Genomic DNA, 72089 nt, shown 5'->3' with positions numbered 1-72089 from the left:
TGGTTGACCCAACAATTCTTCAGGCCCTAGGCCTTGTCTCAATGCCTATTGTGGTTCTTATACCACTTACTTAGTATATGGTTTGTGAGGCCCCTAGGACTAAACTTATAATGTGCCAATTTACTGTGTGCTAAATAACTTTACTGTATGTACTTTTGCCTTTAGCCTCATAAAGAGACTAGAGGGATGTGTTTAGACTAAATACATATATTTTTTATATATATTTACCTGCTGTGGTTCTCCTTTCATTTGGTCATTCATGAGATTATAGACTGGTAAAACAAGCTGCTTTACATTCCTTCAAGACTTAGCTTCAAGGCTGCTAGGATAGCTTTCTATATAGCTTCTTTTTAAACCTACCATTAATAAGGGTCATTTGGACTTGTGCAAAGTGCCCACTAGAATAGTGGAACGCATATGCCAGGCCAACTTCTCACAACTTACGTTTGTACGGAGAACTGGTTCATGTTCCTATACTGACCATGACGTCCGTGGGGCTCCTAGATGCTCACCTTGGGTAGTTCCTTGGGTCCCCAGCACTTCTACATCCACTGGGTATTGTCTTGACTTGAGTCGGGGTTCGCATACCACTATTTTAGTATATGGTTTGGTCTCCCCCTCAAGACCACTATGTATTCTGTGCTGCTTACCTGTTTTTATTACATTGTTTCTCCGGCTAGGAGATATCTGAATATGTTAGTGAGTGTCTTATAATTAATAGATATTTTTATAAATACAGTGTGTGGTTCTTTTTCACCTAATCAATACCTATAAGATTATGTTCTGGTAAAACAAGCTGCGTTATACTCCTTTTGGATTAAGCCTGAAGGCTGCTCTCCACAGCAACCACTTAGAGAGATTTCTAAGGATGTCTAAGACCACTAAATCACCACAAGGGTTGTCTGGATCAGCGCAAGGTGTCCACTTGCATAAGTGTACATCATAAACTGAGCCAGCCTGTCACACTCCTGAAACATTATTAGGTTCCCTTTAAAAAAGTTTTGCAATCGTTCATGTATCTTTTGCTATTTCATTCCATCCAAAGTTTGCTATGCACCCCTTTCTTTAAAGAGCCAAACTCCAGACGTGCGCGTGGCGCCTTTCAAGATGGCCACCTGAGCTCGGACCGCGGAGCTGCGTTGGGAGATCCTTATCTAAATTTGGTGGTTTGAGTGCCATGTTTTAGCTTTCATTGCGAGTTCTCCTTTCCAGAACATCTCATGAGCATGAGGCTGCTTTCTATATACTTCCTCCTACCTCTGGCTATGTGATACCTAGCGGGACAGTTTTTCCTGCCTTCTGGCCACCCTTTTGTCTGTTTTCTCGACTGGAACAACACTTCTCAGCTCTACTCCTTGTACAAGGTACTGTTTCTACACATTGGCTTTTGAGACTTGCAATTTGAATTCATTGTGACTTACTCCAGCTATTTTCAAAGGATACATTTCACGCCATTGGTCTTTTCCATTTTGTTTTCAGAGAGAATGTATTTATTTTTTCACACTGGTTTGATTGAAACATTACATGGACAGATCTAAACATCTGTTACACTCTAGTAAAAAGTCTACTACTAGTCTGCCTGTGACGCACTCAGCCTCCCTGTGGCCCCTATGGATGGCTTGCATAACCCTGTCAGTATGGTGCATTCTAACTCCTCCAGGGCAGCATCTTAATCCACTGTGCCTTCTAAATTGAATTCATTCTCTTCTACCAGCAAAGGACTTAAACAAGATCCTCATTCTCTGCCGAAACTTGCTTCACCTGTGTCTTTAGGCACTGTTTTAAAAGAAATACTTGCATTGCGCCCATCTAGTGAGGAAACCAATACATGCCTACAGGTTTTGGACACTAAATGGTTTACTCTTGACTTCAGGTTGTCCACTGTCGAACAACACATCAGTGACCTTCAATATACCTTTAAAAAAATGTCATCTCTGGACAGGGAGGTGATTCTCTTGAAGAAATCTGCTGAGGATCCTGAAAACAGACATAGGCGCAAAAACCTTCATTTGTATATTCTTCAAGGGAGATGACCCTGTTTCCTTCTTCACCTCTTTTCTTCCAAGGCTCTTGGACCTCCCTGCTCTGATATCTCGTAATATTCAGTTTGCCCATAGGCTGGTTCCTTGCCTCTCTTCCACAGCTACTCCCTCAAGACATCGTGGCTTGATCCTTCAATTTTTTTTAATTCACTGACCTTTTGCGATTCTTAAATGCGGTCAAACTCAAGAAACAATTAAAGTGGTCAGTATCTCAAGTGTTCATATCCCAAGACGTCTCCATGGTAACAGCTAAACATCGGAAGGACTTTCTAGATCTCAGACCAGCTTTCCCTGCCATTGGTGCCCGTTATGGTTTACTCCATCCATGCTTGTTTTAAATAACTTTTCAAAACAACACCTCAACTTTTGAAGACCCTGTAGATCTTTGAAAATATCTTCACTCACACTCCACAGGGTCCATGGATACAGTTTGTCCTCCTTCCATAACTTGACTCTTATGTGAAAGTCTCTCCAATTTAACGGTGTAACATTCACTCTATCCTCATTGATTATTTCCATTACAGGTTATGTCTTGGTGGTTGTATCTGTTTATAGTCATCTATTTTGTATTTCTTGTTCTTATCATAATTACAGATCATCTGGACTCCCTACATCTCCATATCCATAACCCTGCACTTTTTTGATCTCCTGATGTGGTTCGTCTCCCCTGTTGGATGTGCTGTCTTTGTTGTCTGTCGCCAGTCCTACTTATTTATTTGTTTTCCCTTGCAGGTATGTATTACAATCGTAATTATTTGAATGGCATGTACAGTCTCTTCTTACTATCTCACGTGTTCCTTTTCTTTTTTCTCTTCTTTTCCTCTTCATCGTTTTTCTCACTGATCTTACTGGATATCTCATTCTATGTACTCCTTTTCTCAGTATTCTTTTTCTCTCTCTACATCACTGTTGATTGTGTGCTTTTAAAGCTAATTTTCTCTCTTTAGATTCAGAGTTGTTTCATGGAATGTGAAAGGTTTTATTAATCCTATAAAGAGGCAAAGAATACTATCCCATTTAGCCTCATATAATCCTGACTTAGTTTTATTGCAAGATAAATGGGGTAATTATTCTAGTTCATAAATGTTTTAAATGCTCTGTTATATCTAAGGAAACTGATTTAAAGGGTAAATGGTTATTAGTTAAGTTGCTCATTAACTATATTTTCCTTACAGTCTTTAAAATTTATGGCCCAACTCAACCTGATTATACCTTTTGGCCTAATATTAAAAAAATGCATTCAAGATGAATTGTTTATTCTAGGAGGTGATTGTAACCAAGTTTTTTTACCCTTTCATTGATCTACAATCCCGACTATCCCCAGTTTGTTTTATTCCAGTAGGACCCATAGACAATTCCAAAGTGCAATATCTCAGACACACCTTGTGGATGCTTGGAGACTATGTAACCTTGACACTACAGAATTTTCTTTTTTCTCTCCCCCCACATGGCACGTTGACCCGATTAGACCACATTTTTTTTTTCAGCCTTGAAACAGAACCTCATTTCCTCCTCAATTGAACCTATTGCTATTTCTAATTATGCCCCGGTTGTTGCTGATTTCAACTTGCTCCGCTCATACCCCAAATCCTCTAGATGAAGGTTTAAAAATTCCCTTTCACAAGATCTATTTTTTTCTTCTTCATGAATTTTTTTTTAGAGAGGCATTCTTTTCTCTAAATGCGGGTCCATATACGTCTCCTTCATTGCTATAGGACACTTTTAGAGCTACTGCACATGGCTTTATTATAGACTTTGTTTTCCAGAAAAAGAAACACTTACTTAATCAGCAAATAATTTTGCTAGCCAATATCAAACGCTTGGAAGACACTACTAATCACACACGGAGGGTAATCAGTTTATTCAACCATACCCAGGTGACAGGAGACCCGATGGCGTTAATACTACTCGACGAAGAGAAAGCTTTTGCCAGGGTCTCCTGGTCATTCCTCTGGCAGGCTATGTCCCGGGTTGGATTCAAGCAGGTTTTCATACAAGCAATCCAAAAACTCTACATTAATCCTCGGGCAATGGTCATGGTCAACGGCTGCATCTCTAAAGAACTAAAAATTTCGAGAGGAACTAGGCAGGGATGTCCCTGTTCCCCGCAGCTGTTCGCTATTTATATTGATCCGTTTCTCAGGAGATTGGAATGCAATAGGAATATAACCGCTATCTCGACACATAGATACTCAACAAAAACTCTTGCATATACCGATGATATCGCCATTGTCACTGCTAATCCAATCTTGGCTATGCCTATCATTGAGCTGGAGGCTGTAAGATTTGGGAAAATGTCAGGGTATGCTCTGAACCAAGGGAAATCCTAGATATTTATCAATACCAAATGTGATATGACAGATCCACGCATAACAGGATCAGCTACTTATCTAGGGGTTACGATTACATCTGAATTAGAGAACTTAGTCGACCTAAACCTAAAACCCGCACTAAATAAAATGCAAAAAGATCTCCGCCGTATCAATAATTTACAGCTTTCTTTGATCGGACAGGTGAATGCATTAAAAATGGTCTACTTTCCAAACCTCTTGTGCATATTTAGAGCCGTTAATCTAGAAATTTCAGACCAGTGATTTAAAAGAATGGAACGTATTTTCATGAACTTTGTCTGGTCATACACACAGCCCCGCCGCGCCTATAAACTGCTGACACTTCCCAAAGAAAGAGGAGGATTAGCTCTTCCAAATCTTAGGGTATATTATTGGGCAACAGTTTTGTTATATAATCATGAGCTCTTTTATCTTGACGGGACAGGGACAGCTCTGGATAATGACGCCCCTTCAATCCATCAAATAATACTAGGGGATAGAAGCACTGGCTATCTTTGGAGATATCTCTTCAATAGTTACCATAAAAAAGTGAGATTAAAAACACTCATAGGAGCATTTAAGGTTTGGAAATCTGTGAGGAAAATGATAGGTTTGGGACGGTTATCTTTGTATACACCCATACAAAATAATCCCTCCCTACCAGAAATATTTAAAGACACCTACATTAATAGGTGGATTACAGCCGGAATCACTCATATAGGATGTTTTTTTTCCTCGAAGGGGCTATATTCTTTTGAATTCTTGAAAGACAAGTTTCACTTGGAATGGAGAGACTTCTTCAAATATCTCCAAATAAGGGATTTTCTGTCACGACGTATAAGGGGAGAGGCCACCTTGATTAAAAAACGCCATAGCCATGATTCTCTGCCACTCTCAGGAAAAATTCAGGATCAGGGGGTTATATCAGTTAATATTGATGCATTTTACAGATGATATGCAGAAAATCACTCAGAAATAGCAAAGTAAAATCACAATCTCCACAGAAGAATTTGATTATGTATATGGGCTATCGCAAACTGTACTTATGTCAACGAAACTTCAAACACAATTTTATAAAATATGTTTCTTTATGTATTATACTCCGGACAGAATCTCCAAATGGGGCAGTGGGAGAGGCACATGCTGCTTTCGATGGAAGTTACAAAATGCGGACTGTATATACATTTTTTCATCCTGTCCCTGTTTAACTCCTCTCAAGTCAAAAATTGAACAGTTCCTCTCATTGATTCTCAAAATAGTGGTCACCCTATCTGATCAAACAGTTTACCTGGGCGTAACAAATCGCACTAACCAGAATATCGGTCATGAATTGATTTTTATCTCGATGGCTGTATTAAGAATTTGCATAGCATCAGCCTCGCTAGATCCTATGGCCCCCTCATATCAACAGTGGTTTTCAAGACTGTTAGCAATCTTTAACCTAGAAATGGCAATATATAAAGCTAAAGGTAGGAAGCGTAGGATAAAAGGGTTAAAAATCTGGTCACCTTTAATAGAATGGTCTGAATCCCAGGGACATATATAGTAACAATCTGGCTGTAATGATTTAACTTTCACGTGTACCTATCTAACCTGATGTTCATTTGTCTTTGAATGAATATCTGATAATTCATTTATTTACCTTTTTCTTTTATTATATATATGCTTTATGGCTTCCTTTTGTTTCACATATAACCTGCCCGACCGGAGGGGGTGGAGGGTGTTGTTTTATGTGTTGTATTGTCTTTTTGGTATAAAATCTAATAAAGATATTTAAAAAAAAAAATGAACCTTTTTATCTTGTATTTGCCAGAATACGTCTATTTCTAGTTCTATTTCTGGTGGTCAACATTTGAAGTGATCTGCTTATGCGGACGATTACTTACTCTTTATATCTCATCCCGAAACTACTATTCCTCCTATTTTGTAAGAAATCTCAGATTTTCCCCTTGTTTCAGGCTATAAGATTAATTCTGACAAGACAGACATTATCCACATCACCAAATTTTGTTTAAAAAAACATTTTGATGCCACTGGGTTCTGGTTGGAACAGCTCTAAAATCAAGTACCTAGGCATTTGTTTTAATAATTCCATATTAGATTCAGTCAAAATTAATATGAAGGAGCTGCTATATCGTATTTATAAACTTCTCTCCTCCTGGAAACCTCTTTTTTGCTCTTGGTGGTGATGTCTTGATTCTATTAAAATGACGATTACTCCTATTTTATCATATATTTTCTCTATGATTCCCATTCACATCCTGAATGTTTACTTTAGAAAAAATTGCTTCGTTTCACTCTACATTTTTAATGGAACAATAAAAAATCTAGAATCTCCCTGTTACATCTTCGTAAACATAAATCTACAGGGGGAGTGAATTTTCCCATTTTTTTACTTTATCGCAAGGCCTTTCATCTTCGATTAGCTTCTAAATGGCTTTGTTCTGAAGTCTCCCCTTTTACACCTTTATGGGTCAAAGTTGAACGATCTTTACTTGCATTTTTATCTTTTAAGGAATTTCTTGCCTTCAGCACAAAGGTCAGTGTTGCCTCTCTTCCGTTGTTTAAACACACTTGTTCATTATTAAAATCTCACTGTCATTTCGAAATGTTCTCTAGGGATGCTTTCCTTCAGTCTCCCCTTTGGTACAATGATCTCATTACCATTAATAATAGCCTTCTTTATTGGAAATCCTTACGACTTAACAGGGTTATCTGGGTTCAGGACATGTTTGATTGTTTATCTTCGTGTTATTCTCCTCAATTTCAGGATACCTATAATTGCCCATGCTCATTCTGGCACACATGTTTAACTCTTATGGGCATGATTCAAGATGTATTTCATTCTCTTCCCTCTATTGAGCTTGCTCCCATAGTGTATCCTTTTCTCAGAGTATTACCTGTATTTCCTAAAGCATCCTTAATCAATAAACGTCTCCGTACCCCAGAGGCAGTCCGTCCTAAATCTAAGAATGAGCCTGCTTGGGAGACGGATCTGGGCTGTGATTGGAGCATCAATGTTTGGGACAAGTTATGGGGTAGGTCTTTGAAGATTTCTAGATCTGTCTCCTCTACTCAATCCATGTTCTTCCTCTACCATAGATTATTGTGGAAAAGATAACACGCTCTCACAGGAATGGTTCAGGTTTGAAGATTTATTTCCAGGAAAGGAAAGACAGCTTAATAACCACTAGCACTGGCAAGAAACTCAGTCAGACTTCAACTGATTCCCCAGGAATACAAAGTCATAGAACCAATAATACATTCTACATTATTTTATATACAACATAATAAGAATACCACACACCTCCCCCTTTTAAAAAAAAACAAAGAAGAAAAACACCAACAAACAAATTCAAAAAATAAAGATTAAAAAACAACTAAAATCTAGCATAATCTTTCATTTTCACAGGAGCATATTTAACACGTACGCTCCTCCTTACATCATTTTCCAGTTTGTCATAATGTACTACAGACTCCAAAGACCTCTGTACAGAATCTGCGAAACACTGTTTGAAAATAGGAGAATCATTATTATTATTAATATTCTCTACATCAACACAGGAACGATTTACTACTTTATTGATACTAGTATTAACAGGAATATGTTGAGTATTTTCCAAAGAATCAAAATTATCCAAGAAATTTTGAACATCATCCCCATCAGAAATATGAGGTTCCAACATTTTGGAATTGAACATTGACTTGTCAGACCTGACAATAGATAAAGTCTGAAATTCCATATCTTGCCACCCTGAACTCTAACAGCTTTACTGAAAACTTCTGTCACTTTCTGTGGATCCGACCATTTAGACCATCTGTTTGAAATATAGCCACCCAATTTCACACAAACAAAATCACCAATCCGGACTTTATGACTAACAAACCTCTGTTTACTAGTGGGCATATTACCAAGCAATAGCGATAATTATCGCTATTGCTTGGTTAATGACAAAAATTTACCGCTGAGCTGCGGCGATTTTTTTCGCAGATAAACCTTGGTATTACCAAGGTTTATCGCAAATGCGATAAAAATCGTCCACAATGCATGAATATCGCTGAAAAGTCTGCGATATTCCTGCATTACCGAGCTAATGCTCTTAGCCATGTTATCCACCTCCGATTGGATAACATGGCTAAGAACTGCTCAGGGCAGGTGTTAGCTTTTGGAGATATTCACGCTTAGCGCGAATATCTCCAAAAGTTGGTAATAAGAGATAGCGATGTTAGCGACTGTTTCCAGTCGCTAACATCGTGGCACGCCCACTTTGCATGTCATTAGTGATAAATATCACTGACATGCAAAGTGGGGCCCAAGATGGTCGCTATCTCCTACTAGCTGTCGCTAACAGCTAGGTAATAGGGAGATCATTTTATCTCCGCTTTCTTGGCTTTTAAAGCCTAAAAAGCGGAGATAAACCCCCTTGATAATATGCCCCTGGGTTTCTTACACATTTTATCCTGATACTTCTTAACACGTTCCCTTACGTTATTAAAGTCCAAATTAGACATGTCGAATTCATTAGATTTCAACCACCATGGCAATAATTTTGAACCTGCTTTCCTACCCCTTACCAGCTCAAACGGAGAACAACCAGTGACAGAATTAGGAGAAGTGCGATAAGTTAATAAAGTGGCACGTAATGCTTTCTTTCAATCCAAACCACTCTTCAGAGCCAGCTGAATAGCTTCTTTAATAACCCTATTAAAGCACTCAACTTGACCATTGGATTGTGGGTTGTAATTTGAAACTCTCTTGTGGATAATACCTTATTCTTTAAAGAACAATTCAATTTCTCTGCTAATGAATTGTGTACCATTGTCTGAAATTATCTCAGAAGGTAATCCTTCAGGCATTTCGAGAAATAGTCAATTTGAACCAAACCGTAACCTTCTTTTGAATTAGAAATACTTAAAGGTCCAATCATATCAATTCCTAATTTCCTCCATGGACCTTGAGCACATTCAATTGGTAAAACTTGCACTGACAATGGTTTAACCGATTTGTCAATCTTTGAACATGGAATACATTCCCTGACCCATCTATCAACCATAGTGTCAATGCAAGGCCACCAATAAAATTCACGTAAACACCTCTTAGTAGTGGACATTCCCATATGTTCCTCATGGGCAAGATCTTTCCGAACATTGAACGGAGGAACAATTTTGTCCCCTCTAGTGATAATGTTATGTAAGCACATCAGTTCATCTCTGATTTAAAAAAATGAACTAATGTCACCAGTTAGTTTCCTCTCCTCTGGCCAGCCCTTTTTTACATAATTCACAACCGAACTCAAGATAACATCATCAGACATAGCCCTTTTCCAAAATTCTTCTGAAATCACCTCAGCTTCAGATCCATTAATATCCTGCATGGTATATGCTACATCACATTCAACAACATATTCATCATCATAATGAGGCAACGACAATCTGGACATACAATCTTCGTGTACATTTAGTCTACCAGGAATGCACTCTAGAGTACACTGATATTCTTGTAGTTTAGCTGCTAATCTAGCCAATCTAGCAGTAAGAACCCTACCACCACCTGCAGCTAACATGTTCACATAAGGTTCATGGTCGGTCCTGAGCAAAACTTTTGTGCCCTACAAAAACTGACGAAAATGTTGAGCAGCCCAGGTACACGCAAGTACCTCTTTTTCAATCGTAGAATAGTTATATTCAACACCTTGTAATGTTCTAGATGCATAAGACACAATATTTTCTTCTCCAGCACTTTTTTGTAAGAGTATAGCCCCTAAACCAGTGTTACTAGCATCTACAGCTACAACACACTCTTTCCCGATAGTAAAAGGTTTAAAAAATGGAGCAGAACAAATTTCCTTTTTTAACTCATCAAATTGCATCTGTTGCTCATTACCCCACAAGAATTTTGCATTTTTTTAAGTAGCAATTGTAATGAAGATACTTTAGATGCATAGTTTTGAACAAATTTACTGAAATATTCTGTCAAACCTAAAAAAGAAAACAATTGTTTTTTATTAATTGGAGGAGGTGCTTAAGAAATACTTGAGATGTGATCAAATTTTGGTTTAATACCTTCCTTAGATATTTCATGCCCCAAGTATTCGACTTTCTCTTGTCTAAATTTACATTTTGAAAATTTGAGTGTTAAACCTTTCAATTGTATATTGTTCAAAACTGCTTCCAGATTGTTATTATGTTCTGCAACATCATTTCCATAAACTAAAATATCATCCTGAAAAGCAATAGCCCCTTTTCAACCTTCAAGCATTTCTTTCATTAACCGTTAAAAAACAGATGCAGCACTGTCAAGACCAAATGGCATACGCAAATAGCGATACATGCCTTCTGGTGTCACAAAAGCTGTCAAGTTCTTGGATTCATCCTCTAACACAACCTGATGATAGGAACTTGCGAGATCTAAAGTAGAGAAAACACTAGCTCCTGAAAGAGTGGAAATGAATTCATTATTATTTGGTAAAGGATGCTTGTCAGTCCAAATCTCCTTATTCAAACTGTGAAGATCGCCGTTGCTTTTAAGTGAAAGAACAATTGGAGAAACCCAAGGTGAAGATTCAATAGGCTCAATGATGTTAGACTTCACTAGATCATTAAGAATATCTTTTAATTTGTCACGATATGCCAAAGGCACATTCCTAACCCTATTCCTGACAGGTATGGCATTTTCTTTGAGTACAATTTTGTGTTTGAATTGAGCATATTCTCCCAATTTTTCTCCCAAAACTTTGGGAAATAATTCCTTAATGTCAGAAATAATATCTTCATTAATTGAAGATACAATAAAAACTGGTGGTGAAGCATTAGGATCTCATTTCATCCCCATTTCTTTTTGATGAGGCCATCCCAAAATGGACTCTCCCTTGCGAGCTATGTATACCTTTGCTCTTGTAGATCTTGTAGATCTACCTTTAAAGTTGAGCTCAGCCCAAATCAATGTTATGCCCAGAGTAACTACCAGGTTTAATATCAGGCCTTAAATATTCCCTATATAGCCACAATTCCTCAAACGGGTCTTTGCCAAATATAGAATACCAGGCACAAGAATCCACCATCATGGAAACTTCTTTACCATCAATATTAACAATACATGAAGGAAAACATTCACAGTTGTTTGATGATACACATGAGATGCAATTGAATTCACTAAATTCTTCAGTTATCCCCTCATCATCTACAGCAATACAATTAACTTTTTTGAGGAGAACGTCACATTTTCCCAAAATGTCCACTCTTCTTGAATTTTACGCAAATCTTGTTTAAGGCTGGACAATTCTTAAAATTTCCTACATGGTCAAAACTTCCACACCTATAGCAAATTATAAATGTGCGTCTGTTACCCATCCTATTATCTTTCATGACTCCATCTTTTTCGTTAGGATACCTTGTTATCTTTTGAAAAACTTGACTTTTACCAACTGAAACCTCAGGTACAGATTCTTGTATTTTAACTGACTGACTTTGACCTCTAATTTTACTTACAAACTTCTCATATTGTTCAATTCCTTTCGCAATGTTAACTACCGCTTTAAGAGAAGTTTCAGTTCCTAACCATAACCTTTCTTGAATCTTCTTACTTTTTGTTTTCATCATTATTTGATCCCTTAAAAGTTGTTCATAGTTAATGGTATCAAATGCACAAGACCCAGCTAGAGCACGCAAAGCTGATATATAATTTTCAATAGATTTATTATCCCTTTGTGCTCTTGAATAAAATTTGAAGCATTCCATCACCGTTTTTATTGTCTTACCAAATCTAATTCTAAGCTGTTTTATCGCAATCTCAAAAACATCTGATTCCTCAGAATCTCCGAAAGGAGGTAATTCTGATAACTCTTTGATGCCTTGACCCCCTAAAGATAAGCGTAACAAATCAAGCTTTCTTTTAGAAGAACATCCATCTTCTTCCAATACATCAACATATGCTAAAAACATAGGATACCATAAGTCCCATTCCATTTTTGGTTCACCTGCTGTTGGTAAAAAATGAGGTGGAACCATTATATTAGGCATGGTGACTGTTGAGAAAATAAATATATATAAATAAAGAGAACAATAGATAGTTATATAAGTTCACAAAAACAAAACATTGAATTAGGAGTAAGTACTTTTTAAGATATAATTAAAGTAAAATGTTGGCCGAAATAGACACAGCAAAACTCGAGAGAACTGCCGCAGGTGCTATCAAGTGCACAACAATTTACTGCCGCAGTAGCGATCAAGGCTATGGCCGAAATTCCTTTTTAAATTATTTTAAACCTTTATTAAAAACAGTAAAATACCCCTCAGCCGCTGGTGCAATCAAAGCACATTAAATAAGACAGCCGCTGGTGCTTTCATGCACAGATTCAGGTAAATTTTAAACAGTACCTTAGTTTTCATGAAGTAAACACTGTCTTCAAACTTCCAGGAATAATACTCCCACTGTCGCCAATATGTGAAAAAGATAACACGCTCTCACAGGAATGGTTCAGGTTTGAAGGTTTATTTCCAGGAAAGGAAAGACAGCTTAACAACCACTAGAACTGGCAACTGATTCCCCAGGAACACAGAGTCATAGAACCAATAATGCATTCTACATTCTATTACATACAACATAATGAGAATACCACAATTATATTTTACTCCCTCGTATATAGCTAATTTTACACATTCTAATAATAAGGCTTGTTGGTCCTGTCATTTTTCCTTTGGCTGATTTGATGCACCTACACTTTTACTATCCGGCTGTCTCTTTACTTTGGAAGAATGTTTGGGAGCACCTCCCAGCTATTTTTAACCCGCATATTCGTTTATCAAATACTATTCTTTTTACAGGAAGTTTATCAGAGTCGTTGGGATTGTCTTTACATGAAAAAGATTTATTGACTTGATGTTGGCTTTAGCCTTCGAGTACATTTCACTTAACTGGAGATGTTCAACGAAACTTTCGGTGAAGTCCTGGTGGAAGAATGTTTGTCATTATCATAGATTGGATATTGCTTTTGCCTCCTCTGTCAAATCATTTGTAAATAGGGATTTAATTTGGTCATCATTAACCAACTATTTAACCAAGGTTTCAATTCATGTGTTACGTAATCGCTCTGAGAATTTCCAACCTCCATAAAGCATTATAGTCCCTGTTTTTTCCCCTACGTTACTTTTCCTTTTCTTTTCACTATTGGATTGCATTTCTAATGTTTTAAGTATTTGTTTTTTTCCTTAAGTAGGTTTATAATTTTCTCAAGATCTTCAATTATAGAATTATATTATAGTCCCCTTTCTTTTCCCCCCTCCCTTTCCTTCTATGACATTGTAAAATGAAAATAGCTTACTATTCTGATGTCTTGCCTGTTTTTCCATTTCTGTTATATTACAGATATATTGTTTTTCATGGCCTATTTCCTATGTAGGTGTTATTTACTTTATGAAGCTTATTAAACATAAAAAAGAGCCAAACTCCCTGATAACCTTTGCCTGCGTACAAAAGGAGTGTTGTATAAGTCGTCAAACCCTTTGATATTCAGTAGTTATTATTTCAAATCATTCCCTGACCTGAACTGCAATAAGAATTTTTTTTTGGGGCTGGCAGGCATCATTTGTAAGTACAGTTTTAGTGCCATTATGAGTGACAATCAAACACGCTCATGGAAATCTGCTGAACATATTGGTATTCATTCCTCTGAATTGAGGTGATTGAATATGCCTACACAAATGCCAATCTGTTGAGCTAATTTGCACAAGAAATTTTCCATGTATCGATTATGTTTTATTCTGTCTTGTAACTTTAATTGAGCTGCACGCTCTCACCTCTGCTTGCCAGCTTCCCTAGCCTCGTTCCGGCACGGCTGATTGCCGCTTGTAACCGGAGGGCTGACGGGGTTGCGGGCGCCATCTTGAAAGGGGCATCACAGGTCAGCGCTCTACTCCTCACGCTTGAGACCTACTTAAGGGACGCCCCATGCGCACGCTGGCCGGGGCTTGGGGCACTTCCTCAAGCCCGTTTTTTAACTTACTCCTCTGAGCAACTTCGTTCCTGCCGGGGCCCTACCCTTGCTCATATTAGGAAACTTGGTTTATGTCAACTCAATCCTTTCCCCCCCTTCCCTCCTGAAATGTTAGGACTGGCCCCTATTCCAACCACTTTGTTGGGGTCTCCCTCTCTCCCCTGTCCTGTCCCTGCAATTTCTGCCTTCCTCCTATTCACTCAGTCTGCTGTTAAGCATCATCTTGAACTTTTTGTCTTCTTAGACACTCATAAACCTGGCCTGTTCTTCCTTACAGAAACATGATTTTGCCCAGACTCCCTACTGAATGTGTTGACAGCTCTCCCCCCTCTTACTACGACTTGCATGCCAACCGGCCCGCGGGGAAGGCCGGAGGCGGGGTAGCGCTGATTGTTCGCTCCACCCTCCACTTCCAACTGTTATCATTCCCCTCCATTATGGCGGTCGACTTTCTGGTCATCCGGTCGGCCTCTTTCCAGGTTCCCCTCACTTGTGTACTTATTTACCGCCCACCTCAGCAAATGTCGCGTTTCATCCCTGCAGTTCAGGAACTGCTGGCAACTCTAGTAGTGAATAACTCCGCAGGTTCGGTACTAGGTGATCTCAATTTCTGGCCTACTGATCCTCTAGAGGATTCCATTTCCAAACAATTCACAGAACTGCTCCTTAACTTAAATTTTACCTCACAAGTCTCTACTCCCACTCATGTTCACGGCCACATTTTAGATCAGGTCTGGTCAATTAACACCTCAATTTCTTCTCCCCTGGTAATTCCTTGCTCTTGGTCGGACCACTCCATTGTCTTTTTTTCCCTCAATCAAAGTTCCATCAAGAAAACTCCTCTTCCTAGGAACACCTGGGCACGTAATTGGAATCGTGCAGACCTAACCACACTCTGTTCCTCTCTTTCTGCCTCCCCCCTAACCTGGTAGGGCTCTCTCCCTCTACTCAAGTAGCTACCATCAACAAATGGCTCTCAGAAGGTTGTGATCAAGTGGCCCCGCTTAGACGCGTCAGGACAAAACGCGCTCATGATGCAAATAGATGGTTCAGTGCTGAGCTTAAAGACAAAAAACTCACACTACGGCAGGCAGAGTGCGACTGGAGACGCGACTACTGTCCTACCCTAAAAACACAGTATGCCTCTCTCCTTAATGACTATAAAAGAGCAATTCTTCATGCTAAGACTGATTATTTTTCCTCCAAGGTTCTCCTTGCTGAAAACAAACCGAAGGAATTCTTTTCCATAGTCCACGAGCTAGCCTCTTCAGACAGAGCCACCCTAAAATCAACCCCTTCCCAATCCCTTTGTGATTCTCTAAACAATTATTTTATTGAGAAAATCGCTATCTTCAAGTCAAACATCCCATTGCCTTCCCCTTCCTTTCCAAACCCTCAGCCCCCTGCTTAACCTGTTGCTCCTAGATAAATAACCTAGGAAACTTTTTTGACCCTGCTTACTAGGGTTAAATCAGGGTCTCCTTCTGATATTTGCCCGGCACATATATTGAGAGAGATTTTCTCTGCCTGCCCCTCTCCCCCTCTATCTTTTCTTAACAATTCTCTTATGCAGGGTATTGTTCCTGATTCCCATAAATCAGCCACAATAATCCCTATCTTGAAGAAACCTGGTGCTGATTCTACTTCCCTTTCTAACTATCGGCCCATTTCCCTTCTCCCTTTCTTGGGAAAGATCCTAGAATGTCATGTCACCAAAGTCCTAAGTGCATTCATTGAGGAGAGCTGCTTTCTAGCCCCTTGTCAGGCTGGCTTCCGCCCTTCACATTCCACCGAATCAGTAGTTCTTTCCATTTTGGATGAGCTCAGAGGAGGGGCGGATGTCAACCTGCCGCAGGCGCTGGCTCTCCTTGATTTGTTCGCCGCCTTCGACACGGTTGATCATTCCATTCTTCTCACCCGTGTCAAGGCGGCCGGCATTAGGGGTCCCTCCCTGGTGTGGCTCGTCTCCTTCTTGAAGAATCGCAATCAGGCCATCCAACTGGCTGACTTCTCTGCGCCCCGGTGCAACAATCAATGTGGGGTCCCACGGGGTTCTTCCCTTTCCCCTCTTTTGTTTAACTTATATATTTTCCCTCTCATTTTTGCTTTACAGCAAATGGAGGTCACGGTATTCAATTATGCCGATGACCTCCAGTTGATTTTCAATCTTTCTTCTTCCCCGGCGTCTATTCATAACTTTCAATCTATTATGATTTTTATCAGGGACTGGATGAACTGCAACCACCTCAAGCTTAATCCGGATAAAACCGAATTAGTGCTTACAGGTGGCAGTTCCAGTCCCTGGACCCCCCTTTTTTGGCCTTCGTCCCTGGGCACTTCTCCCTCGCCTTCTTTCTCTGTTAAAATACTAGGGATCAAACTTAATACCAACCTCACCATGCACTCTCAGATTAGTTCTGTAATCTCATCCTGTTTTCTGATCCTCCGCACAATACGCAAGATCTCACGTTTCTTTTCCTTTTCTGCCTTAAAAATTATTCTTTTGGCCATGGTCATGTCACGCCTTGACTATGGCAGCATTCTGTACACTGGTGCTCCTGCCTACGACCTTCGGCGCCTCCAACTTATTCAAAATCAAGCAGCCCGGCTCATGTACAAACTCCCCAAGTCCCATCACGTCACTCCCCTGTTGCAAACTTTGCACTTGCTCCCCATTCGGGAACGTGCATTTTTCAAAATGGGCTGCATGACTTTTCAGGCCCTAGCAGGAACTGCACCAGTTTTTATCAATTCCCAAATTAAAGCATATGTCCCAAACAGGGATTTACACTCTTCCACTCAATTTCAGGAAGAAGAAATCGGGGGGCCTGAGGTTTTCCACCCTGGCTCCCATCTTCTGGTATATTCTTCCTTTCGCCATTAGGTCTTCCTCCTCCTATCTTGACTTTCGTAAAGCCATCAAGACCCTTCTCTTCTCACGAGCCTTCCCGTCCTAAGCTGTCTCTTCCCACTCCTATGGGTATGCGCCAACAAACCGCATGGTGACCGAGCGCTTTACAAGTATTTTAACTTCAGCTTCTTCAACTTCAAAGATAAAGTACATTTAAAGTACATGGTGTGCTGTCAGACTGCAAATTTGGATGACGTATTCTTGACTCTAATTCACTTAATAGATTTGTCAGAGGGTGTTTTAGTTTTTGCGTTGATGCTCTGACATAGACTTGTGCCAGCAAGAGCTTTGTGTGTGCTCGGCTGGGATGAAAAATCAATATTGCTGAATGCTGCGGATAAGCTGATTTGTTTCTAATACTTTTGGCATCTTGCTCCTTCATATCGATTTTTGGAGAAGTTAGATTTTGACAAAATTAAAAGAAATGAAGCTGAGGCTTCTCCTTGTCTCTTAATATTCTAAAGGAAACTAACTTCATGTGTCAGGCTAAAGTACTGAAAAAAGATATGGTCAGTCTTGGGCTAATATTACAAAACAAACATACAGCTTTTGCTTCTAGGTAGAGTTTGTTGGTGTGACGGATCCCTTTATTTTTCTTTTTTTTGTTTAGTATCATATTATTCATTCATTTTTACAAATAATCAAGTTGAACAATGTGATAAAATACGTCCTGCTTGTATGAAAAATACGTTGGGCACATAGAATGCATATCTGAGGTGCGGATAATATGCTGAGAACATAGCACATAGAACAAACTATTTGGGTCTGGAATTGTTTTTGTTCAAATAATTCAATTACAAGCAAGATCATAAATTGGTTTGGAATTTGAGTTCACTTTTCTAACGATCTAAATAAAAATGGGAAATTAGGTTGAATGCATGGTGGCATAAGTATTGGAAAATGATGAGAAAATATCAAGTGTTAGTTTTCTGGAAGACTGTTAATTTGAGTCATTTCACTTATATTTAATGTCACAAATGACAAGTGTAGAGATACTTTGACACTGTTGTGCCTGATGCTTTGCATTCGGCAGCACTCAGGGTAGCGAGGTATAAAATACCCCGACACAGAGCGTGCTCTAGTGTTTCTGATGAACAGCTGTGTCTGTTTCCTGCTGATGTTCCTCTGGTATTCTTGAACTCCTTGGTGTTCTGTATACTGGTTTCTTCCACCACTTCCAAAACTTACCTGATTAATCCAGCAGCTGTGGCGGTGACCTCGGAATGAATTTTGTGGATCCCTGGTTGTGGCGGTGTGTCTCCTTCTGAACCTGGCAGAAGCTATGAATATCTTATGATACTTGCTACGGTGGTGTCCCTTTCAGCAGGCTCAGCAGCAACAGTCACCCCTAGCACATGCGGTGGTGGCGGTGAGTTCCTGTGGCCCCCACCCTAAATTGATCCTGGTTGCGGTGGTGCTTGGGACAACCTTAATTAATTCTCCTAAGAACAAAAAAAAAAGAGAGAAATACAAATTAATTCATCACCTATTGTAACAGGCATACATAAACTAGTATAAGTATACAAAGAGGGTATAAAATATCTATCCGCAGAATTGCCCTTCTCTCTGAAGATAAGTTTCCCTTTTTGCTATCCAAATTTCTCCCCATGCAAGTTAAGGAGACATTATTACAAATCCTTTGTAGAAAAGGTTAATATAGTTTCTGATATAATTTTCAGTTCTGACCAGCTTAAGGAACTATAACAAAGACTGTTTTACTGTTTGCTGAAGACTCTTCTGGGGCACATTCACAAGACTGATGTAGGTGGGTCTCTCTGGAATTCTTGCTGTGTTCTCAGTCTCTAACCCCCCATACAATTTCACCTTATCTACAGACATTCTTAACACATCAGCCACTCAGTTGAGCACTAAACAGGAGAAGGGAGAATATGAGGTAGTTTAGTGATTTGATATTAGTCTATCCTTACACACTTCTTCCATACAATGTCTGTCAGATATTTACACTATTATCTTTTCCCTTTAGAGTATCTTTGGACCACAGAGTCCTGTGTATGAACTGGACATTGGCCAGCTCATCCCCTTTGTTTTCTTTCCTTCTTCCCCTGGTCCACTGCTGGCATTTTGACGTTGTTGGGTGCAGTTAGTGACTGGTGGGGTGCAGGTAACTATTGTATCACTCTTGCAGAACTGTAAGTAACCCTGACAGGCACAATGTAAGCTGAGGTTTGGTCGTAAGCTGATCTTGGACTGTGTCTTATTTGACTGCAGAGAAAATAAACATATTTCTTCTCATTATGCCTCCCCTTGGAAGGTGTAACATTTTGAAGTATTCCCAGGTTTACCATTGCTAGTAAATCTGGGAATGCACTTAAAATAATGGGTGGATGCTTGGGAACACCCACGCTACACCCATGGAAGGCCTTCACAGGGCTGAGTAACACAAGGCAGCAACTTGTGCGGCCTTGAGTTACTCCAGATGTACTGTGCCACGCAAGGGGACTCTGGTTGCCATAGTAAATCTCACTTAAGGAGTTGTGTTGCCCCTATATCACTTCGCCTGTTGCAAGTTTAATGGAAGCCCTTAGTAAATATGGACCCCTGTTCCAAGAAATTAACCACATGCGTGCGAGCGGAATTACGCTCGCACGCTCAGATTTCCTAAATCCCATTATTCATGACGAGCTGGGCTCGGCATCAGCGTGCGAGGAGGCTACGCCATGACGAGCCCAGCTCGTCATCAGCCCCGAAGGTGTTAAACCTGTGCGTAATCCCTAGTAGCTATTGGACCCAAGTAAAAAAAATATTTAGTAGTACCAAAACAATCAAAAAGTAAAAACACAACACAATAAAATCCACAACCAATTTCAAAATATTAGAAATAAATAATAATAGTAAAATGTCAAATAAATTATTAAAATTTAATCGGGGAACCAGAGATATGAACTTTTAAAATTTTAGGTCACAAAACAGCATAGTGTCTATAGGTTTTGTAGACAAGGACCTAGATACAAGTGGAGAACAATTGGGGTGTACACAATGGGTGGAGTAAATTTGAAGGCTGTATCTGACAAAGATCTCTTGAACTCACATACCTTGGTCGGGGTCCTGATGGAGTCCATTGGTTTTAGAGGAATGCTCTCGATAAATTCAAACTCTGCATGCTGAGGTCCTCTCTTTGGCTGGATACTTTTCTGACCTTCACCCAGTCTAGCTTTTTATGTTTGAATTTAGTCTCTGTTTTGGAGCTCAACAGCCACTAGATGGCTAAGCCTTGAAGCTGTATTCAATGTAGTCCTTTCGAAATTGGATACCTTAGCAGCAAGGTCACACTGAATCTATGAGTGGAAGTTGAAAAAAATCCAAACTTTTTTCTCTTTGCCGAATAACTTTCCATGGTGGCTTCTAAGGATGCTAGGAGTTCAGAGACAGTGCATAGAGGCCATCACACACATCTGCAAAGGCCAACAGCAGAATCCAGTTGGACCTGGTCCTTTTTTGCAGGATCGTCCCCAAACATTTTGCCTTCTATCCCCCGTCTTCTGAACTTGCTTTTAAGATTTTGTGCACTTCATCACTGCTAACAAGAGCAAAAATGTGTATTTTCTGCTTTTCAACCTGGCAAAATAATCCTTTTGAAAGTCCTAAACCCCCCTTTTGAATGCATGTAAATCACCCCTTAAGGTAGGCTTTAAACAGACCATAGGGCATCTTAAATGGTAAAGTAGTATTTCAAGTCACCATTTTCAAAATGCCACTTTTAGAAAGTTAACATTTTCTAATCCTAACCAATGGGTGCCTACAGCCTACTTCCTGGGTCACATGGCTATGTGTAGCTGGTTGTTGGCATTTATGTATTTCTCCCAGATAGCTCCAGCTAGATACTCCCTAACCAATGGACACAATGTTCCCAGGTGCAACCCTTCCTTATTTTGCAGTTGTATCAGGTAGCCCATCTGGGAACATCCATGCCTGGCTGCATTTTCCTTTTGGCTCTGGCCTGTGCACTGCACCTGGAAATTAGGAGGCTCAGCTTTCTGCAGCTATTTGGGTGAGTGTGGCCGCTGATAGTCATCGGCTGCGGAGTGTGTACCACAGGGAGCTTGCAAAAGCCGCCCGGATAGTTCTATGTGCGGCTTGCAAGCTTGCCGTGTAGGCCCCAATCTCCCATGGTGCATACTGGTGGATTGCTGGTGAATAAGCTCTCTGCTGGTAAACAAGAGAGCTAGAAAGCAACACAAGCGCCTCTGCTGAGAAAGATTATTAGCAAACGTGGGTGAGTCTAACTGGTGTTCAGAATAAAGCATAAACAACCTGCTGAATCATTTAGCAACTAGGGATTTATTCCTCTTTTCAAAAAATATTTTTGTTTATACGTGACACAATGTTTTAAGTGCATGGAAAGAACAACAGTTTTTTGTATATATATATGTACAGTGAACAACAATTACATGTGAAAAAATTATTTACACACTCTCAACATTCGTGGCATTCCAATCATCCAAAACACTTGCTTACAAAAAAATCAGTAAAACAATACAAACAACAGCTAGGTACAAAAATACAAAAGTACATGAAACCACGTATCGGTCATAAATCAGTCGGATAAATCCCTTGGTGTTTTTTAGAGAAATATTCCTAAAGTCTTTTCAACTGGATTTCTGAAAAGGGGGGGTATTCTTCTTAGAGAGGTTGATACATAGGCTGATTTATAACGCAAGAGATGTAGACCAGATACGTAGGAAAGGTGGTCGACGCGTTTCGAACCCGTACGAGTAATAGGGTTCTCCTCAGGACCTGTACTGGTTCTGTGGAAATAATCAGAAATGGGGTTCTTAGTCTAGCGAACTATTTAGAAAGAGAGAGACACTCACCCTGAGTCAAACCAAAGCCTACCTTTAACAATTGAACCAGAGTCACATAATTCAAGACTAGAGAAGTCAAGGTTTCAAAGGTTTCACCGTGGTGTGCAAACAGGGGCTGTGAATAAAAGAAATAAAACAAGCGCGCTTAGTTTCAAACCTACAGTGTCTTTCCTAACTAAACAAGAGAGAGCAGGTGAGAATGACGTGTGGAGTAGGGGGGCTTGGCCACAGCTGGTGCAGGTTCTGACTTTTCCTTGGGAGTGGTGGTGACTTCCTATCCAGGCAGACCCCACAAGAATTTCAGGAGGCTGTGCCGAGAATCTCAGAGCCAGAGGCTGCGGTAGGTGGAAGGGGTGGAAGAGACAGAATCTCCAGTTTCACTGCCAATGACAGTAGGTACACCCTTATCTCTGCAGCCCCTACAGTAACAACATTTGTCTCACTTATTTACTTGATTAACTTGATTGATTTGGGGCCCCATGAGTAAAGTTTTTTGCCCCACTCATTGAGCTGATCGACTTGCCTTGATTTGGGGCTTTGCCAGAACTTGCTTACTAGCCCGACAAGAGCAGAAGCTGACGGCTGAGGTTGTGGCACTGGATGCTGCATGCTGAGGGCTGACCCTGCTGAGACAATATCTCCTTGCTCCTGCAGCCTCTGTGTTTTGCTACAACCTTGATGTTCCAGACAGAGTCATAAGGATCACTACAAACTATCATGTTCCTATAAGCAAGTAATTCACAGCAAACAACTGTTGATGACAAATATGATAATCAGGCCTCTTTCTCATTCTTATCGCAAGTAGCAAACACATCAGCCAACAGACTAGCTCCATGTAAATTTAGTACATACAATGGCTTTGCCCCTCCTCCTGCTCTGCGATCTCAAAATCCAAAGTAAGAGATCAGGAAAGACTAGGGGTGAATTGGGTCCATAGGCAAAAAGGAAGAAGCCAGGAAAAGAAATAGAAGAAAACAGTACACTGGCTAAGGCAAAGAACCTAAAAGATACAAAACATAAACTAAAGTCAAATCTTCGGGGCATGGCAAGGATGGCTGTGAGCTAGGATGAGCTCCTTCTGCTCTGCACCCTCATCGTCAGCTGGAGGGACAGGTTCTGGGTTTTGGAACACGTCTAGATCCCCTGGTGGTGTGGGGGTCGACGAGGTCTTGAGTCATGCACCCCAACCGTTGAGAGAGAGCAGCGGCCTGCCCGAAGAGGTAGGCCCAAAATAACAGATGTTGTGCCTGCTGTGCACAGGAAAAGTGGGCGGACCTGACCCATCTCGCTTGCAGAGGAGGCGTTCTGAAGGCTGGTGTGGTGAGGCCCTGAGACATGGAAACAATGGCCTGAGCGGCGCTAATGAGGGAGGTGCCACGGCCCTGAGGCCAGGAAGGGCTTAAGCTCTACAACCCATGGCCTGGCAGAGAGGCGATGTCAGAAGTAACCCCCACAAAAGGGGGAGAGCAGAGGCCACCGGAGTGGAGTACGACACCTCCCACCTCTACCTGAAAGGCAGTCTGCTCCCAGCGGTCAGTCGGCGACAGGGCCCGAGATCGGTTTACGTGAACAGAGAAGCCGGCGTTTCAGCACAACCAGAGCTCATGTGAAGAGGCCCTGCAATTTGTGGCATTTTGCTTCCCGTCCCCCCGAAGGTACTGTTGTCCCAGCGCGAGCAGCAGCCCACCTGTGAGTGAGTGGTATAGGAGATTTCAGGTGTGCCCATGGTGGCAGGGCCCCTGTTGTGCACGGTGTGGTCAGCCAGCTAAAAGAGCTTCAGGTTACGCAGTTTGATTTCAGGTTCCCAGTTCAGGTGGTGGCCTCTGGAGCCACAAGTAGCTCCTGCCCAAGTGCACAGCTGTAGGAGAGGAGGGCTGAGGCTTTTGACCCACACAGTGCCTTAGAGCACCCGTCCACACTGCAGACCCCACACCCGATGCGGTAGCCCTCCCCGCCAGCAGTATACCCTTCTTGGCCTGACACGAGGAGCACATGAAGGGGCCTGAGCTTGTCTTGTTGGGGGTGTGCAACCAGGTGGGTCCGGCACCTGTTAGAGGGTGGCTCCCTGGGGCTATGCACACAGCCACACTTTGGAAAAGCACCTTGCCCCTGGCCTCACGGAGAGGTCAGTAGCTGGAGGGTCAACTGTTCTAAAGGCATAGGAGTGGGATTCTGCATCAAACTGGCAGAGCGTGTCTGTGAGTGATAATTGAGTACCAGGTTGAAGAAGGAGCGCTCGGTCAAAGACATGCTGCTGAAGCAGCCAGCACAGAGTGCCGCTGCATCGTAGGTCCAAGATGAGGACGGTAGCCCTGGAGTTCTAGATGGAGCGGACAACCCATCTACTAAGGCCTTTATGACCATGCTCTTCATGTCCTTGCATGAGGACCTGCAGGAGCTCAAGGGGTAACTCGCAGCCGACCTAAGAGTAGTCAAGCGTGATGTCAAGGAGATTGGTGACCGAGTGGTAATGCTGGTGGATTATGAAAATGGGAGCGACATGGAAATTGAAATGATACAGCAGGAGATCCTCAGGCTCAAGGATCAGCATATTGAGTTACAGGCCCACGTGGGGAACCTAGAGAATCACTCCCGTCGCAACAACATGCACATCCGAATTATGGCTTTCTCTGTGGCTGAGAACAAACACCGCCATGAGTCCAGGCAGGCCATCGAGCAGGAGGGGAGCAAGCTAGAGGCTAATCATAAATGTAAAGGGGCCTGAGAGTATGGAGGGACTTAGAGAAGAAACGGCTCCTCCTCAAATGGCTAAACCTAGACAGGGCAGAATACACACTTCTCCGCCTATCCCACAAGTTCTATCTGAGCAGCGACAAATGTGGGAGGCTGCTTGTGCAGAGGCACCGGGCTAAATCGTGATGGTGGCCACATTTAGGCAGTATTATCAGGCATTATACACGGATGTAGTCGAGGGAAAGCAGGATGCTTGTGCCTATTTGGAGGCTAGCAAGTTCACCCGGCTCCCCGCGGACTTGCCGACACAACTACACCCAGAGGAAGTTATATCGGCCATTGCAATGATGAAATTGAACAACGCCCGGGCCTAGATGCATATCCTGTCTGTTCTATAAAACCATTTGCAGGGAGTTGGTGCCCATGCTGAAGCAGCTGTTCAACTCTTTTCTGGAACTGGGGCGGTCACGGACTCCATGGCCGAAGTGGCGATTTCGGTGATTCCAAAGCCCCACAAGGACCCTAGTCTCTGCGGATCCCATCGTCCCATCACACTGCTTAACCTGGATGCAAAACTCTTCATGGACATACTAGCAGCCCACTTGAACCCGCTGATGGTGGGCCTAATAGACCCTGACCAAGCAGGGTTTATTCACACATGTCAGTGAGGCGATAATACAAAACACCTCTTACACCTCTTGGACACCATACATAGATCTCGTAAGGAAGCTTTATTTCTCTCAGGGGATGAAGAGAAAGCATTTGACAGGGTTAGATGGAGCTACCTGTATGACACACTCTGTTGCTTTGGCTTTGGGCTGGGATTTATCCAGTGGGTTTGAGGTATTTATCACTCCCCTCGGGCGTTTGCCAGAGGAAATGTTTTTTTTTCCATGCCCTTCTCAATCACTAGGGGCACGAGGCACGGGTGCCCGCTTTCACCCCTTCTCTTTGCTTTATATATGGAGCCCTTTGCTCAACGGATCCGGGATCATCCACAAATTCAGGGACTCAGTTTTGGAGGTGATAACCACAAGATAAGCCTCTATGCGGATGACGGTATTTTGCATCTCTCAGAACCCCTCACGTCATTGCCAGCTCTGGTGACGGAACCTGATACCTTCAGGGAGGTCTCGGGTTTCAAAGTAAACCTCAGCAAGTCCCAGTTGCTTAATCTTTCCTCCCCCCACTACATGTTGAGCTCTTAAGGGAGAGATTCCCATAGCAATGGGCTGACCAACCAATAACCTACTTGGACATACTTTTGGCTCCTACAATGGTGCTCACGCTGGTGTTGAATTACTCGGCGCTGGTGAACCAGACAACAAAAGCCCAGGATGGATTGTTGAGGCTGAAGCTGGCATGGTTTGGGCGCATAGCAGCAGTAAAAATGATGGTGCTTCCACATATTCTTTATCTATTTCAGACCCTGCCACTGGTCCCCCCTCCGAAAGCCATGCTGGCTTTACAGTTGCCCATAAATAAATTTGTCTGGTGGAAGAGCAAGGCACGACTGCCCATGTCCCAACTGGTGTGGCCAAAGAGGGATGGGTGAGTGGGCTTACAGCTAATACACTGATACCTTCAGGCCTACCACCTTTGGTATATGGTGGAGTGGAATCACCCTCTCTCCGAAAAGCATTGGACCTTCATGGACCAAGCTGTTGCTGGAGTGAACTTTTGGAGGGAGATGTGGCTCCCACGTAAATTGAGGGTTTGGGACCTTTACTATTCACCCATTACCACGACAGCGCTAAAAGTATGGAATACTGCTGGGCCTCTGAAGGGTCAGACAACCTTTCCCTCACCAATGACCCCGTTAGCGGATAACCCGGATTTCCCACCAGTCTGTAAATCTGAGGTTGTCCAGAGATGGAGGGAGGCGGGTAGGCTCACTGTTTGACATGGACGGTATACTCCGCTTTGACCAGGTATGTCTTTATTATGATTTACCCAAATCCAATGGCTTCTTCTATTTGCAACTATGATGGTGGCTCACCTCATCATCCTATGTACTGCAGATTTCTCGCCGTCTTACCCGTTTTGAGAAATGGCTTATGGGTAAAAAAGACGATAAACACTTGATCTCAGAACTCTACGCAATGCTTGCTTATGGTTAGGAGGAGGGGCACACAAAAGGCCAGCTGCGGTGGGAGGAAGAATTGAGAAGGCCACTCTTGGACGAAGAATGAGCAAACATACATTACAGAGCACACCATACAGCCTATAACACCACTGGCACTGAATCCACGTACAAGGTTACATCCTACTGGTTTCTCACATCAGCCTGCATTCATCCCTGGGTCAAAAAGCACACTGAGAAACGCTGGAGGGGATTTGGGCTGGCAGGATCGCTGGTGCATCTGCTCTGGCATTTTCCAAGACTGGAGCTCTTTCGAGAAGGGGTACTGAATGAAATTGATGCTGCCTTTGAGACGGAGATTCCATGCTTCCCGGCCTCCACACTACTGGGAATTTCAAATGCGCTGACATTTCCGCTGTGCTTCTTATGGGGTAGGCAAATGGCATTGGCTTTACTGGTGACACGGCAGGCTATCTTAGCTCACTGTGGCCCCTCTTTGGTTCCGGATCATATGTCGTGGCTACATAGAATGTGGCTGATGCTGGCCATGGAACGCTTCACTCTTGGGCAAGATTGTATGGGAGAGAGCTACGCAGAATTATGGTCTCCTTTCATACAACTGCTCTCAAAAGATCCCAGGAGTCCAAGAGACAGAGTCGCCCATAATGTAGTGGAGCACTTCTCTTGGGGGGTGCTCAATGACGAGGAGTGTACCTAGAGTTGCTTGTTTACTACGGTGCAGGAGCCCGCCTTACATTTTTCTTTTCTTTTTGGAGGGAGGTTGGGTTGTTTCTGATCTATATCTCTTTTCTTGAGTTGCTTCTAGTTTGGTTGTTCTTTTTGTCAGATATCCTCATACAATTCAGACTCCATTTCCAGCCTTCGGCTTGTAGGCATTGAAGTCGTGTATATTTGATTCAAGAATCTTGCCCATGCTGCTGGCCAATGTGGTTGTAGGTATACAGCTGTGTAATGCCACTGGATTGTTTTTCAAAATGAATAAAAAGATTAGAAGAGCGCTCGGTCAAAGACATGCTGCTGAAGCAGCCAGCACAGAGTGCCGCTGCATCGTAGGTCCAAGATGAGGACGGTAGCCCTGGAGTTCTAGATGGAGCGGACAACCCATCTACTAAGGCCTTTATGACCATGCTCTTCATGTCCTTGCATGAGGACCTGCAGGAGCTCAAGGGGTAACTCGCAGCCGACCTAAGAGTAGTCAAGCGTGATGTCAAGGAGATTGGTGACCGAGTGGTAATGCTGGTGGATTATGAAAATGGGAGCGACATGGAAATTGAAATGATACAGCAGGAGATCCTCAGGCTCAAGGATCAGCATATTGAGTTACAGGCCCACGTGGGGAACCTAGAGAATCACTCCCGTCGCAACAACATGCACATCCGAATTATGGCTTTCTCTGTGGCTGAGAACAAACACCGCCATGAGTCCAGGCAGGCCATCGAGCAGGAGGGGAGCAAGCTAGAGGCTAATCATAAATGTAAAGGGGCCTGAGAGTATGGAGGGACTTAGAGAAGAAACGGCTCCTCCTCAAATGGCTAAACCTAGACAGGGCAGAATACACACTTCTCCGCCTATCCCACAAGTTCTATCTGAGCAGCGACAAATGTGGGAGGCTGCTTGTGCAGAGGCACCGGGCTAAATCGTGATGGTGGCCACATTTAGGCAGTATTATCAGGCATTATACACGGATGTAGTCGAGGGAAAGCAGGATGCTTGTGCCTATTTGGAGGCTAGCAAGTTCACCCGGCTCCCCGCGGACTTGCCGACACAACTACACCCAGAGGAAGTTATATCGGCCATTGCAATGATGAAATTGAACAACGCCCGGGCCTAGATGCATATCCTGTCTGTTCTATAAAACCATTTGCAGGGAGTTGGTGCCCATGCTGAAGCAGCTGTTCAACTCTTTTCTGGAACTGGGGCGGTCACGGACTCCATGGCCGAAGTGGCGATTTCGGTGATTCCAAAGCCCCACAAGGACCCTAGTCTCTGCGGATCCCATCGTCCCATCACACTGCTTAACCTGGATGCAAAACTCTTCATGGACATACTAGCAGCCCACTTGAACCCGCTGATGGTGGGCCTAATAGACCCTGACCAAGCAGGGTTTATTCACACATGTCAGTGAGGCGATAATACAAAACACCTCTTACACCTCTTGGACACCATACATAGATCTCGTAAGGAAGCTTTATTTCTCTCAGGGGATGAAGAGAAAGCATTTGACAGGGTTAGATGGAGCTACCTGTATGACACACTCTGTTGCTTTGGCTTTGGGCTGGGATTTATCCAGTGGGTTTGAGGTATTTATCACTCCCCTCGGGCGTTTGCCAGAGGAAATGTTTTTTTTCCATGCCCTTCTCAATCACTAGGGGCACGAGGCACGGGTGCCCGCTTTCACCCCTTCTCTTTGCTTTATATATGGAGCCCTTTGCTCAACGGATCCGGGATCATCCACAAATTCAGGGACTCAGTTTTGGAGGTGATAACCACAAGATAAGCCTCTATGCGGATGACGGTATTTTGCATCTCTCAGAACCCCTCACGTCATTGCCAGCTCTGGTGACGGAACCTGATACCTTCAGGGAGGTCTCGGGTTTCAAAGTAAACCTCAGCAAGTCCCAGTTGCTTAATCTTTCCTCCCCCCACTACATGTTGAGCTCTTAAGGGAGAGATTCCCATAGCAATGGGCTGACCAACCAATAACCTACTTGGACATACTTTTGGCTCCTACAATGGTGCTCACGCTGGTGTTGAATTACTCGGCGCTGGTGAACCAGACAACAAAAGCCCAGGATGGATTGTTGAGGCTGAAGCTGGCATGGTTTGGGCGCATAGCAGCAGTAAAAATGATGGTGCTTCCACATATTCTTTATCTATTTCAGACCCTGCCACTGGTCCCCCCTCCGAAAGCCATGCTGGCTTTACAGTTGCCCATAAATAAATTTGTCTGGTGGAAGAGCAAGGCACGACTGCCCATGTCCCAACTGGTGTGGCCAAAGAGGGATGGGTGAGTGGGCTTACAGCTAATACACTGATACCTTCAGGCCTACCACCTTTGGTATATGGTGAGTGGAATCACCCTCTCTCCGAAAAGCATTGGACCTTCATGGACCAAGCTGTTGCTGGAGTGAACTTTTGGAGGGAGATGTGGCTCCCACGTAAATTGAGGGTTTGGGACCTTTACTATTCACCCATTACCACGACAGCGCTAAAAGTATGGAATACTGCTGGGCCTCTGAAGGGTCAGACAACCTTTCCCTCACCAATGACCCCGTTAGCGGATAACCCGGATTTCCCACCAGTCTGTAAATCTGAGGTTGTCCAGAGATGGAGGGAGGCGGGTAGGCTCACTGTTTGACATGGACGGTATACTCCGCTTTGACCAGGTATGTCTTTATTATGATTTACCCAAATCCAATGGCTTCTTCTATTTGCAACTATGATGGTGGCTCACCTCATCATCCTATGTACTGCAGATTTCTCGCCGTCTTACCCGTTTTGAGAAATGGCTTATGGGTAAAAAAGACGATAAACACTTGATCTCAGAACTCTACGCAATGCTTGCTTATGGTTAGGAGGAGGGGCACACAAAAGGCCAGCTGCGGTGGGAGGAAGAATTGAGAAGGCCACTCTTGGACGAAGAATGAGCAAACATACATTACAGAGCACACCATACAGCCTATAACACCACTGGCACTGAATCCACGTACAAGGTTACATCCTACTGGTTTCTCACATCAGCCTGCATTCATCCCTGGGTCAAAAAGCACACTGAGAAACGCTGGAGGGGATTTGGGCTGGCAGGATCGCTGGTGCATCTGCTCTGGCATTTTCCAAGACTGGAGCGCTTTCGAGAAGGGGTACTGAATGAAATTGATGCTGCCTTTGAGACGGAGATTCCACGCTTCCCGGCCTCCACACTACTGGGAATTTCAAATGCGCTGACATTTCCGCTGTGCTTCTTATGGGGTAGGCAAATGGCATTGGCTTTACTGGTGACACGGCAGGCTATCTTAGCTCACTGTGGCCCCTCTTTGGTTCCGGATCATATGTCGTGGCTACATAGAATGTGGCTGATGCTGGCCATGGAACGCTTCACTCTTGGGCAAGATTGTATGGGAGAGAGCTACGCAGAATTATGGTCTCCTTTCATACAACTGCTCTCAAAAGATCCCAGGAGTCCAAGAGACAGAGTCGCCCATAATGTAGTGGAGCACTTCTCTTGGGGGGTGCTCAATGACGAGGAGTGTACCTAGAGTTGCTTGTTTACTACGGTGCAGGAGCCCGCCTTACATTTTTCTTTTCTTTTTGGAGGGAGGTTGGGTTGTTTCTGATCTATATCTCTTTTCTTGAGTTGCTTCTAGTTTGGTTGTTCTTTTTGTCAGATATCCTCATACAATTCAGACTCCATTTCCAGCCTTCGGCTTGTAGGCATTGAAGTCGTGTATATTTGATTCAAGAATCTTGCCCATGCTGCTGGCCAATGTGGTTGTAGGTATACAGCTGTGTAATGCCACTGGATTGTTTTTCAAAATGAATAAAAAGATTTGTTCGATAAAGCCAAATCTTCAGTACAGTGAAGGTCTTTCAATAGACCTCTCGAATCAAGCGGATTCTAATGTAAGGCTGGGAATAAAAAGGATTTATGTTATGATATGTTATGTTATGTTAATTGTTTTTATACCGCGCACAGATGCCCCAGCAAAGGGACGTCCTGGCGCAATAAGAGGGTGAACACAACACAGCATTAAGAAGAGACTCAATCAAGAATTTTAAGCAAAGAGAAAAGTTTTAATGGCCCGTCTAAACTGGAGATGATCATCCAGTGCTCGAATCTCAGCGGGAAGGGAGTTCCACAACTTCGCGGCCACTACTCGAAACGAGCGGCCGCCAATTCGACTCAGCCTGAAGCGTGGGACCTCTGACAAATTCTGACCCATCGATCTCAAGGAACGTGCAGGAACATAAGGGGTCAAAAGTTTCGCTAAGATTTGAGGAGCCCTGCCTTTTAAGATTTTAAAAGCCAGGCATAGCACCTTAAACTTGATCCTCTGGTCGACGGGCAGCCAGTGGAGCGATTGCCGTGTACTGGAGGCCGAACATCGCCTAGGCAGACCCACCACCACTCTGGCTGCAGCATTTTGCACTCGCTGCAGCCGTGTGAGTTGAGCCTGGTTAATTCCGGCCAGCAGTGCACTGGCATGATCTAGCCTCAATAATACTGAGGCCTGAACCACTAGCTGTCTGGTGGGGGCGTCGAAAAATTTGAGTATTGGACGGAGGCCCCTAATAATACCATAGCAAGAGGCTGCCACTCTCTTGGTATGGTTCGTGAAACTAAGTGTCGGGTCCAGCCATACCCCAAGATTTTTTATTTCCAATGCAGGGGAAGGGGTCACTCCCAATTCCGAAGGCCACCAGTTGTCATTCCACCGTTCTGCCTGCTTTCCTACTACCATGACCTCTGTCTTCTTAGTATTCAATTGGAGACAGTTCAGATTCATCCAATTGGCCACGGCACGTATACCCTCACAAAACCTGAGGGCCTCCACATCAGAGTCCCCACTCAACGTGACCGCCAGCTGCGTGTCATCCGCGTACGAGACCATTGTCAGGCCCCAACGCTTGACTACCGCAGCCAGCGGTCTAACGTACAAGTTGAATAAGGTGGGGCTCAAAGATGATCCCTGTGGGACCCCCAGTGTCAGTGGGTACGAAGCAGATTTACCAGGTGGAATAGCGACCTGGAATGATCTATCGGTGAGGAAAGACTGGAACCAACCAACACAAGGCGGCCCCTCTAACTCCTGCTTCTTCAAGCCGCTGCAAAAGGATCCCGTGAGAGACCGTGTCGAATGCGGCACTCAGATCTAATAAAAGGAGTACCGCTGTCCGACCGGTATCCAGAACGGAGCGCAGATGTTCAGCCATAAACAGCAAGGCAGTTTCCGTGCTGTGGCCTGCACGGAACCCATTTTGGGTAGGGTCTAAGATGTTGGCTTTAGCGAAATGGTCAGCTAATATCCCATTCACATGGGCCTCGGCAATTTTAGTAGCCCAAGGCAGCAGTGAAATGGGGCGGTAGTTCTCGGGTTTTGAAGGGTCTAAGATAGCCTTCTTTAAGATGGGTGTGACTACCGCCTGTTTCCACCTCGTAGGCACTATCCCTGAGCCCAGCGACAGGTTGATTAGGGCTAGCAAGGAGTTACGACATGCCGGCTGCATGTTCCTGAACTGAGCAGGTTTAAGTGTGTCCGCAGGGGATCCCGATTTAATTTTCTGGCTCAGTAGATCGAACGCCTCCTCAGACAGAGGGGGCAGCAAGTCCAAAACCACATCATCACCCGTAGGGAAGCCAATTGAGTCAGAGTTTTGCAGGTGGGTCGGGAAAGTGTGATAAATTGCTTGCACCTTTTCCATGAAGAAGGATGCCAGACTGTCACAGTGGGAATCTGTGCATATTTCAGCGGCAGTAGCCCTCTTGTTCATGAGGTCCTTTAGGACCTTAAAAATCAGTTTAGAGGGGTTAGAACTGTTCCGGAACTCCTGAGCATAATAGGCGGCACGTGCTCTACAAACCGCTCTATGATAAAGCTTAATTTGGGTCGAATAGCAGATTTTAAGCGCAGGGTCGAAGGACTTTCTCCAGCGTCTTTCAGCCTGCCTACAGTCTCTCTTGAGAGACACTAAGGTTTCATCATACCAAGGACTGCAAACTTTAGTCCGACCTTTAGAGCGGCTATCAAATACGCAACCTGCCCAAATCAGCCAAAACTTTTGAAAACATTTGCCTTCTTAAAAGAGGGTGGAACAGCACTTTTTACAAGTAATGATAAACTTACAGGTCTACAAATTCCATTACTTTCAATGACTCTAACCAAGTCGGTATCGCCTCCTCAACCTAAATACTGTGTCCTACAGCAAACATCTACATTAGTTCCATCACCACATTTTCCATTAAATCTTGAGCAAAGTGAAAACGTGCAAAGTGGTAATCTGATAAATCCACCAATTTTAAAGACAGAAGAGCTTAAGTCAGACCTCTTGCAAATCAGCAAAGGAGATTTCAATGGTAGCATCCCCTGCTTGCAGGCAAACAGCAGAATGCAGGGCACCCTCTGCCCAAACAAGTTGCCCATGGGAAGGTCAACAATCACTGGTAGTGCATGGAATTCAAATAGTACCCAGAAATCTAGTCTTCCGTAGGAAAGCGCATCACAAACAGCACCTTTAGAGATTGCAAGAAGAACAAGACAGCAAGCCACTCTTGTATTTAAGAACTCCAGAATGGGATGAGATCCTCAAAGCCTGATTGCAGGACTTGCAAAAGTCATCTAACTGCATACGCAACCCTGAGGGAAGGATAACAAATCAAATTGAAGAACCAAAAACTCCTTCATTTTCTGCTAGGGGATCTGTTTTGAATATGGTCCAGCTATCAGCAGAAGAGCTACAGCTGCAGTCAAACAAGATGGACTTCCAACTCCTGCTATTGAACACTAATGCAAAGTATGTACCAGGGATTGACAGCAAACTTGGAGACTTGGACTACCTAATAAAAAGTGTGCAGGATAATACCTCCTTCTCCCAGATAAAGTGTCCCTGTTTAAATATTGTCGATAACCTGGCAACAGACCCTACAATGCTAAGCAATCTATTAACCAATCTGAAACAAAGTGCACAGCCCGAAAATAGAAGCCAATCAGATATGTTAGTTCAACGGACAACAAAACCAAGTGATTTTTTAAGACCAACTTTATCGGTGGATGATAACAGCAGTCAGTACCAATAATCAAGTGGTTAATACAAGCATTCAGCCAAAATCCAACACAAGCGCATCACAGGAAATCCCACCACAGAACAGCAGCCAGCACTTGATTCCTCCAACATTGGGGAAGGGGGATCAACAAACAAAAGTGGAAATGTGTAGTAGTATCTCATTACTATTTGCCTAGTGTACTCGTGCCAGGGTGCTTTGGCCCAGAACATCGCAGCCACCTATGACATCCGAGCCCTTCTCGACAACGGGGAAACAGCGGCCCTCATCCTCCTGGACCTCTCCGCCGCGTTCGACACTGTCTACCACCGCACCCTAGTCCAACGCCTCAGCAACACCGGCATCCAAGAGAAGGCATTGAAGTGGATCATCTCGTTCCTCGCTGAAGAACACAGAGAGTCCGCCTCCCCCGTTTCGTTCCGAGGCCACCAAAGTCATCTGCGGCGTCCCGCAAGGATCATCACTCAGCCCCACCCTCTTCAACGTCTACATGAGACCTCTCGCAGTCATCGCACGCCAACACAGCTTCAACATCATCTCCTACGCCAACGACACCAAGCTGATCCTCTCCCTCACCAGAGACCCCGACACCGCCAGAACAAGCCTCCACGAAGGGATGAAAGACGTCGCCGAGTGGATGAAGAACAGCCGCTTGAAACTGATCTCAGACAAGACGGAAGTCCTCATCCTTGGACCATCACCCTCCGCCTGGCACGACTCCTGGTGGCCCCCAGCCCTGGGCACCACCCCCAAGCCAACAGGCCACGCACGCAACCTGGGCTTCATCCTGGACTCCTCCCTCTTGATGGCCAGACAAGTCAACGCTGTCTCCTCTTCTTGCTTTCACACCCTCCGCATGCTCCGCACGATCTTCCGATGGATACCGATCGAAACCAGGAAGACGGTCACCCAGGCCCTCGTCACCAGCCGGCTGGACTACGGAAACACCCTCTACGCCGGAACCACAGCCAAGCTACAGAAAAGACTACAATGCATCCAGAACGCCTCAGCCTGACTCATCCTGGACATCCCTCGACGCAGCCACATCTCCAGCCACTTGAGGAACCTGCACTGGCTCCCCGTCAACAAGAGGATCACGTTCAGACTCCTCACCCACGCACACAAGTCTCTCCACAACCTAGGCCCTAAGTACCTCAACGACCGCCTGACCTTCCACACGCCCACCCGCTAGCTACGGTCCGCCAGCCTCGCCCTCGCCGCCGTACCATGCATACGAAGAGCCACCGCCGGAGGCAGATCCTTCTCCTACCTGGCGGCCAAGACATGAAACTCCCTCCCCATACACCATCGGCTGACCCAGGACCACCTCGCCTTCAGGAAACAACTCAAGACCTGGCTGTTCGAGCAGTAGCGGCCCCCTCCCCCCAAGCGCCTTGAGACCCTTCCGGGTGAGTAGCGCTCTATACAAGTGTTTTGATTGATTGATTGATATTTTAGATAATTAGAATTGTGGGTTTTAGACTTATAGTCAGTCGTTACAGCTGATCGTTTCTGCTGGTTGTTGCGCGGTTCATTGAGTGACTTCGGCTTTGCTGTTTTCTCGAAGGTATCTGGGTGAAGCGGAGAAATATCCTCTCTGAAGACAATGTTGGGAAAATACGTCTAGCAGTATTTCCATTTTCCTATCGAGCCAAAGAGGTACTGTTTTCTTTATATATTTTTTCAAGCGGCTCCGGCGGAAAAAGATCAAAATGTCATTGACACGCACTGAGTCAAGGTGGAAAGCATCGAAACAGTATACGTGCAAGTTATTACTTTTGCGTATAGGTAAGCGCCATTTTAGTGGTGGCACGTTCAAAATTTTGCCTCGAGCGAATGTAGGACGTAGCAGGTATTTTATTATTTTCATGTTCATTTTATTTCAAGACACATTGCAAGTATGCGTAGTTACAAAGTTGCAATTTTTCTTTGAAGTTCCTAACAATACTGCGAAGGGAACACTTTTGACTCAGCATGTTGAAAAACGTGTTAAGCACAGTAAAGGCACAGCACAATACAGTGATGGGCACACTTTTCGTGGTTATGTTCAAAAGCAGGAACATTTCAGTGACACACACATTTCAGCTTGCCGATGCACAGTAAAAGTCAAGTGCGCAATACAGTGATACGCACACTCTTCGTTTGTTGATTTAATTATCATCAAAAAGTACAGTGACCTGCACACTCTATTTTTAAGATGTTGACAATTGGACAAATCGCATACTGAAGTACAGTCACAAGCACATGTTTGTTCATAGCAGTATATGCTTATTTTGTTTTCAGTCTATGCACCCTATTAGTGCGTAAAAATATATATATATACATACTGATTTATACTCTAAAACAATAGTTTAGTGTTACTTGTTCCTTCAAATAATATTGCATTTTCATACGTATGTATATATATATATATTTTCTGCTTCCTTGCAAGCATTTATTATAGGATTTAGTTTAGAAAATGCAATCTGTGTCTGTGCCTCCACCTTTTCTAGAGTCAGCAGGCAATCCACCAATTCTATGGAAAAACTGGTATGATGCTTTTATAACTTACATAGGTGCACTAGGGGCATCACGTTATAGAGCAGAAAGAAGAAAATAACTACTCTTACGTTCGTTATGTTTTGAAGGAAGGTCAGTGTTTAAACATTTACCTCCTGTGGTGCATGCACAAAATGAGGAAGAGCTTGATAATACGCAGAGGCAGCCAAGAAATTGGAAATATTCTTTGATGTGCAACCCAGTGATAAGGCATACGTTTTTCAAGCATGAAAAAAGACCTGGTGAAGATGTTGACACTTTCAACTCTGCATTGTGGAAATTGAGTGCAGATTGCCAGTCTGAAGGTTTCATAGAATAATTTATTACAGACCAATACATACGATGGGGAATCCAACTCTTGACTGGACTATACGTACTGCAAAGAGCCTTGAACTTTAAAAAAGTTTCTGTAAAGGAATTGCATGAAAAAGTTACATCTAATAAATCTGTAACTGTAGTTTGCACAAAAGATAATGGAAAGGGGCGACCATTCGGTCCCCCCGAACGTATGGTGGAGTACCACGATCCCCCCGGGAAGCCATCTTGGGCGGGAGGCGAGTCTCGGCTGGTATGCCCGAAGCGGCGTAGCCGGGGCGCGCCTTTTTCCCGCCCTGGAGTGGGTTGTCCTAGACACTGACGCAGCTGGCCACGCCCTCGGAGGCAGGCGTGGGCGGGTTTACGCCCGCCCTGAAGACGGATAAAAGGAGCAACAAGCCAAGAAAGCATCCTCTTGTTCCTGTGCTCTGAAGCTGCACCTCCCCGCTGCACGTGAGCTCGAGACGGAACGAAGAGCCAATTTTGAGCGTTGTAATCTTTCTTTTTGTTTTTCAGATATCTTCGTTGAGAATGCCAGGCAAGAAGGTCGGAAAGCGGGTCGGTACCGATCAGATGCTCCGCATGCTCATAAAGGAGGTAGCCGATTTGAAGAAGCAGATGGCGGCTAAAAACGGGGAGGGAGGACCGAAGCGAGTCATCGGACCAGCTTTGCCAGGAGTGGTCCCTGGTGGGAGAGGCAAGAGGTCCAAAAGGGGGGCACTTGGGGGGGAAACCCCGGTCCCCGATACCCCACTCGAGGAGCCAACCCCGGTTCCGAAGGAGGGGCACCCGACCCCCGTGACCGGGGAAGATATGCCTCCCGAGTTAGCGGCGCAATTAGCAGCGTGGTTGGGAAAAGATAGTGAGGGCACCACGGCTGAAGACGCCCGGGCAGTAATGAGACAACTGCGGGAATCTAGAGAGGCTGCGAAGGCACCATCTTCTGTTACCCCGCCAGTTCCGGCGGCGGAAAATGCATCAGGCCCAAGTTCGGCGGCAAATGCAGCATCTGGTTCAGGTAAGCGGCCATTGCCGATTGCGGGGGAGGGGTCTGTACCTTCACAAAGGGAGAAGGTGGCTCAGCACGTTCCATTGGAAATTAAGGAAAAGATTTGGGCGAATAAATATGTGAACATTTTTTCTTTGCTTACCGACCATTATGAGATGGAGCATGTTAAGAGCCAAAAGGAGCTCATGCATCCGGGTGTTTGGCGCGCAAAAATGGCCGCCTTTAAGGTTGATGAGAACATAGGTACTTGGGGCAGAGCGTGGGGCATTTTTACCTCCATCATGGGTGAGCGCAGGCCCGAGTTGCTGACCGAGTTGCCTATTTATCAGTCACATATCATGGAGTATTCCGTATCATACGGGGGCAATCAGTGGTTCTGTTATGACAATATTTTTAGAAAAGCGAAGGAGCACGACCCAGTTCTAACTTGGGATTGTTTCGACTCCGTTTCATGGCAAAAAATGGAGAGTTCAGGAATGTTAAAAGTGCCATTGTCAGGGAGTAACGGGGGGGAATCTTCCCGCCAATCCTCTGGGACACCCTTTCGGACGGGTGCAGGTAACGAGTACCACTCGAAGCCGAGTGGCAACGCAGGTAAAAAGGGGATTTGTTGGAATTTTAACAGGGGAAAATGTACGAGGCCCCAGGGGTCATGCAAGTTCAGACATGAATGTGGGGGGTGTGGGCAGCCATCCCATCCTGAGTCCATGTGCAGAGCCAAAACGGGTGATAACGGTGGTAGGGGAAGCGCCAAACAGGTCTGAAATAGTCCGAGGGGCGCCTCTACCTACTCCGATTGATACCATGGCAATGATTCCTTGGCTCAACGAATACCCGGATCATGCTTCCGCTGGGGTGTTGCGAGACGGGTTTTCATATGGTTTTCGCATTCCAGTGGGGGATTTTCAGGGTGTAGCAAATTGTAAGAATCAACTGTCGGTCTTGCAGCATACAGCGGTGGTACAGGTAAAGATTGGGAAGGAGGTGACTCGAGGTCGTGTCGCCGGTCCATTTGAGTTGCCACCGGTTGCTAACTTTGTTTGTTCCCCTCTAGGTGTGGTCCCCAAGAAGGACCCGGGTGAGTTTCGGCTGATACATAACTTGTCAGCCCCACGTAGTCTTTCCGTTAACGAAGCGATAGACCCGGAAGTGTGTTCGGTGCGGTACGCATCTTTCGATGAGGCCGTTGCCATGTTGAATCGCCTGGGGCCCGGGGCGCTGATGGCAAAATCAGACATCGAGTCAGCGTTCCGGTTGCTCCCGGTGCACCCAGACGATCAGCGTCTCCTTGGTTTTATGTTTCAGGGTCGCTATTACATGGATAGATGTATGCCAATGGGGTGCTCGATATCCTGTGCCTATTTTGAAAAGTTCAGTTGTTTTCTGCAATGGGTATTCACAAGGAAGACGGGTTTTCAGCATGTTATGCATTATCTTGATGACTTTCTGTTTTTGGGGGCAGCCGGGGATCCTGAGTGTGGACAGGCTTTACATGAATTTTGTGTCTTAATGAAACAATTCGGTGTGCCATTGGCGCCAGGTAAGACTGTGGGTCCCTCAACTTTGCTCGAGTTTCTGGGGTTCGAGCTCGACTCGGTAGAAGGTTGTTTTAGATTGCCCAGGGAAAAAGTGTTAAAATTCAGGACATCCCTTGAAACATGCATTTGTGCGACAAAAGTGAACCTGCATCAATTGCAACAGGTGGTGGGTCAGTTGAATTTTGCCCTGAGAGTAATGCCAATGGCGCGCCCCTTTTCCCGCTCGATTTCACAAGCCATGGTCGGCCTGAAGGAAGGACATCACCGCACGAGGCTCTCGGCAGAGGTTTGCCAGGACATGCGCATTTGGTTGGCATTTCTGGCGGATTTCAATGGTCGAATTGTCTGGAACAAACCGGCAGTGTCCTCCGAGGAGTTGGGGCTTTGGACAGATTCCGCGGGGAGTGTAGGTTTTGGCGCCATATTTGGTACACAATGGTCGGCTCAAAAGTGGCCGTCATGGTGGCACGAGTGCGGCCTGACGAGTAACATTGCTTTCCTTGAACTCTTCCCTATTTTGGTGGCCTTGAAAACATGGCCGGAGGGTTTTCGTGATCACTCTGTGGTTTTCTGGTCTGATAACATGACTGTGGTTGAGTGTATCAATAGTCAGGCAGCACGTTGCAAATGGATTCTGAGACTGCTCAAAGAAATTGTGTTATTGTGTATGCAGTTGAATGTGCTCTTTAGGGCAAGACATGTCCCGGGGGTACTGAACCAAGCGGCTGATGCGCTTTCTCGTTTCCGTATGCAGGCCTTCTGGGGTTTTCTGCCCGCAGCGGACCTGGTGGCAGCACCCTTTCCCGAAGCTCTCTGGTCTCTCGGTGCCCCGAACTACAAAACCTCGTGGGAGAGAGTTTAGCACCCAGGACAAGGAAGGCATATGAAGGGGCGTTCCGTTCCTATTTGTCCTTTTTGGGTTCTGCTGGGAGGGAGCTTTGGGGACAGGAAGAGCTTGTCGTAAGATTTCTGCTGTCTTTACATCAGGCAGGAAAATCAGTAGCTACGGCCCAGAGACATCGGGCCGCCATTTCCTTTATGGCAAGGGCTCATGGGATCCAGGACCCGACAGCGTCTTTTGTGGTGCAGAAAGCGCTACGTGGGTGGCAACGCCTTGAGGGTCGCAGAGTAGATGAGAGGCACCCGATAGGTTTGGATAGGTTGACCCTGTTATTGTCCGTACTCCCGGCAACGTGTTCATCCCAGTACGAAGCAGTGTTATTCCGAGCTGCATTTGCGCGAGCATTCCATGGGGCTATGCGGGTAAGCGAATTGGTGGCGAGGAACAAGCAGGATACGATGGGAGGACTGTGCCGGGAACACATTCAGGTCAGGGGGGAGACGATGACGGTCTCATTTGTTAGGTCCAAAACCGATCAGGGTGCAAATGGGGACTGCATAATCATTCAGAGGATCCCCGGGTCTTCCATGTGCCCTGTGGTGTGCGTAGAGGAATATTTAGCGCAGAGGGTGGCATCATGGGGGGGACCTTGTTGAGACACGCTGACGCCACCCCACTGACGAGGTTTCAGTTCCAGTGGGTGCTTGCGATGTCGATTTCGGCCGCGGGCTTGAACCCCGGCGAGTTCGGGACCCATTCCTTTCGGATAGGGGCTGCTACTGAGGCTACAGCCAGGGGTCTGAGTGTAGATGAAGTAAAACGTGTGGGGCGTTGGTCCTCGAACTGTTATAAAAGGTATGTGCGGTTGCACATGTTGTGAAGCTGTAATGATGTACTCACGCTTCTTGTTTTTGTTTGGTTTTCAGTTGCGCAAGCTTACGAGGCGGGGCGGACTGTGCAGTCGACCCGACACCTGGGGACCAGCGGTCAGACATCACCGGCTGCGAAAAAGGAGGTGTGGGTCGTGGGCCACTCATACGTGAGGCGTGCCGCGGAAGTATTCAAAGCAGGTGACATGATTCACGTGGCTGGGGAATACGGGTACAGGGTGTCCTTCCACGGAAAGGGCGGGCTCTGTGTTGATCAGTTTCAATCCTTTTTCGAGGGTTTGTTAGGGCGGACAAGGTCACCGCCGTCTATAGTCATAGTCCATCTTGGGGGCAATGATTTGGTGGCCACTGTTAGACGACTCCTTCTTGAGGCAATGCTTTCCACAGTAAGTTGGTTGGCAAGAAGAGTTCCAGGGTGCACAATTGCATGGTCCCATATGATCCCACGGAAAGTGTGGCGGGGGGCTATTTCGGTTTCTGCTCTGAATCATTCAGTGAAGAAAATAAATAACAAATTGAGTAGATTGTTTCGGTCAAGTACACTGCATTCTGTTTCGCATGGTTGTATCAAAGGGGACAGTATGTATTTGGGGGATGGGGTTCATTTGTCCCGGGTGGGGAATGAGTTACTCATAGGAGACCTCATAGCTTGGCTAAAGAGTTTAAAACAGGACCTTTAGGCAGGAGTTGTCGTGGGGGGTCCGGATAGCCGGTCAGCTATCCGGCCTGTGGCGGTAAGGTCATGATCGGTGAGCAGTAATTGGAAGATCCCTATGGGGGTGCGTCACCCATTACGGATGGGAGCGCTCGGGGGAGGTGGCCATTGGCCCCTCAACGGGGAGGCGGTCCCGTCTAAGGATAGGCCGCCGGAAGGAAAGGAAAGGTGGTCAAGGCCCCTTCCTGGATAGGAGGGGCTACGGGCCCTCCTGGGGAATTTCCCGGGGCCAGGACATCTGCGACGGCAGATGGGGTAAGTTGTGTGGGGTTCGGGAGGGGGTTTACGCTACCTTTTAGACACCTCACACGAGTCCTCGGACGACCGTTAAATGGCGTCGAGTTCATTGGGGCCCCCGTCAAGTCCAAGGGAAATTGGTAGATGCACTTGAGGTACGCCTCTGTGCGGTCGATCTCCTCACAAGTGAGGGGGGGTATTTCTGGTTTAGGGATCTGACACCGGTTACGACCTTGCCGTTGGCCCTTAACGTTAGGATGTACAATTTCAAGTCAAATGTTTTGTAGGATGTTAGTTCGGCTAGGAGAACCTTTGTATTAGAGATCTGTTAAGGTTAGCCAAACATCGTAATGTGGAAATGAAATTGTACATAATATGAAACTGTTATTTTAATGTTTTGATTTTGTTTCATATTTTAATAAATACGGCCGGGAGGGTCACTCTCTCCCGCCTTCCAAAAGTTCAGAACCGTTTCCGGTTTCCCATCCTTGGGGATTGTGTTGAGAGGGGGTGGCGGGTATCTCAGCCATATGTAAAGGGGCGACCATTCGGTCCCCCCGAACGTATGGTGGAGTACCACGATCCCCCCGGGAAGCCATCTTGGGCGGGAGGTGAGTCTCGGCTGGTATGCCCAAAGCGGCGTAGCCGGGGCGCGCCTTTTTCCCGCCCTGGAGTGGGTTGTCCTAGACACTGACGCAGCTGGCCACGCCCTCGGAGGCAGGCGTGGGCGGGTTTACGCCCACCCTGAAGACGGATAAAAGGAGCAACAAGCCAAGAAAGCATCATTTTGTTCCTGTGCTCTGAAGCTGCACCTCCCCGCTGCACGTGAGCTCGAGACGGAACGAAGAGCCAATTTTGACCCACCCACCAGCCCCTGAGGACAGCGAGTTGTTTTGAATAAAGTTTTTGATGTGGTCACTCTATTTCTTACAGGTTGTGATGATTGTCGTGATATTTTGAGTATGCAATAAAGAATGGTCATTTTTCAGTATGTTTTTTCAAATAAAGTAATTCTGCATTAGTGTTGATCAGTAATCATGCTTGTAATAGTTATGATTGTTTTTGCAATTTAGTAATTTAGGTAAATGTCGTATTTATTTTGGTCGGGCGGTAAGGTCATGATCGGTGAGCAGTAATTGGAAGATCCCTATGGGGGTGCGTCACCCATTACGGATGGGAGCGCTCGGGGGAGGTGGCCATTGGCCCCTCAACGGGAAGGCGGTCCCGTCTAAGGATAGGCCGCCGGAAGGAAAGGAAAGGTGGTCAAGGCCCCTTCCTGGATAGGAGGGGCTACGGGCCCTCCTGGGGAATTTCCCGGGGCCAGGACATCTGCGACGGCAGATGGGGTAAGTTGTGTGGGGTTCGGGAGGGGGTTTACGCTACCTTTTAGACACCTCACACGAGTCCTCGGACGACCGTTAAATGGCGTCGAGTTCATTGGGGCCCCCGTCAAGTCCAAGGGAAATTGGTAGATGCACTTGAGGTACGCCTCTGTGCGGTCGATCTCCTCACAAGTGAGGGGGGGTATTTCTGGTTTAGGGATCTGACACCGGTTACGACCTTGCCGTTGGCCCTTAACGTTAGGATGTACAATTTCAAGTCAAATGTTTTGTAGGATGTTAGTTCGGCTAGGAGAACCTTTGTATTAGAGATCTGTTAAGGTTAGCCAAACATCGTAATGTGGAAATGAAATTGTACATAATATGAAACTGTTATTTTAATGTTTTGATTTTGTTTCATATTTTAATAAATACGGCCGGGAGGGTCACTCTCTCCCGCCTTCCAAAAGTTCAGAACCGTTTCCGTTTTCCCATCCTTGGGGATTGTGTTGAGAGGGGGTGGCGGGTATCTCAGCCATATAAGAACAGTGTAATTCCTTGTCCTGAGAACAGATTTGGGAAACAGAACAATATTTGTTACCGTTGTGGTAATCTTTCACATTTCAAATCTGGTCGACCTTGTCCTGCGAAAAATGTGATTTGCAGATTTTGTGGAAAGTTAGGACACTTTGCTAAAATCTGTCTTAGTGGGAAGCGTGGTGGTTTTTCAAATTCTGCTATAAAACAAGATTCTTCTTCTGTTCCGAATATATCCATTACAGAGCGTGGTGATGAGAGTTGCAGCAGCATATATTATGTTCTGAAAGACATGGTTGTTGTTATTGGTGATATGCATGTAACTGAGGGTAACATTTCTGAGTGTGTAAATGCATACGTAGATGTTGATATTGGAGGGAAGAGTGTGTGCTTGTTAGTTGATTCAGGGACAAGAATAAAAATGATAACCCAGGAACGTTTTGGTGAAGTCTGGGGCAACCTTACTTTCATGCCACCAGACATGTCTCCTGTTTCATATGAAGGTAGGAGAATTGAATTGACTGGGTATTTTGAAGATATTCTGGAGTTCAGGGGTAGAAGAATACATGGGAAGGTATATGTAGCCATCAAAGGACTGTGTAATCTTGGATGGTTTCACCAAGGTTTGTTAAAAATGGTACTTCGTCCTGGCACCAACGATCGAGTGTATATTGTTGATTCAGATGATTTTGTTGACTATGTTTCTGAGGGTTATCCCTCAGTTTTTGGCAAGGAACTAGGTCAGGTTAAAGGTTTTGCTCATGTAATTAGAGTCAAGGACGATGCCATACCTGTGAAGCACAGGCTGAGAAATGTTCTATTCAGTGTCAGAGACCAATTGGTGCAGGAGCTTAATGCTTTGTGTGAAAAAGGTATTATAGAACCTAAGTAAGTAAGTAAGTAATTCTTTATTTAGATATAAAAAACATATCTTTAAAAGATTGCACAAATCACATTGTGTACTGTTTTATGAATAAAAGATGATAAAAGAATAAAATATGACCGTAAGTGTGTTAGTTAAAAACCTTTCAATTTGTAAATTAACTCTCCCCGTTATTGCAAGGTCTATTAAAGTGCAGGTTCCGTCTTAGCAATCAGCTATATGCCCTCAGCAATGTCCATTTTATCTAAATTGCGATAAGCATACTGAATAAATTTGGAAAGGTTTATATTTAAAACAATATTATCTGGAGACAGAGCAGCGATGATGGCGTGCCTGCAGGTCCGAATACCGAGCCTGTTCCATTCTGGCTTGAGCAGGTGTCGGCGCTGGAGATTGAATGAGGGGCAGGTGCAGAGCACGTGCAAGATTGTTTCTGTTGCTGACCCGCATCCTCTGCATGTTGTGTCTTCCTTCTTGCGACGCCAGGTGGGAAGATTTTGAAGAAAGCGCCAATCTCCCAATCTTAGGGCAATCAAACAGCGCTTTAGATAAAGTGCAAATGTCGTAGAGAGGTAGGCCGCAGGGGTCAATCGTTTGTAGGAATTAACTATCGCCCAGGAGTGACTGCGTTTCGTGACAAGAGCTTTGTCTGAAGCCAGAGATTTCAGTCTGACGCATTTTTTGATTATGGTTTTAAAGACAGTCTGGCTGGGGTTGAGGGCCCAAAGATCGGCAGCTGACATTTGATGAATGTAATCGTTCAGAAGGTGCCCAAATGTTCCCCCTGGATTAGTCTCATTTATTTCTTTCCATATTAGGGATTCTAGCGTGCCTGGTTCAGCCTATCTTAATTTATGACATAGCTTAAGGTAAGTACCGACGTTAGAGGCTTCATAGTTGGTTAGTCCCAGCTCTAGTCTGATCTGAGCAGGGGAGGCAACGCTCGGTAAATGAAGTACCTTCCTATAGATTTTAGTTGTATATTTGTTAAGAACAGTATTCATTTTGCCTTTAAAGATCTCTATGCCATAAGAAAGTGTTGGCCCTATTTTTGCTCTAAGCAATTCTAGTAAAGGGGCAAAGGTTGGGCCTGAAAGTTTCTTCGATAACTTGGCTAAGGATACCACTAAGGCCGTAGTTTTAGCTGCGATCACACTACTTTGCTTTGAGAAGCTGCCCCTTGCGTCCAAGTGGACGCTTAAATATTTATATGACTGGCCAATCGAAAGACTTGTATTATTGATTGACCAACCGCCGCCGCTGTGATGTTTCTTGCCAAATGGGACTATCAAGGTTTTCTCCATGTTGATTTCTAGCTGATTGTCAGATGTGTATTTTGATAGTTCAGCAAGAAGCCTTTGTAACCCTACTCTGGTAAGGCTGAACAAGGCCAAATCGTCGGCGTATAAAAGATTACATAGTGCTGCACCACCTATTTTGGGTGGATGGCTATTTACCTTGTCTAGAGTGCTTGACAGGTCGGCTATAAATAGGTTAAAGAGGAGAGGGGCCAGCACGCATCCCTGCTTGACACCGCGTGAGGTCATGATTTTCCGCGAGAGATGCGAGCCGGACCCTAGCTTCACTCGGACCCATGTGTCAGAGTAGAGTTGAATAATTGGGTTCAATATTTCATTTGGAATGCCCCACTGGGTCAGTTTTTTCCAAAGGGCCGCCATGGGCACTCTATCGAACGCTGCTTTAAAATCGACAAAGCAGCAGAAGACCATCCTGTTTGTTGATTAAGCTTTGTCAATTATGGTGGAAACTGCCAGTAAATTTATCATAGTTCCTGAATTGGCAACAAACCCTGTCTGGTTTAGAGGAATCAGATCGTGGTCCTTTGCCCATTGCCTTAGATCCTCCAGAATGAGTCCTGCAAAATGGTTTGCCTCTATGTCCAGTAGGGCAATTAATCTATAGTTGTTGGGCATAGCTCGTGAGCCAGATTTGTAGATGGGATGAATTATGGCGCCCCGCCATGAGTCCGGGATTGTCAATGTTCGCAAGGTGTAATTAAAAAGATTCAATAGCACCATGGACCAAAAAGGAATGTCCGATTTAAAAAGTCTTTGTGGCAGGCCATTAGGGCCTGGAGCTCCATCTTGTCTCCCTTGTGTCACTGCTTTGGTGACTCGTTCCTCTGTTAGTGCATATACAGGGGTTGGTCCCTGGTTTGTATCCAAAGAGGTGTTCAGTGATTCGTCATCTGCAGTCCCGCGTCCCATGGGTGGTCTGGAACTATCATGGTTATCTTGTGCCTTGAAGTGAGCTGTTAGATATGTTGCCCATTCTGCTTCCTGGATATTTGCAGAGCCAGAGTTTTTCAGGTTTAGGTGGGTGCGGTTAACAAGGGACCAGAATTTCCTTGTGTTTTTTTGCTTACTTTCCCACACCAATTTTATCCAGTATTGGTTTTCCTGAGCCTGTTTCTCTTGAGAGACTGCCCTCCTGAATGCATTATGGGCATGATGATATGAGGCCAGGAAGGCGCTGTTCCGAGGAAATTTTAAAATCAACCTCAGTGCAGTGTTCCTTGCTCTCTTTAGTGGTTTAATGGCGGCTGAGGTCTGAGAACCTGTTGAATCATCGCTTTGGTTATCTCCATTGGTCATCACAAAGAAGAAAAATGGAGAACTTCGCGTATGTGTTGACTTCCGCAGTATTATTAAGAACATTTGGGTAGACTCACATGCCCTTCCAAAGATTTCTGATAAGTTGTTATTGATTTCTGGTTCCAAAAGGTTTAGTGAGCTGGGTTTGGCGTCAGCATATCATCAGATTATTTTAGATCCTGCTTCAAGACATCTTCCTGCTTTCGTGTCGCTTATTGGCTCCTTTCAGTACTGTTGTACGCCCTTTGGGCTGGCAGCCACGGCCAGCCCAAATAAATAAAAATATTGTAATTAATAAAACGAAATGCGATGCAGGGTGCGCTACGAAATTCATTTTATTAATTAAAATATTTACTTACCTTCAATTATTCATACTCCAGTTTTTAGCACCCTCCACCCTGTCCCTCCCCGCCCCGCCTCTCCGCCCCACCGAAACTCCCTTCACAGGCCGTGGCTGTGGGCTGGCCTCTGCGGCCTCAATTTTTCAGAGGATTATGTCTTGCATACTTAAAGGCATTAAAGGAGTTGTCGTTTTCCAGGACGATGTTCTGATTCATTGTGATTCTTCTCATTCTCATGACAAGACCCTTTATCCTGTCCTTGGTGTGTTACAGGAGAGTGGTGTGGTTCTTAAGAAAGAGAAGTGCCTATTTAAATTCCAAAAGATGGAGTACTTGGGACATGTTCTATCTGAACAAGGTGTTGAACCCAGACCCGGTTTGGTCAAGGCCATTGTTGACAGTCAAGCTCCCTAAGACAAAGTTCATCTAAAGTTGTTCATTGGACTCTGTGAGTTTTATTCACAGTTTGTTCCGGATTATGCTGCTACGGTTCAGCCACTCACCAACATGCTCATAAATAATAATAAATAATGTTTTTTTCATATGGGATGACCGTTGTCAAGGTGTGTTTGAATGGATCAAGGCTCAGTTAGTCTGTCCGAGAATCTTAAAACCTTTTGATCCCAATGCGATGTCCACTATCACAGTTGACGCCAGTGGACTCCGTTTAGGTGCTCTTCTCACACAGTGCATCAATGGTACATAGAAAACTTTGGGTTATGCTTCCAGGGTCTTGTGTGGTACTGAACTCAACTTTGCCATAATAGAGAGAGAGCATTTGACTTGTTGGTGGTCTGTTAGGAAGTTTAATCCCTATATCTAGGGAAGACATTTTCAATTACGCACTGAATATAGTCCTCTTGTTTCAATTCTTTCAGGTGAAAAACAGAGCACACACCTAGGATAGCTCGTTCGTCCACTAAGGTGTTGCAATATGATTTTGAAGTGTCATATATTCCTGGTAACAAGAATGGAAGAGCTGATTACTTTTCTGGATTTCCTGTTGAAGAAGATAGGAAGGCTGATGAAGATGATAAAGATGACTGTTTTGTTGCAAGTCTGGTCCTGGACGACATGTGTGCAGTCAGTGAGAAAGAATGGAGTAATGAAATTTCAAAAGATAGTTTACTCTCACAGGTTGTTAGATTTGTCAAAAATGGTTGGCCAAGAGTAAAAAATGTGTCTTTCTCTTTACAAGCTTTTGTAAAGGTTTCCACATAACTTTTTGTAGAGGATGATCTGTTGGTGCAGGGTGACAGGCTTGTTCCCCCAGATGTGCTGAAAGCAAGATTAGTAAAAGGAGCACACAAAGGGCATTTTGGCAAAACGCTCATCAAAAGGAGGCTACGTGAATATTTTTGGTGGCCTCAGATGAACAAAGACGTTGATGGGTATGTTGGTGAATGCGTCGTATGTTCCAGTGCTGAAAACAGTTTCTAATATCAGAACCCCCCCTTCAACCCATTGAGTTACCTGTCAGACCATGGGAGAAGATTGGTATTGACCTTGTTGGTCCATTCAATGTTCTTCCTACTTCTTTGATTATTATTCTAAATGGCCTGAGGTGCGTTTTATAGGAGAGCCAAACTAAGGTTTCCCTTCTTAAATTCTAAGTGACAATGGTGTACAATTTGTCAGCCAGGAATTTCAAATTTTTTTTAAGCAAGGTGGTATTGCGCATTCTAGGAGTTCTCTTTATCACCCACAAACAAACGGTTTAGTTGAGCGCATGAATAGGGTGCTCAACCATTGTGTGCAATCGGCCTTGGCAGGGAAGTGCAATGTGCAGAATGCAGTAAGATCCATGCTTTGGATCTATCGTACCACACCACACTAATTTACCAAAGTTTCTACCTATGAGCTTTTACGTGGAAGGAAACCTTGTATTAAAGTTTGTCCTGGATGGATGTCAAAATGGGTAAAGATGGGGTCTGTCATTGAGATGGATGATGATGTTGTGAGAGAAAATGTTTCCCAAGCTCTATTCAGACAAAAAAATGTATTTTGATCACAGAAAAAAAAACTCTTCCCCGCTCCTTTTCTGTTGGTGATGTGGTGCGTGTAAAGATTCCTGTTCACAACAAAAAAGGGAACTTGAAGTTCACTGATTCCTTGGTTATAGACAAAGTTAATGGTAATGCTGTCAGAATTAATAACAAACATTGGTGGAATGTATCTAGAGTTGTAAGAAATTCTGGAAGTCATGTTAGCAATGACTCACATTTTGAACAACAGAAGGAAGATGAGATTTCTCTTTCTGGATTTTCTTTTCCATCCTGTCTATGCAGGAGCAAAAGACAACATTCTGTTCCTGCCAGCTATCGTTAAGTTTCTTCTCTTATTTTGTATCCTTGATTTTTTTGTTTAACCTTTTATTTTATTTTTGTTTTTTATGAGGAGTAGGATAATGTAGTAGTCTCTCATTACTATTTGCCTAGTGATCTCCTGCCAGGGTGTTCTGGCCCAGAACATTCTGTTTCAGATAATTTGAATTGTGGATTTTGAACTTACAGTCAGTCGTTACAGATGATCGCTTCTGCCGGTTGCTGCGCGGCACCTGTGAAGAATAAACCTTAACAAGTACTTACTTGATTGTCCAGCGTCTTGATTGCTACAAAATGCTAAATACAGACGGGCACAGAAAAAAAGAAAAGGGATGGAACAAAATATCTGCAGGCAAAGTGCAATTCTAACCCGTTTTTAACACCTCAATAAGATCAAAGCAAAAAGTGACACGAAATGCAACTGTTCTTCCTTGTACAATAAAGTTAAGAAAATCTACAATGAGAATGGATTTTTTTTTTAAAAGTCGAATGAATGAAAAAGATTGATTTGATCATCAAAAATACAAGAGACAAAAAGGGTTTTACCCGCACTATACTAAAGATACTAGGAACGTATGGTCGCACTTAAACCACAAAATGCAACTGTGACGACACAGGGGGTCGAGAAAACGGGAGCACCGTGCCACACAGACTTTTAATACTTAGGCCTTTGCAAACAGGCTAATGAGCAGAGCTACATTTTAACAATAGCGAGCATACATGGGGAACTCCAAGACACATTCCAGGCATTGGATAAAACTCCTAAGAAGTCCATAAGAACCCAAAATGGGGTGTTAGATGACCCCATGATGTCATCTTCAATGGCTGGGCGTAGAGGGAAAAGGAATAGCACAGGGAAACAGAGACCTACAACAAGAACATGTTTCAAAACAGACGAACAACACAATTCAAATCTATAAATCACTATTTGCAAATTTAAGTGTGGTCCCTGCTTCGACATCTCCTATCAGTACTCACCCTAATGTAGGTCATAAGATCATGTTAAAGCAAGTCTTAACCTGGAAAGCTTTCAGACTGACACTAAGGATGACCCAGATAATACCTCAGTTCTAATCTTGATCCGGAATATGTCTCCAGAGGTAGACATGATGTCTTAAACCAGGGGAACATCCTCAGATCAATGGCAGCCACACCAAGTCTAAGCAATGTAACATCTAAAGAACTCATTGCAATACAATTCAAAAGCTTAGACATAGCGCCTAGAGGGGAAGCAACTAAGAACACGTGGTCTTCAACACATATTACAAAAAGAATTCTCGCAGGAGTTCCAGCTCTCAAAAAATGGGGAATGAAGGTCGTTCCTGGGTGAAATATAGGATACCCTTTGCCCCTTCTACCACAAGGACATAATGGAAATCAGACATGCGGAAAGAAGAAACCACTTCGGTACTAAGGTGTACAAAGTGCCCCACAGAAACCAATTGTTTATATACAAATCTTATGGAGTGACTGAGCAAGCTTCATGGGAAAGGTCCCAAGGAGGTATAAGTGATACAGTTATAACTGCAAGATTTACATTAACTCCACAGTGACATAACTCTGCCCCTGTAAATCAAACAGGATTCAATCCTAGACCATTGCATATATGTTACTGGTAAATAAACGGTTTGAACACAAAATTAATGGACCCGGAGCTGTATGATTATAGATTATACTTTGACATCATTTTTCTCCAGGAAACATGGCTGGTGGAGCCTATTCACATTTAGGGCTAAATATCTTTTTTTACTCCTGCTGTAAAACAGGCAAAGCAAGGGCATCCCTCAGAAGGGCTGGTAAACTTTATTTCAATAGCCAGCATAGCCTTGGCTACTGCTCTAGACATTAAGGCAGAGGAATGAATGCAACAAAATGCACCATCAACATTAAAGATGTTGCCTCTGATGTAATTCCTATTAAAATTATAAATTCATCCCAAAAATAAACTCTATTCCAGTAAAAATGTAGTGCAGGAATAAATGAGACTACTGGAGGTGGAAAACTCGATCCACTTCATTATGTCTGGGGACTTTAATCCATACCTAATGAGCTCATCAGCAAGTGATTTACCAGTTTCCCAATCGTGAATCTGGAAAATATCCAATCAGGGCAGCAGTATATTAGGCCATTGGATAAAAATTGGGTGTCGTCTTTTGAAGACCTTAAAAACTTAAGCCTTAGGGCCCTAAATGGAAGGTCCCAAATTGATAATCCGCCAAATGCCACATTTCATTCCAATAAATCCAGTACTTGTTTGGACTATACTTTTGTACCCTTGCCCATATTTCAACATGTTTGCTCATTTCAAATTATGGATAGCCCTGTAGTGACCATCTTCCCCAAGAAATACATTTTCTCCATATATCACTCGTCTAAACTATATTAGCGAGACAATGGACAAAATCACCTCACAAATTGTAGACGTTTTAAGAGCACACCAGTTGGGCTTACTCAACTACATGTTACTGTAAAGGGCACACTTCAAGAAATTTTAAGTAATGAAAATACTGCTGTAAACATGTGGGAAAGTCTCATTGAAAAACTACGGGAAAAACACTCCAAACCAATCAATCATAAATGTGACAATAAAGTATATAAGGAGGTTACCAAAGCAACACATGATGTCAGATTCAAGGAGTACAAAATCAGAATAAATAAAGCTCTTAGGACACTAAAGAAAGAGCCAGGAGACCTAATAGTCACCCAATGCATTGTATAAAGTCAGACAGTAAAATAGGTAATTTGTGAAATTGAGTATTGGCAGTTTTTAATAGTCATTTTCAAAATGTATTTATTGAAGCTACAATTCTATAACATCACCATATTTAAGTTATTTGTATCACTGCTCACTTCTTATTTACCAGTTTCTGTTTTATTAGCTAATGCTAATATGGTCTGACTTTATTGATAGCCTTCTGTTTTATATGTGGCATTGTCTGATAACAACAAACAATGTTAAATATACAATACAATTTTTCAAGACACAAGCCTGTGCCGTACTGACAAAGAGGAAGGAAAAAGATATAGGGTGAGAAAGAGGGTGATTTTCAGGCAATGAAAGAGAGCAAAGACAGGGCACTGCAAAGAATGCAAAGATTGCTGGCAGTGTCGCCTGGAGTGGAATGTACACCAAATTTTTGAGAATATTACAAGTGTCAACCCACTCTTGGGTGTCGACGTTTCGATCCCTAAAAGCTCTAATAGATGCACGGGATCATCATCAGGACTTATTTAAGTAGCAAAACATGCCTGAATGAGCAAAGCCTGTTTAGAGAAAACACAAAAAGAAACAAGGTTTTTTACAGATCCTTAGCCAATAAAGAATTCATAGAGAACTAAATGCCCACGTTGTAATTACATTCGAAATCGCGGTGCCCCAGTGCTTGGTGTTTTGTGTTTAAGTAAATAGTTTAAAACATACAAAGCTACATAATGCAACTTATCATAACTTCCGGAATCGCAGTGCCATGCGTGAGGTTCATTCTGCTCTGGGGCTCTGTGGTGAATGTGAGCCTAGTATAAGTCTATTTGATAGTGCCTATTTATTTTTTCTTTACTTTAACAGATCGGTGAAGGGGAGCTTTAAAATCACAGTCTCGGCAGGGAAGGAAATCTAGTCACACCAATGGAACATAACCAGCGTTTTAACGTACCATGTGGTTGAGGTTACACACACGTTTAAAAGGAGTTCGATGGTTGTCCTAATATGGTCGTTTTAAAACTTCAAAGTCCGTCTATGGGTGGCTGCACTGTAATTAAGGAATCAGTTTATGGGTTAAAAACCGGGGAGTTGCAAAAACCGGCAAACATTTTCCATGTGGGGATGAGGTGGTTACCTTTAAGCCTCGTGCTAGCATCGGAACCTGAAGTATGGAAACATCAATGGTGCCATACTTTTGTATCAGAATTTCCAACTTTTATTCTTTTCTGGGGAAATGAAAAGGAGACTCGGGTTACTTAGCGCTACGAAATGGTGATGAAACCGTGATTCTATCTAAGACATAAGCAGGGTACTCACAAAGTTACAGTATTCTGGCTTGCCTCGCCCTGGGCTTCAGCAATGTGGATAACGGGCGCTGAAACAAGGGTTCAAGAATCAGCGTGCGCGGAGTAAAAGCTGCGCCCGATTCAGTAATGGAGGTCAGAGATAGCCTAACGGTACAAACGTTCCACTTACTTAGTCAGGATATGACAGCCGCCTTTCCCAGGGGTGCTCGGTCGATGCCGGATTCAGAGTGGAGGCATCGACCGAGCACCCCTGGGAAAGGCGGCCCCAGAAAAGAATAAAAGTTGGAAATTCTGATACAAAAGTATGGCACCATTGATGTTTCCATACTTCAGGTTCCGATGCTAGCACGAGGCTTAAAGGTAACCACCTCATCCCCACATGGAAAATGTTTGCCGGTTTTTGCAACTCCCCGGTTTTTAACCCATAAACTGATTCCTTAATTACAGTGCAGCCACCCATAGACGGACTTTGAAGTTTTAAAACGACCATATTAGGACAACCATCGAACTCCTTTTAAACGTGTGTGTAACCTCAACCACATGGTACGTTAAAACGCTGGTTATGTTCCATTGGTGTGACTAGATTTCCTTCCCTGCCGAGACTGTGATTTTAAAGCTCCCCTTCACCGATCTGTTAAAGTAAAGAAAAAATAAATAGGCACTATCAAATAGACTTATACTAGGCTCACATTCACCACAGAGCCCCAGAGCAGAATGAACCTCACGCATGGCACTGCGATTCCGGAAGTTATGATAAGTTGCATTATGTAGCTTTGTATGTTTTAAACTATTTACTTAAACACAAAACACCAAGCACTGGGGCACCGCGATTTCGAATGTAATTACAACGTGGGCATTTAGTTCTCTATGAATTCTTTATTGGCTAAGGATCTGTAAAAAACCTTGTTTCTTTTTGTGTTTTCTCTAAACAGGCTTTGCTCATTCAGGCATGTTTTGCTACTTAAATAAGTCCTGATGATGATCCCGTGCATCTATTAGAGCTTTTAGGGATCGAAACGTCGACACCCAAGAGTGGGTTGACACTTGTAATATTCTCAAAAATTTGGTGTACATTCCACTCCAGGCGACACTGCCAGCAATCTTTGCATTCTTTGCAGTGCCCTGTCTTTGCTCTCTTTCATTGCCTGAAAATCACCCTCTTTCTCACCCTATATCTTTTTCCTTCCTCTTTGTCAGTACGGCACAGGCTTGTGTCTTGAAAAATTGTATTGTATATTTAACATTGTTTGTAGGTAATAAACTCCTGTCCCGGCTGGGTCAGGACAACCTGAATTGTATAGCTTCCATTGAGTTTTTATACTATATTTTGTATTTGTTGAATAAGCTAGGTTCCACTGTTTTCTTATAACAAAGTTATACCCATGGCTCTTAGCTATCCGTTGGGTTCCCCTTGTTTCAATAAAACATTGTCTGATAACAGCTTCCGTCAAGGTAGTTATTTCTTTATTTGTAGTTTTGAAGTAGACCCAAAGGGAATTAGAGCACTTTAAATGGTGTTGGAGTTATTGCAAGTACAGAGCTTCCTGGTAGAGTCCAGAAAAGGTAATGAGGTGTTTACCAATTGTAGAATTCATGGGATTATACAACATTTCTGACTACCTAGGTGATTAATGAATGTGGGAAATGAGATGGAATGATGCTAACGCAGCTAGTCAAGATGCACATTCTCCGAATACAAATATACAGCAAAATCAAAAGCTGGCAGGAGCCATGCACATCATGGTATAGCCTGTCTGAGGCCCTTTCTTGACTGCTATCAAATACAAATTATATGTATCTAGTATACCAGGTTTATAATACCTGGTATTGGGCCACCCTTCCCTAACACCCTTGGTAACACCCTCAACCCCTGCATGCCTTGTCAATATATAAAGTAATCTAATACCTAACACCCTGAATCATCTATCACAATGCTCGATGCATGCTTTACATCTCCATAGCTGCATACAGGCTTTCTACAATGATGTGTTATGGAAAACTGAAACCACATTCATATGATTCCTTTACTTCTCTAGAGACCAAAGAGAGGTAGGAGAAAGGCAGTGATATTATAGGCTATTGAATTCGCATTTTGCCACCTCCTTGCAGTCCCTGGAGAACTGGGAGTAGGATCAGATCAGCATATATCACAAAACTGGTTTAAGAACCATTTGTTTTACTGCCCTGATGTAATAGTAGTGAAAAACAAAGCTTTCGGATCACTGTTCTAATGTTCCGCCGCTCTGTTGTCAGAGCAGTGAATAACCAGGTTTTGATCGCACCTCAGTACTAATGGATAAAAGTGCAACCCATACATGAATGAGAGACTTAATTTTGCATATTAATGATCAAAAGAAAAAAGCTGCACGATTTACTGATAAAACAGGAAGGCATTCGTATAACTAGAAAATCAGACCCAACTCTCAAGATCCTTCCATCCTGCCATCAGGTGGCGCTACTTGAAGACATTGAGCAAGCTTCCTTCCATTGTGAAAATTAGTTTAGAACCTTTGCTGGACGTCGGTGTTTATTAAAAGACTTAGCACATGCTCCTGATTATAAGGGGCCAGATAGCTACAACATTGCTTTGGAGGTGAGGGGCCTCTGCTGGGCCGGAGTCTATGCGGGGGGACAGACTTTTGACTGTGGGGACTATCGCTCTTACTACCTACCCGACTGTGATGCGCTACCTTGAGGTGCCGGTGTGGGTAACTGTTGAATTCAAGCTCTCAATCCTGTAGGATTGAGAGGAGTATAGGGTGCTGCTGGACATTTGCTGGGGGTGACGGAACCCAATTGCCCATTACCCATCGGTGAGCCCCCTCTGCAGACCTTGCAGGACCAGGTATCTGTACTCCACAAGCAGACATTCGAAGTGTGGGATGGTCCTGAGTGGGATTGGGGACCAGCTTGACCCCCTGTGGACCGGGGATCATGGGCAAACCACGAGAAAAGCAGGGAGTAGTTCCTCCGGAGACTGAGGACTTGCAGTAGGACAGTGGGAAGCAACGTTCCCCTGAACAGCAACCCGAGGCCATGATGCAGAAACAGGCGGACCAAATCTTGAAGGCCATAATGGACACAAGGGATGCGCTTCACCAAGATATTGCGAATGTGGCGGCTGGGCTGGACCGTCTTAGAGCGGAACATTCCAAGCTGGCTGACCGAGTAAAGCAAACGGAAGGGACTCTGGAGACCCTAGAACCGCAGAAACATAATAAGGGTGGTAGGCATGCCCGAAGGTGTGGAAGGAGCTGACATGATTGGGTATCTAGAATATTGTCTGTGGACAGAGGTGGCACCGGAGGGTCTGACCCAAATTTACACCTTGGAAAGAGCGCATAGAGTTCCGGCTCGCCCGCTGGCACCGGGCAGGCCTCCTAGACCTGTGGTGGCTCGCTTGCTTCATTACAAAGACAGGGATCTTTTATTGCAAAGGCTCACTCTTCAGGCCCCTACAGGGTGTCCTTGTTTCCTGATTATACCCTTGAAGTACAGTGCCATCGGGCCTCTTTCTTGGCGGTGAAGAAGCCGCTATGCGAGGAGGGCCTACAGTACTCATTGGTGTTCCCTGCGTGCCCGAGAATAGTCCTAGATGAGAAAACGCACTTCTGTGAGAACCCGGAGGGGGCATGGGATTGGCTGGAATCTTATCCGGCAGGGACAGGAGAGGCGGGGTGCCATGGGAAATCAACAGTCGAAGATTCACGGCCTCGTAGATCGAAGCGTGTGAGGCAGCGGAGATGGAGAGAAGGGCTGCTTTGCAGGCAGTATCGGAACTGTCCAGGAACGGTTGTCCCCATCGATAGCGGACAAAAAATCTGAGAAAGGATCGCTGGGTACAGACACTGATGGGACTGGAACAGACAGTGTGGCAATCCCTCATGTGACACCAGGGACAGCGGATGAGAGAGTTTGAATGTTTTCCCTATTGCATCCCTCCATTGCTGACCGCATTGGTGGGTGAAAGCCCCTCTATTTTGTCCCCTTTCTTGGTATTATTTCTATAGCTGACCAGGAGGTAAGGCATTGTTTGCAGCAATATAATATTGTTTGGGTGGTAGGATGCGACAGCTCTCTCAGAGTTGTGAGCCCCAAGCTGGTAGGCTCGCGTTATTGTTTGGGGTATGGCAAAACACGAGGCCCGTTCTGCTGATCCACTTTTCTTGGTTCGAGGCCGCCCTCCTTATTGGTTGATCCTCTGTAGTTACTAGAGGATATAGTTTGGATTGGAACTGGCATTTTAGTACCTGTTCCTGGGGGGGTGGGGGTGTTGGGGAGGTTGGTGGGTTCGTTTAGTGGTAGTTGGGGTTTCCGATGAGTCTACTCGGAAAGGGTATGTGATACTGTGTCTACGATTGCATCATGTGGGGCTTACTTGATTTGAAGTGCATTTCCTGGAATGTTAGAGGGATACACATAATGATGTGCCGCCATAAAGTACATGCTTATTTGGTATGTAGAGGGGTACAAATTGCTTTCCTCCAAGAAACACATATTACTCGCAATTAAGGCTCGGCCCTGCAACGCAAATGGAGAGGGCAGGTCTACTGTACAACTTATTTGGCTTTTGCGTGGGGGAGGCTGATTTGGGTTAGAGCAGGGGTCCCTTTTCAACCTACTTAGCAATTAGTGGACCCAGAGGGGAGATTTGTGGTAGTTGCGGTCAGCCTTAATGGGAGAGAGGTTGTTTTGAAAACTATATAGGCACCCAACATGGAGCAGCCAGCCTTTTTTAATCGTTTATCCAGGAAAATAGCCCCTTTTTTGACCTGCCCCGTGATTATAAGGGGAGATTTTAATTCCATATCTGACATATATTTGGACCGCTCTCATCCCCCTCTCCCCCAGGCGCGCATTCATAGGATCTCCAAAGCCAGGCGAGATTAGCAGACTAGATGGGGGTTGGTGGATACTTTGTGGGTGCAGAACCCAGGGGACCGTGATTACCTATTCTTCTCATCGCTGTATGAGCTGCACGTGCTTTTAGATGCATTGTCATGTTCCCCGGACTTGCATGCCATGGTTGACCACAGCAAATATCTTGCTAGGACATTGTCAGATCATAATCCTTTGCTGTTGCACCTCCATTGGTATCAGGACCGACCGGTGATCCCAATTTGGAAGCTGCATCCAAAAGCCCTAGAGGACCAAGTCTTTTGTGCAGAGGTTAAGGCGGGAATCATCCAGTACTTTATTGAAAATGAGGGGACGACTTCGTCGACAGCAGTAGAATGGGATGCTGTTAAGGTGCTAGTACGGGTGCTCTGCATAGCTAAATTAGTGGGTGTGCGAAAGACACTGGTGCAGGACATTGACTCAGAGGAACTACGCTTGCGAGAGGCGGAAAGATTCCGGCCCGAGAACCCTGAGGAACAAGCGAAGGTATCCAACGAACCTGGAAAGCCTCCCAATGATAAAACGGCATATCGTCCCCTGTCTATGGTCACAACAGAGTATAAAATATTGAGTAGCATACTTGCTTCGCATCTGCTTCTGCATATGGTGCACCTGGTTCATCGAGACCAGGTGGGTTTTATCCCAACCCGGAATACCGCCATTAATGTCAGCGGCCGCCTCCGTATCATGGAGGCAGATACTTATTCCCCAGAATCCGCTGCCATTTTATCTGTTGACATGTAGAAGGCGCTTGATAGCCTGGAGTTTGCATATCTGTTCCACGTTATGCGTAGGTTCGGACTTGGAGACACCTTTGTGACATGGACGGAAATATTGTATAAAAGAGCTACAGGCCAGGGGCGGATGGGGGCATTGATCTCCTCCTCCTGGACGGTGGGTTGCAGAACCCAACAGGGATGCCTGCTCTCCCCCTTATTGTTTGCTCTGGACATACAACCGTTAGCAGCGCAGGCTAGACTGGGTCGGAGGTATGCCGGTCTTGAAGTGTATGGGGTTGAGCAGTATATATCGCTCCATGCAGATGACTTACTTATGTTCCTGGCTGGTATGGCGGAGGCATTTGAGGGGGCAAGGGCTCTGCTTTGCGATTTTGGGGGGCTCTTGGGCCTCGTAGTGAGTTGGGCAAACACTTGTCTTTTCCCAGTGACGTCAGCGAGCGGGGGTCTGTCTAATACTAACGGGATTAAATGGGAATATCGGTGCTTTACCTATCTTGGCACTAACATTTATCATATGCCCGCTGATATGCTGGAGGGTAACGTGGGCAGGGCTATTTAAAATCTCCTGGGCAACATGGCATTTTGGGGCACGCTCCCCCTTCCGATAGCTGGGAGAGTGGCACTGCTGAAAATGGTGGCGCCCCCTCGATTGCTGCATTATTTTAGGCCATCCCAATCTTGGTCCCGATGTCGTTATTTAAACAGATTCAGTTTTTGATTGTTGGTTTTATTTGGGCGTCTGTCAGGAGGAGGGTTGCGCTTAAAACACTGATACGCCCAAAAGTTGACAGCGGGTTAGCAGTCCCTGATTTTGAGACATTTTACTTGGTAGCTGAACTCCAGTGGCTCACCCAAGCAGTGGCATTGGAATTTCGGGGCCCGTATGACCGGGATACTACTGGGATACCGAGGTCTGTAATTTCTTCTATTATTCTCCTACATCCGTTGAGACTTGGGACACTCCCTGGTGAGGCTCAGACGCTGAGATTCTGCTGGAACCAGAGCCATGATCGACCGGCCATATGCCCTGGAGATTCCTCTGCCAATGTGTACGGTCCTCCCACACAGAGGGGATTGGTCTGCACTGACTGACTGGGAGAATATGGGGCTACAGATGATGGGGGATTTGTATGAAGATGGTGTCCTCCTCCCATTTCAGACCTTGCAAGATAGGTTTGATCTCCCTCGCGGACATTTCTTGCTTCATTCTGCCCTCATCTCGGCCATACAGCTCTGCTGGCAGGAAGGGTTATTGGAGCCGCAGATGTCCATGGCGTGCCAGTATGTAATAATAGCGGTGGGAACCTCTAAGGCAGTTATGTGCCTTTATAGTTGTATGACTGGGGAGGGACTGCTACCATTGAGGGAACTGCAACGGAAGTGGTAATTGGACCTGGGTAAGGAGATTCCTGAAAAAACGTGGGCCCTGGTTGTTAAGAGAGCGTGGAAAAGCACTAGAAAAGCCATTTCCAACTGGTCTACTTCTTTATACTAAATAGAGCGTATCTCACTCCTGCCCGGATCAATAAATATTTTAACACAGACACTGTGAAGTACCCACGTTTTAACTTAGAAGGGGCAGAGTTTAAGCAAATGATGTGGGACTGTCCACAATTAGGGACCTATTGGGAGGATGTGGTAGCACCACTATGCGTAGTCACAGAACAACAGATTACACCTGATGTGGGCACTTGCTTACTTCACTGGTTCCCCCACACGCTCAAAACGAAGGTAACAAGCAAGTTTCTGGATTTGGGATTATTGCTGGCCAAGAGGGATATCACAGCGCATTGGAAGGCCACACAAGTCCCCAGTGTATTGAGATGGAAAATGGAATTGATTAAATGGGTCACATGCAAAATCACACTTAGATTTCAGTTAGCTGGCGAACACAGGGAGATAAAGCCATGGAGACTGCGAGTGCCTGGGAGGCGTTAGTGGTTTTATTGCAAGCACCGGAGAGAGATTTGGGTGGCAATTCGACAGTGGGTACACCGATGGGTTCCCCTTGATGTTCCGTATATGCTGATCAATTCCTTGAGGGCATTGTGTTGTCTAAAGGGTTCCTGACTGGGGGAATGCTGATCTTCACTGGCCTTAATACTCTACTATTATACATAGCTGATCTACAAGTCGCACAGACTTTTTACATTCATTTTATTTTTTTCTTTTATGTCGTATTACAAAAAAGAATCTATGGAGCTATACCTACCAATAGCCCCCAATTATCCTCTTACCAAATAATCAGTCAGTTGGCAGTGAAGGAAAGGCAATCGTTTATTAGACAACCAATATTCTATAGAGGAGCCTCTCCGACATCACCCAGTCAGTGCGTGGAGAAGACTGCCAATTCACACTCAATTCATGACATATATACCTTCATATGGTGACAATCCTGATCGGGAATGGGGGTGACACACAAGGACAATAAAGCTAAAGGCAAGGCGTCAGGCCACTTTAACCCGGTGCTTTCCTGAATTTTAGCCATCTTCAATTTCAAACTTCCATTATATTTTTCAGCTAACCCTGCAGACTGGGGATGCGGAGCGGCATGAAATTTCTGTTTTATGTGTAATCCATTACAGATATGCTTGATAAGCTCTGCATTAAAGTGCCCCCCGTTATCTGACCAGATCACTCTAGGTAATCCGTATCTAGGTAAAACACTCGTTAATCAAGGCTTTGGCTGTCGCTAGAGTGGGGTTTTCCTTGGTGGGGTATGCCTCTACCCATTTACTGAAAGGGCCATATTGTATTCACTGGCCATGTGAGGTGAGAAACCCCCTTTCTGCCCACAATTTTCCGAAACTATGAGCCACGCAAAGGCATACTGGCTATCGGTGTAAATGTTTACCCTCAATCCTTCACTTAACTCACAGGCTCACAATAGCGCTATCAACTCAGCTGCTTGAGCAGAATGATAGGGAACTCGAGAAGCCTCAACTACAGTGCAAAGGGTGGTGATTGCATACGCACGCAGCTGTTGTTGTGCCCTCTAGTAACTTGAAACAAGAGCCATCCACATACAACTCCCCTTGGGGGTCAGATAGCGGCGTGTCTGTGAGGTCCACCCATCCCTTCGTTTCTTCCTCAGCCCGAAATATACAACATGTATGTCGTTATTTGGCTCGTCCGAAGGGAGGGGTAGTAACGTGGACGGATTCAGAGTGGCACACCTTTTGATAGTGATATGGGGGGCGAATAAAGTCAATTCATAGCCAGTAAGACGTGCACTCGTAAGGTGCTGAGTCTTAGTTTTATTCAAGAGTGTATCCACAGTGTGCGGTACCATCACTGTGAGATCAGAATTTAAAACGAGTCCTTCCGACTGTTGGATGGCCACCTCCACCACAGCAGTAGCCCTCAAACAGCTGGGAAATGCTCTGGCAACATAATCCAATACTGTCGAAAAATAAGCACAAGGCCTTTGTTTACCACCAAATCCTTGTGTTAAAACAGAAAGCGAACAACCATTCACCTCGTGTACATAAAGCACAAAAGGCTTTCGGTAGTCTGGAGTTCCAAGGACAGGTGCAGAACAAAAAGCAGTTTTCAAAGAATCAAAAGCCTTCTGACATTCATCAGTCCAGGGTAGAGGTTCATGCTCATCCTTAGTGCTTAGATACAAGAAAGGTTTAGTAAGAAGATAAAAGTTAGGAATCCACTGGCGACAGTAAGAGGTTATTACGAGGAAGGCACAAACATCACGTTGAGTACGAGGAACAGGTATGTTAAAAATAGTAGACACACGTTCAGGAGTTAGTTTCCTCACCTCTTTCGACAGTAGATGACCGAGATAGGTCACCTCCTGTTGACAATATTGACACTTAGAAAGAGACACTTTATTACCATTGGCTGCTAAATGCGACAACAACTTTTCCTTACAGCTTTCCTCAGTGTCCAATGCTACTAATTAATTGTCTACATATTGCAGAAGGACATTTCCTGGGGGCAAAATCAGTTTGTCTAAAAGTACTTTCAAAGCTTGACTATAAATACTAGGGGCCTTATTTATGAAAAGTGACGCATCGCTGCGTGAAAACAGCGGTGCGTCACTTTTCACTGCGCACTCCTTGCGACACCAATGATGCGTCATATTTAATGTATGACGCATCATGTGGCAAGGAGTTACAGATACGTCAGTATTTCTGACGTATCTGTAAGCGCAAAAGTGACGCATTGCTGGAGTGTGTCACAAAAGTGACGTAACTCCAGCAATGCGTCCTTTCACATGGGAAAAGCCCAATGTGAATGGGCTTGCGTCAGTCTTACGCCTGCTGTGAGGCAGGCGCAAGATGTTGACGCAACAGCGTCCTAAAAGTGACGCAGTGAAATCTCATAGATATCACTGCGTCATTATTACGAGGCTTTTTGCGGGGGAACGCCCCCTCTGCATACATTATACCTGACGCAAGTATAATGTGGCGCAGGGGTTTAAAAAGTGACGCATCTACCTAGATGCGTCCCTTTTTAAATATGGCGCAACAAGGCGCATGTTTTACGCCACCGATGCGTCACAAAAAGTGACGCATCAGCAGCGCAAAACTGACGCAAGGCCTCATAAATGAGGCCCTAGGACTCTCCGTATAACCCTGAGGAGCGCGGCAAAATCTAAAGCAGCGCCCAGATAATGAGAAGCCAAAAAAATGACGACTATCAGGGTGTTTTGGGATGCTAAAGAAAGCATTCTTCAGGTCTATAACGGAGAAAAACGTAGCTGTTGGGGGAATCATAATAAGAATTGTTGTAATTGTTGTTTTTGAGGTACTACTACTTTATTAATTTCGCACAGGTCAATTACAAAACGATAAGTATCAACATAATCAGGGCCACTCCCAGTACGGTCCTTTTTCAAAATTGGTAATATAGGACTATTACAGGTATTAAAACCGTTTCTTCTACTACGCCTTTGTCGATTAAATACTTTATGATTGTCAATAATGCCTTCCCACCAGCCGGTAAGATCTTGTACTGTGGAATACGGAGCAGATGAGCATTTGGTTTTTTAAAGTGAAAGAGACCAGCGGAATATTTAAAAGGCCAACATCCGTATCACCAGTCGCCCATAATGTAGATGGAATGGCAACCAACTCAAGAGGGAGGGGTTCATTTTTCGCAAAACTCTGCCGAGTATGCTGACCAAGCGATTGAATAGTTAAATACACTCCATCAGGAGAACAATAAATCTTTGCATGCAATTTCTTCGACAGGTCCAATCCCAATAAATTTTCCCCACAATGTGATGTCAACAAAAATGGGGCATCCACTGTGACTGGACCTATAGTAAGCAAGAGAGGCTTAGAAATGGGGCTTACTACCGGGATTCCAGAAAACCCAACTGAAACATTATTTTGCCCAGACCAAGCAGCCCCTGGGACCAGTGAACGAGCAATCGAACTATTCATTGCACCCGTGTCTACTAGAAAAACCTCGAGAGTCCCCATTAAGTGCCCTTTAACATAAGGCCCTCTCTGATCGATGGGTACCGGCACTTGGCCCCTACTCTGTCCATGGCTGTCCTATGCATGACAATACCCATCTGACCCGTCAGTTCCACAATCTTCATTGTAGTACTGCCTCCCTTTTGAATTATCAAAACAATTTCCCTCTGCCTCACCACATATCACCTCTTCTCTTCTCATGTCACTCCGATGAACTTCTCCTCGTCCTCTTCCTCTGCCTCACACGGCTCCATTTTGTGCTAGGAGGAAAGGACACTGAGCTCGTCAATGCCTTTCCTGTTTACAGTAAGCACATTGGTTTGCTCCCAAAGCAACAGCAGCTGGACCACCTACCTGTCCAACTCCCACCCCTCTCAGAACAAACCCTCTTCCCACTCCGTCTCTACCCCGTCCACTAGCTACTTGCTGTAATAACACTCGAGTCTTAAGATCTTTGGTCTTTTTGTCAGACTTATCTTAGCTCTCATTTTCCCAATGTTCGTAATATTGAGCCATACTCAAAATAACAGAAGGAGAAGAGGTGGTCCAAGTACTTTCTGCTGCCTGGAGCCGAGCAGATATTTCGGTCAACAGATTAGTCACAAAACGATTCACGAATAATCTTACCCCACCTTCCACCGACAAGTCTTGCCCACTAAAATCAATGAATACCACCTGAAATCGAGTAAAGAAATCAGACACACTCTCATCCTTCTTCTGTTTGCAGGCGGTTAATTTATCCCAATCCACCAGCAGGGTGGGATTAAACAATGCATATATGTAATTATCCGACCCGACAAAGCTAGAATCTCTGGTCTAGGTTTATCTCTGGGTTTCCGATTCTTGTCCAATCTTTAATTTGATCCCAAATTCCTCCTAACTCGTTGACGTGAGGATGATCATTTACCTGCCGCCACTACCGACAGGGACCAGCAACCCAAAAATAATTCTATATCAGCTAAGGTCATCACGGCCGATGAAGCGGCCTCAGTGAGTTCCTTATAATAAGCAGTGTGATTTTTCTGAGGATCGGATAGCTGGGACTTCAGGGAAAGAACCTCACTTCTTTTCCAAGGGATATAAACCCATTGCTCTTGGAACCGGGCTTCAACGCGAGCTTGAATGATTTGATTACCATTGTCCCTGACCTCAGGGATTTCGGGATGGTAAATGGGATGAACTTCCCGCATGGGATTCTGAGAGTCCCAATTCGGGCATTTAGTGAACATCCTTTCCGGATACTTCCTTATAGTCACCAGATTCCCCTGTACATCCTTTAATCCTATTTCAAATGTATGTGCCCGGTCCACAGTGTCATACAAGACCTGTGGGGCTCTCCCTTCTGTGAAACATTGTTCCCATAGGGAAACTAAACTATTGGCCATGGTTTCTAAAGCATATTGCTGCATAACTGGTTCGTAATCCTTCATGGTTCCTCATATATCTGTAATCGTATAGATGGCATTCCGCACCCATTGGGATGCTTGATCTATTTCCATCTGTTTCTCCCTGTAGCCTACTGTAGCGCGGGTATACAACCGTCGGGCGCCAAGAGTCCCGGAGGCATGGGAGGGTGTTGAATCCATCATTGCGGGCGTCGACAAGGCCGACATAGAAGGCCAAACCGAAGCTGGTGAAGCATATGTCACAGAGAACATAGAAGGAGATGACAGGCCGCCAGTCAATAATGTAGCCATGGCTGGTACTGGGGAAACAGGAGTGAAAGTTGGCCCCATAGGGGTTAAGGCTGTATTAACAGCCGGGGCCATGGCTTGTGGGGCAGACGAGGCAGGGGCCATTATAAGTGGTATTGCCGGGTATACTCGTTGCGGGACATAAGGAGGCCGAGGACGCACATCCAATAGGTCCTCAATTTCATCTTCCGGCTCGGTTCGAGCTGTGTAACTTTTATCCGCTTGTAACATAAACTGTCTGTCTATACATTCAACATTTTTTTCAGTTTGTTCTCTATCGTATGCTACAGCCTTCTGAGTGATGGTCTGACCATTTTAACCTTGAGCAGTTTTTCTTCCCTTATACGACGGTGTTTTGCCTCTTTCTGCCACAGCTTTAAAGAATCGAACATCGCCTGCCGGCTTCTTTTGGCGAACAATCGATTTTGTAAATACTGTATCTTTTTCTCATCAAATGATCCAGTTAAAGGCCATTGCAATTCTACATTATCCTTTGTATATTTGTGCCATAAATTAATAAACAAGATAGGCGTAAGGCCATGTTTTACATACATTGTCCGCTCTTACGGCGGCAACAGCATTCAAAACATATTTTACTAAAACACGACATTTTGTTTATCAAAAATACACCCACTCATAAGCTCTCAAACACATGGCCATGTTCAATCATGCTAAATCTCTCCTCAAACAGGGTCTGACACATAAGAAAAGCGAACAAAACATACAGTATTTTACAATGACATGTCTTTTTCCAAAACCAAAACAACCAAATAACGGAGCCCATCAACTCTTGTTCGTGGAGAACTCATTACTTCAAAAACACCAGCCCAACAGATACCAAAATCAGGCAGTCCAAAGACTACCAAGAGGTCATCAGACAGGGATTAACCACACAGACCGGCATACAGACCATCCCACGATCTCCCTGGTTCACCTTCAGGACTATTCTGACTGAGCCCGCTGCCTTAGCGCCGCTTCAGAAGTGTTCAAAAGGCTACCCAGTTACAACCGCAGGCCTTTCCGAGATCAGATCGGCTGGGTGCGCACCACACATGTCACACCAAGGTGTCTGATCGAAGCCTCTAATATTCACCAAACAAGTCCGTGGAGCATCTGCCCGTGCAGGCACTATGCCACCCCGTCAGACCTCCAAAGTTCTCCGCGGTACACCAACCACCAACCAAATACAGTTAACTGTTTCCAAGACGCCTCTCAACAGCATGATCCAGAGACACCAAACCAATACACTCACCTGGTGCATTCACGTATGATTGCGTGTTCTCCACTGCCCACTCCTAAAGACCAACACGGTCAGCTCCTGGGTTACGCCCGTAGGACTCCGGCGAGGGGTCACTAGCAGCTGGGGCTCTCTGATCGCGAGAGCAGAGTTCAGCCAGAAACGTTAGCCAGTCCACCCCCTCGACCAGAGTTCCCCTTCATTTGTCCTTTCTCACCCGTGTTACGGGAGGATGACCCCAAACGCGGAGTCCCACCAGAGTCGCCAACTGTCGTATTACAAAAATATTCTATGGAGCTATACCTACCAATAGCCCCCAATTATCGTCCTACCAAATAATCAGTCATTTGGCAGTGAAGGAAAGTCAATTGTTTATTAGACAATCAATACTCTATAGAGGAGCCTCTTCGACATCACCCAGTCAGTGCTATGGGCCATAGCAAATGGCGATATGACATATCCAGTGGCACGGCACTTCAAGACTCTACATAATGGAAAGAGGGACCTGCTAACGTACTTTTGTTTAGATCATGTACCTTTAAACCCTAGAGGGGGGATAGACTCATGACCCTTAGAAGGTTGGAATCGAGGTACATAATTGACCTCCAGACGAAGGCACCAGGGGGTCTTAATACACATGAGGAATTGGCTGTACATTTGGGTGACTAGGCAGCTGTGAAAAGGATGTGAAACTGATGAAATTAGATTTTTAATTGTTTGGTAATGAACAGACATTAATGATGAAATACAGTTGATGGTGATATAGGACATTGATTACGGGCAGTATTTGTCCATTGAGGAATAGAATCACAAGGAGAGAGACAGTTCGACAGGATATATGCCCATCCATGGGCCATATGATGACAATTAAGGAAGTTAATACCTTCGATAGCCCATCCATGGGTGGTATTGGCGGGTAATTTAATCACACGAGCTTGGTGAATATGGCAATAAGGTGTGCACTGTGATGAATTGTGACCCTAATATAAATAAGATGCCATTTCATGAATGTAGCAGAATGAGAAATGCATGTCGATTTATAATGTCTCCATGTCTAATGTAAACTGACTGATTGCATGTTCCAAGATGGCGACCATGAACTGGTGATGTGGTCCGTTAGCAGTGTCAATGATATGCAAACATAAAAAACGGCCGTTTCGGCACCGCCATGTTACCATCGACGAAGGCGAATGCCGAAACGCGTCTGGACACCGTGAGATCAGCAATAAATCTTTTGAGCTCGCCACCCTGAGTGCTTGTCTTCTTTGCGGGGAACACCGCGGGAATTTCAGAGCGAAAATATTGCGGAGGGCACCATCCGCTGGGGAGCCCCCGCCCGAGAGTGCAAGGACTCGGTGCAGTTTGGAGCAGACATATATATATATATATATATATATATATATATATATATATATATATATATATATATATATATATATATGTATATATATATATATATATATATATTACCTACTGGCGGTCGCCAGTAGGTATATATAGTTAGGATTTTTTCCCTATGGGATTTCTGAAAATTCTATGCCTAATAACTTTTGCGTTTGTGGACGGAATTGGCTGAAATTTTCAGGAAAATGGCACATTTTGTTTCTGAGCAGACCTTGAAAATTTGGGGGGGTTTTGTGGAGGGGGGGCCGAGAAAAAAGGGGGGTCCCAAAACGCGTTTTTCCCATGTTAATTTCCATAGGGCGGTTGGACTCACTTTTAGCCCGAACGGCTGAATGGATTTTCACGAAACTTGGCAAAATTGTAGGGACTGTTAGCCTGATGTGCCTTTGCTAGGTCTCAATATATGTGCTTCAGTGGATTTTGAGAAATTAACGTTTAAATCAAGATATATATCTGTAACAGCGCTCCGGGCAGCTATCCGGTTAGCGAACCTTTCGCGTAACGGAACTTTGCGATGCGAAGCTGATTGGCCCTCCGGTGTCTGTCAACATTCTAAACAGTCCGGAGCGGCCGCCATCTTGTCTCTCGGTAGGATCGAGAGACAAGAGGAGGCCAAAACAAAGGGGGAAATTACCATAAGGGGGCATAGTAGATCCTCGTTGACCCCCTAGGTTTTATGTGGAGGTTTTAAAAGGGCCTAGGAGGGTCCAAAAAAAAATAATTTTTTTTTGCGTGGTAAGCGCCAAGTTCGCGAACCGGATAGCTTTCTGGGCAGCGAACTTTATGGATAAAAGAATGAAAGACTTTTCTAATACTGTATGTTAATTGTTTGTTGTTTTTCTTGTTTTTTTTTGTTTTCTTTATTTATTTATTTTTTTTATTATGATTGTGTTTCATACTTTATTAAATTTTCTAACATTTCATTGTCAGAAATGTCATAATTTATTATAGGGTGTAATTGTTTTTCATTTTGAAGCAAGTTGTCTACTGCTTCAACACATTGTAGAAGTTCGTGGTCTCTACTGTCATCCATAAAGTCATCAAGTTTGTCTTGGCTGCTCTCCTTCAGTTCAATCGAAAATGAATCTTGCTGCTCGCCTTCCATTTTCCCTGAAATTTGGATTAAAAAAATATATATTAGTAGAGATAGGGCACTGTTGGGATTAATTTTAGATAGGCAGTTTTTATCAGTGAATTTATCTTTTGGCAGTGTATAGTATGAGAGTGGAAATAGGACTAAGAAAAAGTGGATGTGATTAAACCAAGACAAGCCTTACTCCATTGATAACTATAACAGAGAAGTCTATCTAAACACATTACTACTACAGAGGGATAGTGTATATGTAGCAGAAAAAGTCTACTATATTAAGTCATAGTGCACAATATATTAAATTATAACTTACCTTCACAAAGAAGTTGAAGTTTTTTGAAGCTATTGAAATAGGAGGTACAACAAGAAGTAGTAGTCAAAATGGCTGTGTTTCCTTCTCTTCCTTTATATATATACAGGTATATAACCAATTAAATGTCAGGTAATAAAAGTAGAAAATGAAAGTAACATTTTCATTGGTTGTCAATTCCAACAATTCAGATGTGTTTTGTGAAGTAATTTACCTCACGGTACTTGGAGAGGTCTACAGGCTAAATGGCTAAATGGAATTTCAATGAAATTTGTGAGAATGGAAGGGATTGGTATGTAGTATGAGCTAATCTATATTTGGTGAGAGTGTCTCTAGTCGTTTTTCTGTAAATTACTTTCCCGCCTTTTTTTAGGACCGCTTTCCGGGAAGCTGCCCGGTTAGCGAACCTTAAGCGTCACGGGAGTCCACCATTTTGTGTTTCGTTCGCATTAAGATACAAGATGGAGGGCAAATAATGTTTAGAATGGGTA

Source organism: Lissotriton vulgaris, chromosome 6, assembly GCF_964263255.1.
Source record: "Lissotriton vulgaris chromosome 6, aLisVul1.2, whole genome shotgun sequence".
NCBI lineage: Eukaryota > Metazoa > Chordata > Amphibia > Caudata > Salamandridae > Lissotriton > Lissotriton vulgaris.
The sequence above is the reverse complement of the archived record's forward strand: the minus strand, read 5'-3'. Positions refer to the sequence as shown.